Here is a 57,255-nt window from a genome sequence, read left to right on the forward strand (position 1 = left end):
AATTCCTCCATCAGCATAACATGAACTTTAAGAGCGACAGCTTGAACAACCTATGCTTCAAATTGGAAGACCAACGAGGAGGGGAATCAAGCATCTCTCAAATGTGTCAACAACTTATCAGGGGAACGACGAAAATGATAGAAGATTTCTTGCAATCCGTTTTGAGAAGGAAAAAGAAAAGCTTGTCTTTGTGAAGAGATAGCAATTTCAGAATTATTTGAGGTGAATCAATGTTACCTCCTCAAGGGCAGAAATTGCAGCAGGTGCACAGTCAAGTTGGCGACCACCATGATTCGAAACAATTATTCCATCTACTCCAACATCAATAATAGCTTTCCCAGCTGCAGGAAGTGGAGTGCCAATCTTTTGCTGCTCATGGATATCAGCAACATAAGACAGGTTACATCATTTCTACTTGCCAAAGCAAAGCTTTGCAGAGAATCTTGAAAAAAAAAAGCCAAGAAAAAGAACCAAATTAAGCCGAATACCCAATAGAAAGCAAAGAAAAAGACAAATTAATGTGTTGATTCTTTGTTCTTCAGAGGTTGAGCATCCTGCTCAGTTTTCCCTAGCAATCGTGAGAAGCAGAATTAGTAACTTAAGTTTGTTAAACGGCACGTAAGGGAAGAGGACAAAAGACAATATTCACCGGTATAGACGTACAACGGTCAAGCTTATCACCGTTATAGTTATATAGCGGTGATAAAGTTCCCCACTGTAGCCTTTCAATGTTACCGGTGATTTTGATCACCGGTGGAGGCGACTGTATAGAACCACAAAAGATCAATTCCGACGAAGAAAGCCATCGCTATAGACTTACAACGGCGAAGAAATTACCTTGTTGCTTTGTATATCAGTCATTACTATCACCGCTATAGCCATGGACGATTCACTACAAAAATATTCTGCAAATTTTAGCTAACAGGTGCGCTGGACATGTGACTCATCCAAGGGGTAATGACATCCGAGGTATCGATCCCCTCCCATTTTATTAAATTGAAAATGCCGGCAAGGCGTTTTAAGCATGTCCGACGATTGAAACAAGCAACAATTCACATATGTTATCCATTACCTCTTCTCTGATGCCAATTTCACCTTGATCCAGAGCTAGCAACCACCTTTAAGACAAGTGATGATTGTGAATGAGCTTCAATCCTGAGACCTTTGTCATTTGCATCATCTGTCAGTTAAAGGTAACATCCACAGTCGTCGAATGGGCATCAAAGGATATGGAATGCTTGCAACTGGGCATTCAAAAAATAAATGGCTCACCTCCACTACGTGAGAATGAGTTTTGGGCAATGTAGAGTGTGAAAAATGTTGTTGGGTAGCCGTCCCTCATCCAAGAAGCAGGCACACCTTTGACTTTAATAATATTAACACATTATGCCGAATTTTATTTCGCCTCCCACAAGATTCTATCGCTATTAGTAGAAATGAGAGTGTGGGGGGTGGCACTGATGGTCTTAACAGGCCAAAGATACTTTTGTAGAGTCCTCACTCCCTAGAACATCCTTGACATAGAGCCACAAGCGATTGTTGCTCACTTCTGGAGTATCACCAACAATACGAGAATAAGTCCATCTTCAATTCTAACAACTTGAAATGAGGGAATGGAAATACCTTGTTTGCTATTTTAGCTAACTCTCCCTTCTACAGCAGATTGCATAGGGTTTTCCCCCAGAATGAAGGCAACGAGAGTCCCTCTTTGATCACCAATAACAAACAGCTCCTGCTCAATTCAAGTAAGAACACAAACAAACAATTCGCCTTCAAAAATGAATTTTGCAGTGAAATATGTCTTGCAAACATTTCTATCGAGAATTGGTGGCAAGAATTCGAATTTCCATAACATGGACCCAAGAATTCAGATATCCATCACATTTCGACCTCCTTCCAGAAAGCTTTGGGCTTCCGGTCAACTGTCTCAATATGACTCGCCTAATGTTAGCAATCTCAACACTTTCTTTTCTTTAAATTTATTTTGGGTACTTTTTTTTTTTTTGTCACGTTGACTAAAAAACATTTAGCTTCTTAATATTTTCATATCTAACATCCTTGGTAAATTTTAATGGCCACAAATACTAGTTTTTCATGCTATTTTAGTAGTATTTGAATTGAATGCTCCACCAACTACTACAACAAAAATAGCATGAAAGTATGGTATTTTGCAGCCATTAAAGTTTACCAAAGATGTTAAGAAACAAAACTATTAAGAAGCTAAATGTTTTTGAGTCGTGGATACTTTCACACATTCACACATTTCCATGTCAAGCAAATATTTAGAAATAAGAAACATTGAGTTACACACCAACCCATATCCACTGCCGTGAGTGACCTCACATATTAAGTTTGCAGCATTTCTTTCAATTTTTTTTATATTACCCTCCGGTGAAATGTGAAAGCGAAAAATAGACACCTGGGTCGTTTCTCTTGTAACTGGATATCTACAATCCTCTGATTGAATTGATTCAGAACCACACAAAAATATTTATATATATCTCTGTTCTTTGAAAATAAAAAATGAAACACTTGATAATTGAAGCTAATCTCGTACGGTGAAAAGCATGCCCATTCACTTTGCTTACCTTGTGAAACCTGTCCATTAAAAAGGAGACCATTAGTCACAACAGGATTTGCATTGCATTTTCGAAGATTACTCAGTTTGCCACAAGCTCCGAAAGCCTCGCCACCAACAGGACAGCGATGGTTAATGAATTTATTTCCTGCCACCAACAATAAGAGATTCATTCTTTCCAACAAGTAATATAGTTGCTCCTCCATATGAACAAACCCTTTAGTCAAGTCAGACTGTCTTCGTTGGACTTATAGCTATCAGTACCCATGAATCTATATGATGCATTTTATTGGTCGTGCTAGTTCTGTCTTCAACTGGGATCAATGTTAATGGCTTCATTGATCCTTGATCTAGGGATACTAGAATAGCAACCACCCTTTAAGTTTGAAAGTGTTTTCTCTCTAACCTTTAGCTGTTTGCCTTGACTTGTAAATCCTTCAAATAGTAGTTTTGTCAACCTTTTATGGAAGAACTGGTCACAATGGTCAAGGAGGAACTAGGCACCCGTGCATCCCCAAACATTCTTCTCAAGATATGAACAATATCATCAAAATACTTGGAGGACCTCTTGCTGCTCCACCAATCAACCATCGGTTGAAGTGATTTTCCAAGCGGCATAACAAGCCAAAACTACAAACCCTAAACCAACTGCTCCATTTCGTTGGCTCTGAACTTTACCCTGCAGCATGAGGTTTTGGCGACGCTTGACATTCCCAATCCCCTACATACTTTAGAACCAAGTTTGAAAATTATATAGCCCTTGGGAATCTCTCCCAATGACTGCAGTACCTCAAAAATGATTTTCAAGTCCAATAAATTTGAAATCAGGCAAAACCCTACGAAACCCTCGAGACACACATGTAACACCCTAATCCAAACCCTTTAAACATTAAACACACATATGACACCCTAATCCTCGATAAGGTTTACTCTCTCAAAGACCACTCAGACATGTGATAAAAAAATCCTAAATGCCATCTGCAACCCTATTTATTAGGGAATATAGTGAATCTCACACTGAAAACGAAAATCAAATTAATAAGGCCACCAAAACTACAAACCTTTCCACCAATGTGCAAGGCAAATGAAAAATTATAATCTCTAAAAGGAAAGTGAAACTGAACAATCTTGAACACTAAATTACTTTTTAATAGAACACTAAGAACAAAAATACAAGGAAAAAAGAATCTATCTATGCACGTGAATTGCATAACCATAACAAAATAACAAGTAAAAGAGGGTCTAGTAACAAGAAAAACAACAATTACACTGCAGCATTTATAGCCTTTCCCAGTGTTTAATAAGTGCACTCTCCCAGCACCCCACCAGCCTTGGGCATGCGCTGGTTTGGGAGAGACATTAGTTCGGCCGGCGGCAAAAGTCCTAGAAAGCACTACCGCCATTCCCGCTGACCGAACTAATGTCTCTCCCAAACCAGCGCATGCCCAAGGCTGGTGGGGTGCTGGGAGAGTGCACTTATTAAACACTGGGAAAGGCTATAAATGCTGCAGTGTAATTGTTGTTTTTCTTGTTACTAGACCCTCTTTTACTTGTTATAGGTTCATGTCTACATCCTTCTTTAAGGATGACCTTCAGGCTATAGGTTCATGTCCGAGGCAGCGGATGGATAAAGCCCGTTGTTCACAGAACTAGGAGACTGTATAGGGATGTACTATTTGTTATTGAAAGTTATAAACTAATAATTCAGAAATTAAGACTGCAAATTTTGATTTTGCATTTGAAAACCATTTGGGATTTTCTTTTTCTTGATCTGTCCATTTCGTGCTGCTTTCAGAACAGAGAGATTGACATTTCCCTTCCACCATCATCATGCTTAGATGCATTTTCTTCAATACTTGGCACTCTGATGAAGCTTATTATAGACAAGTCTCGGTTATTTCATTTGAGAATTGAAGAGCTGCTAGTGATATGGTCACAGCTGATAGCAGAGTGGGACGCTTGGGAGGAAATGGAGGACACGGCTGTCTTTGCTGCTATTGAGGAAGTCGTTGTCATTGTTAAGAAGTATGAGTTGAAATCATTTTTGGTGAGAACGACTCTACCTCCACCTTCACCACCTGTTCCTCCATGTTCTATAATAGAAGGCATTGGATCTTTCCTTGCTAAAGCCATTTCAGCATATCCATCTGCAACATGGAGAGCATGCTCATGTGCACATATGTTGCTGCACTCGCCATGTTTGTCACTCCAAACTGAAGATGTGAAAAAAGCACTTATTTTCAGCTTTACCCATGCATCTTTTTCACATTTCAAGGGCATTCAGCATAAGCCCTTTGCTTTGTGGAAACCTCTTTTGATATTTATTGGGGCATGTTATATATCTGAGCCTCATTATGTTGAGAGAATATTGGAAAAGGATGTGGAAAATGGATGTATGATTTGGGCATCAGGGATGGCATGTATCTCTTCCATGTCGTTTGATCCAAGTCTGTCATCTAGGTCTGAGATTAAGTTAGCTGGGGAGCTTCCTGAACTTTTCTGGGTTTTGGGTGTGCAAATTAGAGTTGATATGCAAAATTCTTTTTTGGATGATGCTCCTGTCCTTCTGCTCTCTTTTTCTAGACTTCTTGTCCAACCCTATCTTGCGAGTGCGTGATGCTTCATATCAGCACCCTTAACTGCAACTTACGATGTTTAATCACTGCTGTTGGCTTTAACCGACAGACCAAAAAAGTTTGGTTGCATTTCAGTTGCAACCCAGTTGACAGCTTGGTCCATATTCTCATCAAAATTTACCGGTAATAAAATTTTCTGGCACGCGAAACATCAACTATGTAAATATTAATTTTCATTAACTGGAAACAGTATTAAAATACGCTAATTTAATTATTTAAGATTGGCATTAAATTTGCTATGATTCACAAATCTAATACAAGAAAATGCTATTCTGGCTGTACAAGCTATAACTGCTTAGTTTTATTATTATAAAACTGATTAATATGCTTAAAACTATAGTTGGTTACGGGATAGGCTAAAACACAAAATTATGTTAGAAAATGTATCCAAAGTTCCAAACATATAAAGCTGTACCTAACTACTGGAGTGTTTGAATCTTATCCGTTTGCTGCTTCATATCCTTTCTTCTTCTCAGCCTTTAAGCTAATTAATAGAGGTGGGTGATTTGGTCTGTTGCCCTAAGTGATTTTCTAAAATTTGAGCATTCAGGTAATTGTTATATGTTTAAAATCACGTGGTGTCCTCAGTTATTTTCTTCTACCAAAAATGTTCCATTTATTGCAAAGGTATGCCAACTAAATGTAAATAAAGCATTGGTAGTGGTTTTAGTTTGACTCTTTAATGCCTTAAGATATTACATGTAAGTAAACCCCCACAAAAATGATCCAGGATCTAAATTCTTAAAGAATAAAAAAACTAAAGTCTTATAAATTTCAGAATTGTCACTGCCCAGAAAATTGCATTTTTTACAAAAATTAAGTGTGCATTTCAAAATTTCTATTAGATATAGTTTTAATTTGTTTCCTCAGTTTAACACTTTGTTTTTCTGTAGGATTGCTTTTGTTTGGGTGTGTGCTTTGATAAATGTGTGCATTAGTTTGACCTCTCAGAAGAAACACCAATTTATTTGTACAGTCAAAGCACATATACTTTGGTATAACTGAAGTGTTATGTTCCATAACAATTGCTATCTGCCTTTCTTGTATCGATGATGAAATAAGGCTGTTTTCTTTTCTGTCAGTATGATAAGAAACCCCCTAGCTCCCTGCTCTTGTTTGTCTGCTCTTTAAGTCTTCCGCAATTTCTGTTTTAAACTTTTGAAGCTTTTAGTTTGTACCCCTCAAGTTTTATTAGTACATGACAATGAAAATGGATGAAAGGTTTTGTGGGTGTAGGAAGCTATACCAGCATAGAAGCCAAAGGCCATAAGAATGCAATCTTCTATATTTGCTGACATTTACATCTTGACTTTATGTGCAGGTTCGACCGGCTTTTCTTGAGAGCTGGATGTCTTCATCAGAACAAGATGCAGGGATTGTAGGAAAATGCTTTGCATCTCTGACAGAAGCCCTTATTTATTTAAAAGAAGTTGAGGATAATAATGGTAAATTTGGTATGGATGATGTGATTGAGGAAGATGAAGAAACTGACACAGATGATGTTTTACAAGTCACTACGTCAAGATTTGTGATTGCATAATGTTGCCTCTGTTAAATTCTTATTATTTCCCAGGGCCTTTTGTTGTTTTCATTTTTTCGTAGGATTCTAATGATGATGATGAAGAAAAAGAGGAAGAGTTCTTGGATAGATATGAACAAGCAACTTCAGGAAATGTTGATGTAACTACCATAGACGAGGGTAATGTTGAAGATGAAACCCAAGAAATCGAGTTGGGTGTGTAATATATGTTATTTTATGTTCCAATGAAAATATGTTAGTTTATGTTGCTTCTACGGTGCTACTCATTACCATCCTAGCTTGATGCCTTTTTCTTCACGTCACCAATCTATGTGCTGTTGGGAATTTCAGACATTACTAACAGTCTCACCAGCTGAAAGTAATAGGTAAAGCTGCCTCATTGACTTTTTCCGAAGCTAAAATAATAAGATTCTTACATTACGAGTTCTATGATATTGTATGTGACTAGTTTATAGTCTATGCAAGTCAAGCTCGGTGTTTGTTCATATTAGGCTGCCAAGCCTGTTTCATGAGTTCCATAATTCTTTCGAGCTGGAAAGACTATGGGCCTGAAGCAGCTTGTCTTGATACATGCTCCATCTAGGAAGCATTCTGTGCCTTCTTACTCTTTATCATATTTGCCTTGACAAGGCAGGAAGAGGGTGGTGATTTTTTGTTTGAGATGGTTACTCTTCCTGGAAGTCTGGAACTGCATTTGACAACTGAAATCAACTCAACTTTTTTTCCTTTGTAAATCTACAAAGGAACTGAAAATAGCAGATAGACACATGCATACACGCATAATAATGTCACATTAATCTCAAAAAGTAATCACATTTCAGTGGCAAATGCCGGTAATGGAAAAAGAAACATTGTGCATGCCCATTTTTTCTCAAACTATCAACACAGTTGACTGCATCAAGAACGAAACAGAACCAAGATGCAAGAATTGACAAATGATCATGATTAATGATGAAGAGGCTAGAACACATACCGTTTCAACTCTTCAACCATCTACTACAAGCTTCAGGCATCACACTTGAGACCTCAATATTTAAAAAGATAGCATGGTGTATTGATTTTATTTTACTCAGGAGTGCCAAAAAGTCAGCTATGGACATTTTATATATTGCACGTCGCTTCATGTCTGAAGTGATAATCAAATCTCCAGAAGATGTAACTGACAGCTTGTTGTCTTCACTATCTTCCAATAGAATGTTATATTCAAAAGAGATGCACTTGCTGGCACTAAAATGTGCATGAAACTGGGTCAGAAAGAGATGCATTTCCATCCTCGGCCTCTACTCCAGCATTAATGCCCTTTGTGTAAAATGACTGACTTTTCAAAGGTAGGACTTGTTTGTATAATGGACATTTTCTCGTATGGGCTTCAAGATTCTCTAGCAGGATGAAGCTGCAAACATTCACATTTAGTTAAAAATATACCATGGAATAACATAATAAGAACTTAAGATTTGAACTATTTAACAAAACTGAAAATAGTAATAAATGAACACAGTATGAAATTGTTGAATCACAATGGATTAAGCAAACAACAGAAAATGACCTAGAAGTTGGATGTTGCAAACTCGCAATTACTCAAATGACAGGCTCTGAACTATTTCTTACGATACCATGCAATCACACAATCAGACACGAGACAAGTTTCATACAGCATTGTAAAGGTCACAAGAATGAGGACAACTAGGCATGTCCATACTCCATACATGCAAACTGACACAGCATTGTAAAGGTCACAAGAATGAGGACAACTAGGCATGTCCATACTCCATACATGCAAACTGACACTGTATGAAAATCTTAAGCTGAACCAACAGAAACAGAATATCAACTCAAGATTCAAAATTCATCACGGAAAATTTTTGTAAAACACTCACATTCACATGCATGAAACAATCATAGTAAGATGAAAATCATGAAATCTAAATGACAACATTCAAAAGAGAAGACAAGTATGGATTGAGAAATCAACACGACATATGGAAATGGTAAAGTTAACACAGAATTGTCGGCTTCCAACAATAGTTTAACTATGTCTGAACGTGAGAACTGTGTCATGAACCCCATCGTGACACTGAGAATGATTTAAAGGCATGTTGGTATTATTGGAGATGTTGATGCAGAACTTACAAATCCCCTATTGGATAATTATTATAGTCAAGTTGATCAAGATGAAAACCGTATAGTTTGAGAATTTATACAACAAAATATCTCTTCAATTATGTGGCAAATATCACCTTAAAGTTTTGATACATTGATGGGATATGTTGATTTTTTCCTTATATTATTTCCCATTGTAGTAACTGATGTTAATACAATTCAAATATCTTTCACATATGTAAAATTAAATAACATGTTACAATACAAAGTGAAACCACACACCAGCTATATTTTTTGCCATATTTTGTAAGTAGTGAATTCGGGTCAAACTTTTGAAACAACAATTTAATATCAAGGATATATTTACTTAATTGAAGTACTTTTATTAACAAAATTAAAAGCCCACAATATAGTTCAAAAACGCTTAACTCTGTTGCATGAACTCTTTCCAACTAGTACAAGAATGTCTTCAAAATACAACTAAATACTAATACAAATGTTTACAACTAATCACAACAAGCAATAAGAAATTAAAATCCTAAATCTAAAAATGGTGGCTCTTTGGAATAAGTTTGATGACTCCTCAACCCTTAATAGCACCTCTAATCTCTAACATGGATAGTTCTTCATCGTCCTTAATATGTCTTACTTCTCTCTTGAGTTTGTTGGAAAATGCACAAAAGCATTTTCAGCTTCACAACAGTTAGAGTACAAAATGATATCATTATAAGGTTGTCAAAATACAAGAGAAAAAACATCTTATGTATATACACATAAGTATATGCTAAATGGTTATTAATGCAAAATGCAACCAGCTTGTAGTGTCTTTTATGTTAAAAGTGTTTAGATTTAGTTGATGTCAGCTAACCCAAGCTTAAACTAGTTTGATTGTATTTTGAAAGTGAACTAAAAAATAAGCCACCCACTAACTTAATTACTAGAACAAAAAATAAATATAAAATCACACAACTAGACATTAAAAATAAAAGGTTTCATTGAACAACTATATAAATTCATGGAACACAACCAGAAATGCACAATCATCACAAACATTTAAGTACAATATGCATTTTCTTACTTTAAGACAGTTTGTAGGAAAAGACTAATTATATTAACTAATTCAACAGGTTAACCACAAGGGCTCGTCGAATTTTCCGGTGAGCTTGTCGCCGAGTTTGTCCAACGTCAGGGACTCGACATCAAGGCCCCAGTCGCCGTGATCGTGCCACGCCGGCGTTCCGTTCTCGTAAGCATTGCAGGTCAGCCTCCGAAGACCCGTTCCGTCCAATCTGGCGAGGAAGATTTCGCCGTAAGGCTGAAACTGGTTGGGAAAGGACACGGGCTCGGCAGACACGGCACCCATGTTGGCGGTGAAGAGCAGCCACTTGGAATCGGGGCTGAAGCAAACGTGGTTGATCCTCTCCCTGTCCGCCTCGCTGGAGCCGGGACCACCGGCGACGTAGACCCTGCGAAGGTCCGACCCGTCTGGCCTGATGAGGTAGATGCTGAAGGCGGCCGGGTTCTGGATGTTGTGCCGGTTGGAGGAGAAGGCGATCCAGTTGCCATCGGGGGACCAACTCGGCATCGTGTCGATCCATTCGCCCTCCGTCAGCTGCCGGATTCCCTGGCCTCCATCCTCGCCTTCCACGGCGTCAACGATATAGAGGTTCTTGTTGCCCGATCGGCCCGACCGGAAGACAATGAACCTGCCGTCCGGCGAGCACGAAGGAAACGCATTGTTGCCGGTTTCCACACGTGTTAAGATCGTAACCGCCGCCGGGACCTCTTCGCGGTTGTCGAGGTCCATCGGGTTGAAGGAGATCCGCGCGATCTGGACAGTGGCTTTAGCAGAGTCGAAAATCGGACCGAGGGATGTGTAAATAACGCCTTTCTCCTTGGGGCTCCATGCGACGGAGAACGCTACCCTATCTTTGACTACTGTCCACCGCCTCCGGCCGGTGGAATCCAGGATGCGCACGCCGGTGACCCCCTCAAACTCGGGGTTGAAAGCGATGTATTTGCCGTCCGGCGAGAATGCGGCAAACGCTCCGGTGAGGCGGAGCATTCTCAGATCAGGTATTGGGGATCGAACTCTCTCGAGCTCAGGAATGATGGTGTCGCCGGACACCGACTCGCCTCTGAAACGATGGTAGCCCACAAACTCGGATGAGGGCGAGACGAAGGGGTTGTAGTGGTGGAGGCCAGGGCTTGTGGATTCCGTCACTCGTGTGAAGCTTCCCGTTTCCAAATTGAGCATCTCGACGTGCCGGAACTTCGTTTCCGGTCTACGTGTCGCGATCGCAATCCATTTTCCGGAGTGAGAGGCGGCCGGTGTCAGAGCGTGGAACCCCGGAGGAGTGATCCTCTTCGGTTCAGGAATCATTGGCGAGGGCATGGACTCGTTGAGCTTTTCCGGCAAATCCACTCGAAATATGCTCCACCATCCGTCGTCGCACTTGCGATGGAAGAACAGGGTAGAGTCGCCGGACCATGTCGGCCAGCCTCCGCCAGAGATCACCACCCGGTCAGTAGGGTTTTCCGTCTGCAAAACCACTATCTCTGTCGCTATCTCGTGAAAGTCGCCCTTCCATTCGCCAGAACCGTAAGAAGCAACGGCAATCCATCTGCCCGCCTGAGAAATCGCGGGGCTGTAGTCGACGACTCCTGGCGGGCTTAGGCGAGTGACTTTCCCGCCATCGATCGGCATCGAGTAAACCGCTGAACAGCTCTTGAACGGTCTGTCGGCGTCCTCGTGGCTCGAAACAAAGTACAATGTCCCATTTTTTACCGTCGGGCGATCGAGAAAGGGGCTCTCGGGTAGCGCCGTGATCCGGTGAACCCGAAAATTCTCGGCCAGGGAATCCGCCGATGAGGTACGAAAGATCTCGGCCGCGCCGCCTCTCTCCGAGACGAAGACAACGGTTTGATGGTCATCCATGAATTGGCCGTTGTAATTAACGGAGATGCCGTCCGTCAACCGGTAGTCGACCAGTTCTCGAACGGTACCGCACTCAGGCGAGACCCCAATGCAGAAGACGTCGAAACCGTAAGTTGGTCGCCCAACGGACGTGAAGACAACTGTTCCCCGGGCCGCCATCGCCGGAATATTTTTTCCGATAATTGGGAGTGAAGATCGACCTTGGTTGTTGGGGTTCTGTGGACAGTGAACCGACCGGAGGCGGAGGGCGGGCTTATAAACGCGGGAGTCGCCGTGTGAAAGCACGTAGTGTGGACCCAAGCCTCAAAGATTCTCTTTCTTCAGGTTCCCAGTGTCCTATTTTCGTGGACCTGATTTTCATTCTATCCGATTATTTTCTGAAACTTCGAGACAGTAACAAAAACGAGCACGGCTTCAGCCAACTACCAACACAATCTAGCTATCGAGATTCTTATTAGACTAATTTGCTTAGATTGGAAAAAATCTTTTCCCGAATCAATATCCAAAAAATCATCCATTATATATATATATATATATATATATATATATATATATATATATATATATATATATATAGAGAGAGAGAGAGAGAGAGAAGCTTGTTGCAATTTTCCCTCGTTAATATCTTGGTAAAGCTTTGATATTTGTCATTGGATATGATCAAAATAGTTGTTTTTTGGAAATATATGCAGATATGGGAACATATATAGTGACTGTATGAGTGGTGACTTGGGTTCAAGTTAAATACAAAATGACAAAAGTCAGTCCACAAAAGAAGCGGACTGATATTGGTGTTGGAGACGTGTCCTTCAAGTTTTTACTTTTTAGGTCCCTGGTGATGACGATGTCGTAGAGCAGTGGAGCCAGAAGAATTGATTCCAGAGGAAATCATTTAGAAATACTTATATTTAATTTAAGGGGCACTTATATATATATATATATATATAGTTATTTATTTATTTAAATATGACAATATAAAAATAAATAAATTTTAAGAGCTACCCACAGGAGCCCACATGTAGCTTCACTGCTCCTGTGACAGACATTCTGCAGTTTTCTTGAAAAGTTTTTGCAAATAACTGTATGAACTTTAATGTGTTTATTTAATAACTTTTACTTGAGCACACTTGAAAGAAAGGCCAAGTAGTGGAGAAATCAGCTAAAAGATGAGAATTGTGAAAAAAAAATCGCTAAGTGTAAAAACTTTTTTGTATCGTAAATTAGTTTATAAATATGAATATATGATCACTTGTTTGTAATTTTGTAAAGGCTATGCATATGCATCAAAAGTTCAATGGTTATCTATGAATTTTTTGTTTTTGTGGACAATGGACGCGAAACTTGGGTAATAGAACTCATGATGTTTCAATGCAATATAACTTTCGATATCACCCTATCTCTAGACCATCTTTGGTAATGGTTGTTTGTGTGTTCTATGTTATTTTCTATTATTTCAATTTTTGTTGTATTTTTCAATCATATACATTCTTGATATTTTTTAAAAATAATTTAAGATTGGGTGCTTATATGCTTCATTTCAACCATATTTAGCATATTAAAGAGTAGGCAGGCGAACCTCGTTTCATATTCACTATAAGATCCTGATATTCTCTCTACGTTCCCCCTGGATCAGTGACACACGTCCTCTCAAATAAACGTAAATAAAAAACAGATAAAAGCACAATAAATAAATATTTGAGCTGGTCATTAAATGACAAAAAATTTGACGTGCTAAACACTTACAGGTTAGATATATTAATATTTCAATAGGAAATGGTGACCAGTTGTCTACTGGAACGCGAGTGGACAGGACTCACGCTAAACTGCTATCACAATTTGTGTAGATTCGTTTTATATTATTGTCGATATAAACTACCCTTTTGTTGCAATAACTAGAACATTATAATTTAAAAAGGAAAGTTATTCGTGTGTTTGGTTGAGTTGATATTGCCAGCATAGACTTTGAGTTCATGTACCGAACCAGATAATGCTGGAATGCTGGCGAGTATAAGCCAATTTGAATAAAAAGTAAGACTATGAAGTTGAAGGAAGACCAAAACAGTTCTATGGTTGAGTTTGAATTCGGCTGGCGTAATCGTCTTTGAGTTTGCTCAGCCCCAATATGCTCCACTTAGAAAAAATAATCAAACTACAATGTGATATTATATTGTTATGATGTATTCCATGTGTGTATTTTTCAATATCGTGAAGCATGTACGCTTCGTTTGGCAGCAGAGGCATTTTGTGAGTGTCCTGTGAATTTGTCTTAAAAATTAGGCTACGTTCATGAAATACAATGTTCTATGAATCTATCTTAATTTTTGTCCAGATTCATGAGAAACTCATAAAATGTCATTGTTATCAAACGACAACATAATGATTCAGATGAAAACAAAGGAAGCAATTGAATGGGATGCTGCCAAAATGGACAAAAATCTCATAGCTGTCATACCAAATTCTACCCATTAGCAGCTTCAAATCTCACCAATCTGATTCGCTGACTATATACCTTTACTTAGGATAAGTTCAAAAACTGACCCAAAGAATTGAAATTTTTTAGTTGCATATGTATTTTTTGGATTCGGGTTCAGTTTGGCTCCACTCGGATTAAAAGTTTAATTGTTTGGCTCGCTTCTGAAAAAAAATCCTGACTCCGCCCTACGTAGAGCATATTACTACCTATATAGAAGACCTTACTTATGATCAAATTCCTTTGGATGTAATATCAAATGTAGGAAAAAAAAAAAACATTCGGTTACTAAGCAAACAAAAAAGGTGGCGTATGATTGAGGATTGTGGAGGAGATGAAAAACTTTACTAGCTAAAGTGGGCAAATCCAGAAAGACAATGAGCTAATACAAAAGGATGCTCGTGAAAGGTATAAATCGCTACACAAAGCATGCTCCAGTGGATATCTGGAAATGCTATGTCATCGGGTTCTTACTTTTATTTGTATAAGTTGCCTCATCGTTGATTCTGGCCGCCTTCACGTGTTCATGTAAACGCATATAATTTGGTAATAAGGAGGATGCAAGTCTTTCTCGTGCAAATTTTGTTGGAACTACCATATAAAAAATATATAACGATTGCATGTTTTTTTTTTAATAAATAAATAAATACAACTGAGGCCCCTATCATATCCCTAAGCAAGCCCTAAAGTAGCCAATGGTAGGGGAGGCTTCAGCATTTTATTAGGAATAAGTATTTTAAAATATATATTTTACTAAATAAATACAAGGATACACGATATTCAAGATACAATATTTATTCCTAAACACATCCTTAGTTTTGCTTGTGGCTGCCCGATAGGGGCCTCAGGTTCACTCATATCACATTGAAGTACATTATGTTCTTTTTCTTTTACAAACTAATAGACCCTAGATCGCCTCTTCAAGTGAAACACAACGCAGTATTTAAAATTTAATGCATTTGAGGCAATTATCAAAGCAATTTAAATCAAACGTGTTCAAGGCTGAAGATGATTCAGATATAAAACAAAAAAATGATTAGGAATTAAATTAAAGTTACATTATAAATTGACAAAAGCGTTAGACATGCTGCTAGAAGTTATTTGAAATACTTGCTGAATTTCACGTGAGGTTGTTTTTTCACCACAACTCAAGTAATCAATTACGCCACATCAGAACACGAGACGTATCTCACAACCTAATACAAGTAATACTTTTTTTTTTCAGTCTTAAAATGAATTTAAATTGAATTTTAATATTTAGAGATAAAAAGTTATTTTGCTGATAGAATAACGGCGATATTTTCCAGGAAAAATATCCAGCCCTACATCGATTGTCGCGATATAAACAATTTTCCCGCTCTTCCCTCCCGCCGCGTCACTCTCTCTCTCTCTCTGTCTCTCTCTTGCCCCTTCTCTGTCCTTCTCCCGCCAATCCAGCATTCCCCTACTCGGAAGGGCGAGCAGGAAGGAAGAGACTTGGAGAGGAGTCGGAGAGATGGAAACCCTCGTTCCTCAGGTATCTCATCATCTCAACGATACGCTTTCGCCGGACGAAGCCCTAATTCGATCCGCCACGCGAGCCCTCGATGAGCTCTCCATGCTCACGGCTTTCCCTTTCTCCCTTATCGCCATCATCAGAGGTATTGCTTCTTCTTCTCGTCCTTTATCTCCAACCTCTCCTCCATGTTCTTCCTCTCATCCCCCCCCCTCGCCCGAACCTTTATCATCAATTGTTTATTTTTGGGTTTGTCCTTGCTTGTAATATATTTTCGGATTTGTTTACCTTGGGTGAAAAGAGATCGTGGTTTGTGATGCTGAATTCAATCGAATTAGCTAGTGTTATTTGGTCAGGGTTTGTTTAGATAGGTGAGATCTGCGATTTTTTTTTTTAGAAATTAATTGACTTGTAAATTTCTCTTATGCTTTAGGAGAATATGATCGAGGGAGGAAGCTTGCTGCTGCTACCTACCTAAAGAACTTCATTAGCAAGGTTGATGGTGGAAGACTGCAATATTCTTTTGCAAATTTCCGTGGCGAGTTCAGGAATCAACTTGTGCAGACGTTACTTCAAGCTGAAACGGAGATTCTTCGAGTATTGGTTGATGCTGTATGTTGCTTGTATTCTCTTCTATGATATCCTCTTCTGCTTCTCTGTTTGGCCTTTGCGGTCTGGCATTGTGTTAGCTGAGGGGGAATGTACGAGAAAACAAAGGGAGGAGATGAAGGAGCAAAAGGATTGGGAAGGTGAAGAGGAAGCGAGCACAGAACAGGAGGAGAAGGATTGCACTCTGATGTCGAAGAGGAAATGAGGAATAAGGAGAGGAGGAAATCACCAATAGGGTGATCAATGCGAAGCACCCATTAGGAATTGATTTCAAATATTTCGTTTGCAAAATATTTGCATTATTTAGTTGAAACTATCCTTTTTTATTGGTAATTGTGGTACACTGTTTGAGTGCATGTGATGTGCAGCTTCAAATTTTGAAATGGATAAAAATATATTTATATTCATGTGGGTAGTCTGTACTAAAGATTTTTATCATTTAGTCCCTTCTGTTCTGTTTCCTATTTGTTTTCTACACTGCTATGATCCTTAAGATGGAACCACTAATTAGTTTCTTTCCTATCTGATTATTTTGTTGACAGTATCGGGTCGTCCTTATTGCTGACTTTGTGAAGGAAAACTCGTGGCCTGAACTTGTGCCAGATTTGAGATCTGCGATCCAAAATAGTAGCTTTATGAGTAATTCTTTAAGCCTTCCATGGAAGACCATAAATGCTCTTGCGATTCTTCAGGCCACCATCAAACCTTTTAAGGTACATGGTCTGCTTTTTTATGTGCTTGTGCTGTCACATGGAATGTAAAATTTACCGAAGTGGTGGTTTCTTGTATTTGAAGGCTATGTTAAGGGGGTGGCCATTTTTCCTGCCCATTAACGACTAAGAAAATCTTACTCATTTAATTGTCTACTTTTCAGTATTTTTTAAATCCTGAACTTGCAAGGGAGTCAGTTCCGCAGCAGTTGAATTTAATTGCGAAAGAAATTATCGTACCTCTACAGGCTATTTTCCATAACGCTACTGAGAAGGTTGTGATCTTACCAACACCCTATTAGACTTCACTATCATTGGCAAGGAGAGGGACATGGTGTCATTTTTTTCTGCCTTGGACTCATGATACAGGTGCTCTTGCATGAGGATGGGAAAAATGTGGAAACAACGAGAGTTCTTCTTATACTCTGCAAATGTATTTATCTTGCCGTAAGTTGATATTAGTATTACTTTTTAGAACTAGTTTAGTTTTTTGTTTTTGTTTTATTTTTTACTTGATGGTTTCAACTTTCAAGATATTTTGTCGGCTTGATATTATTATTATCTTCTAACCTTGAACAAGATTTGAAGAACTGGAAACAGTGAACATGCTTATCATAATGATTGTAGCTTGAGAACAAATAGATAGTAAGATATAGAAGAATGGAACCACCACTTGTTTCGTCTTTTCTTGGAGAATGTGGTTCTATATATACAACCAAATTATGCTTGTTCAACAATTTTACAATTTTATGGCAGACAAAAGTAGTATTGCTGTCCTCCTAACTAAATGTTTGAAAATAAGGAAATTACTGTCTTCACCTTGGGAACAAAGTTGCCGGTTTGTATGGAACTGCCAGCAGGTAAAAATGATTATCTCTTAGCATACCCTGGTGCAAAATGTGCAACATGACTTGGAAAATTGATTCCTTTAACCTAAAAGCTTCTTCTGAGATATCAGCTTTTGATTATCTCAGTTAATCTAGAGGATCCTGGCGCGTATCAAGTTCTATAACTCGTTAATTACTATTATTCTACTAGTTGTTCTCCTGTTCATCCCATTAGCTTAATTTTATGGTTGAAACATGATGGTGATATAGTGAGTCTGTGGAGCCAAAAGCTACTTAGTCCAGAGTTTGCACAACAGAAGAAAAGTGGAACTTTCTTTACCAAGACATGACTAATAGCTGAATCATTGTGGTTGTAGAGATGGATCATTTCATGCATGTAATTGCTGCTGTGCAGCTCAGTTTTGATTCTTCCATGTGGGCATGATCGTAACTGTCACCAATGTGCCACATAGTTTAGTCGCCATGTGTGGCAAGCCGCTAAATACAAATGCTCAATGCATAGTTGTTTCTATTGTTGTCTATACAAGAAAACAAATTCAGGATTTGTTCTCTTCTGGTATCTTATGCTATTAAGTATTAAATATTAATCATGAAGGACAGTGCATATCCCAGTGTTGCTTTTCTTTTACCCGCTCCTTTACAGTTATCAGGAATTCACCCCCTGGAGCATGAAAGTTAGTCACTCCTGGTGTCATTAAAAGTTAAAAACTTAAAACCACTCTTGGTGTCATAAAATCACATGGCCCTTGACCCAGAGTCTATGCCTGAGTAGGCTTGCACAAAGGGTGGCACTTAGGGGATATGAGTTCTAACTTCTAACTGCTTTCCGAACAGCCAAAGCCCAAGGGCTAACCTACTGGGCGAACCCCCTTGGGGCTATGTTGCTGCCATCTTCAGTTTCCTTGAATTGAAAAGGAACATGCGTAATTTGATGTACTCCAAATAGCAAAGGTATTTGACATTTATAAGAGAAAAATATGCACATTTTAGCTCAACTAGAGGAACAACCTTCTAGGGAGATAGATCATGCAAGGCTTCTTTGGAAGACATTCACAAAGGTGCTTAGTTGGACTTGGATTGGATCTCATTTTTTATTTAGAAATAATCCTGGGCTTTTACTTTTACAGTTTACTTGCATAGTTGTGATGTGTTCTAGAGAAATGATATTGGTTCGTTAGTTGTGTAGGTGAGGTCGTACATGCCATCTGCTTTGGGTCCTACTTTGCACTTGTGGTGCCAAGATTTCTTTCGTCTTCTTGGTTCACTGAATCTAGAAACAGAGTCTTCTCAAGAAAGCTTTTTGTTGAGGATGAAGATTGGAAAGAGGTGCTTGCTGATTTTCTGTGCTCTTGTTACTCGGCATCGTAAACAAACCGACAGGTAGTTAAATTTCTGGTCTTTTCCTTATCCCTTTTTTGTGCTTCATTTTAATTGAATATCCTTGTTCCAGGTTGATGCCTGAAATTCTTACCTCTGCTCTCAATCTGGTCAAGCACAGCCCCCATGTTCATGTAAGTCTCTTGTTTCCTTTTTTCTTTGTCGTCAATGATTTAGCCATGTTTTTGGTTATTTTATCATTGAACTGCCGCTTGAATATGCCTTTGGAAGAAAACATGTACGGTATGCTATGTCACATGGGTATTGGTACGGGTACAGGTACGGACCCTTTTTAAAAAACTTGGGTACGGGGGTATGGCCGTACACACACATATATATGTCAAAAAATTTCAAAAAGAATAACATATTCGCACATATATATATCAAAAATCACAAACAGAATAACATATTGTCATATTCATAAATCATAATCCAAAATTTATCAGTCTTGACTCTTGATTCTCATTATCCTCAGTCTCAAAATTAACATTCAAAATACATCAGCTTTGTTGATTTTCATTCTCCTCACTCCTCAGATGCATCATCAAGATTAGAAGGAACAACAGGTTCTGTAAGATCCATATTAAGGGCATGCAATTCATGTTCTCCTTCAAGTTCTACGTCAATGTCCTTTGGATTAACATCCCAATACTTGGATTATCCTGAACTGCAAGTTGCAACAAAATCAAAATATGATTTAAGTTAATATTAACTTTAATTAAACAACCAACATAATATACATATGTATACATATCAGAGATAAAAAAAGAAAGAAATACCTGTAATCATTTGAAGTACGTGAAAGTAAGCGTAGGTTGGAGTGGACATAAAATAAATCTTCTGCTCGCTTACTAGTTAGCTTGTTTCTCTTGATGAGTTGATGTTGTGAATTTGAGAATAAGTGCTCCAATTTCTTTCACAACATGAAGAGGTTGCAGGTTGAGATAATAACTTCAATGCAAGATGTTGGAGATTTGGTGTTGATGCTCCAAAACATAACCACCAATTAACAGGATCTTCTTAATCTCTTGCCATTGCAGCTTGTATTGAATCATTTCTTCCACCAGAGAAGCTCGCTAACTCATTATTTATTATCTTCAACCGATGAGAATCAAAATATAGTCTTCCCAAACATATCTCCCTATTTTTGATATTTCTGGATCTCGATTAGGAGGAACACGACCAATACCTCCTGCCAACCATGTTTGTCCATAATATTTGGGATTTAAGGAGTGTGCCATACAATGCAAAGGGTTATTGCTTTTGTTCCATCTTCTTACCAAAATTCTATGCACATGATTGAAAAACTCAGAATCATCAAGTGCAACATTCTTCTTCTCATGTCTAAAAATGATGTTTTGAATTTTCTCAATCAAGTTATCCCACATATCATAAACTTTATGAAGCATGAGCTCTTCTTTATCAACTTCTCTCAGCATCTGCCAAATAGGCTCTGTAAACTGCAGAAAATATGTAACTTTATCCCACCATTCATCTTCTAAAATGCATTTTTTAATTTCTTGAGCCTTCACAATGTCATCATTCCGATAAAACTCCCAATCATTTCACCTGCTTTATTCTTTTTATCATTACAATAATGGATGCAAAACGAGTCTCTGCTACCTTCAACAATTTCAAATCAGAATGCCTATTAAATATAGAAAGAGCATTGTTGTGGTTTACAACAAAATTTCTGATGTTTCTGACATCATGCTCAAGCTCCTCAATCCATGAACACAAGAAACCGGCATTTGGATCATCTTTTGATGGGTTGCAAATACTTTTAAGTGCTAGATTTATACTGTGTGCCACACAAGGAGTCCAGAATATGTGACTGTACTTGGGATCACTTGCCAAATTCATTCCTGCTCGTTGGCAAACTGGAGCATTATCAGTAATAATTTGCACAACGTTATCTTCACCCACTTCTTTGATGACTTCTATAAATAACCCTTTCAAATACTCAACATCTTTATACTCCCCAGATGCATCAACACCTTTCAAGATGATTGGTCCATCAAGCGAATAAGCAATAAAATTTATCAGGGGCCGCCTTTGTATATCAGTCCACCCATCAGAAACAATGGATACTCCATATTGTTTCCATGAAAATTTCTTCTTCTCTAATAATTTTTCAATGTTTGCCTTCTCTTCTGCAAGAATTATTGTTGTCAACTTCTCTGAACTTGGGGGTACATAACCACTCAAACTGCAATTAGCCAAACCTGTAAGCATTGTCACAAAAAACGCGTATTATACGTTAAAAATGTCTTTACCGTATAAAACGGGAATAAGACGTGTTTTTTTTAAAAAAAAAACGTTTACAAATAAAAGACGCGTATAAAACGCGTTTTATACGCATCTTTCACGTTTTTTTAAAGATACACAGTGAGTTTTTTTAAAAAAATGGCACGCGTGTAATATTTGTAAAAGAATTGGTTTTTTTTAACTTGGACGCTCCTTTTAATGGCAAAAACGTCTTTTGAAAGATACGCGTGTAATATTTGTAAACGAATTGTTTTTTTTAAACTTGGACGCTCCTTTTAATGGCAAAAACGTCCTTTTAAAAGAAAAAGGGGCTTTCCCGCCAACCTCTCCTTCGTTCTCTTTTTCTCTTTTTATTTTCCCCTTTTCCCGCCTATTGCTGGAGTTCACGTTGCAGGGGAAGAGTTTATTAACTTTATTTATTTGCATTTTTAAGTTGACAAATTGTTTCAAGGTGTACCTAAAATTTGTTGCTTATCTAGTTATTTTCTAATGTTTTTTTAATTTCTCATTTATTTTTTTTTATATAATTGTTAGGATTTTTTATTTATTTTTTCAAAATTTGCCGTCTTTTTCCCGTTTTATTCCCGAGATTTTTTTCCTCGCCGTATTATACCCATTTTTTTCCTCGCCGTATTATATCCGTTAACGTCTTTTGTGACAATGCCTGTAACAACATCTTTCCAATAAGGACTTCTGGCTACATTAAAAGGAAGTGAACTTGCAAAAAAGAACCTTCCAATCCTTCTATCCATCTCTGCCCTTCCTATATTATTGAATGCTTGTGCTAATGTTTTTCTTTTCTTTGAAGTAAAGAGGAACAAACACACTTGACTTGGATGAAGATTTCTTCGTCTCAGCTGCATCCTGTTCTTTTTTGAATATCTTAATCTCCTCGTTGGTAACTTTTGGGCATGGTCTAATTCCAACGCCTGAAATATGCAACAAATGTGCCTTGCAACGTGTATAAGAGCCCGTGAACATCATATCACAAAATTTGCAAGAAAACATTACATTCCCACCACCACCTGGTCCTTTTCCTACTTTCTTCACATAGCGCCAAAGTGACTGAGATGGATTATCCTTCTCTACTGCAGCGGTATTAACACTACTACTGCTGCTTTCTGCATTCCCACTTGCAGTAGGCATCATTTCTTTCCCTTTATCAGCCATTACAAGTTACAACTTACGTCTGAAAAGAGCCTAGCAAAAGAGCTGCAAGCCTGCAACACGTAACCAATCGAAGCAACCAAACATAAAGAATGAGCATATATGCTGCCAATTGCCATACTTTGAAGATTATGCCTCCAAGAGCATACAAGAAATCCACACACAAAAGTTGTATGAAAACATTAAATTTAAAGAACTAGCATTATTCTGTTGTATTTTGCATAATGTCATCTTCAAGTTCAGAGAAGAACATCAGACACAAAAATGACAAGGATAATAAAAGTGACAACAAAGATAATAAAAGAAGGAAGCACGCAATGACAAAGACAAAAGAGTAGGCTCTGGTTGAGCTTTACAGTTCTAAAATTGGCAGGAGAAAAGAAAAGAGGCATGACTTATGACACGTATTGCATAAGCAAACAGGGAGACACAAAGACAGAGAAGGTCGATCGAAAGGTGAGAGAGGCGACTACTGTGAGGGTTTCGAGCAGTAGGAGAGGAAGACTGGCTGGTTCTGGAAAAGGGGTGGCCGTCGTCGCCGTTGGCCGACAGCGACGACGGCGAAGGCAGGGGTGGAGACGATGAAAACGAAAAGAAAAATGAAAAAAGGAAAAAAAATATCGTCACAGTCACCTCCATCTGCTATCGGCGGTCGCCGCTGCTGTCGCCGTCGCAGTCGCCGCTGCCGTCGCTAGTCGCCGCTGCCGCTGCTGTCGCCGTTGCCGTCGCCGTCGCTCGGTGAGAGGTAAGGTAAGAACAGACGAACGAAGGACGGATTAAGGGTTTCGTTTGTTTTTGTTTAACGTTAGAATGGTTTTAAAAGTTAAAATCAAATAATCGTTAAAAATAAAAAATGACGGATTTAGACTAGGTCAAAGTTGACCGTGTCAAAAAATGGACGGATACGGCCTCTGGTGCGTTGCGGGCAACGCCGCACCATCGGCGTGCCCAAGCCCGTAGCCGTACCGGTACCGGACGGGTACTTCGCCTTCACAGGCGTACCCGTGTATCATAGACAGTATGCTGATTTTGCTGCACATTTGAAAAAATTCGTGACTTGCAAGAACAAAGCGTATAAATCACTGATAATGCGTACGTATTGATGGTAGGCAGATGATTGTAAGGTTCCTCAAACTCAAGCGCCCTGTGCTAAACTTAAAGTATGAATGTATGATATTGTTAGTCGTCATCATGCTAAAGTTAAATTCCTAAGATTTTCTTTTTAGGTGGCAGTGCTTATAGGAGGCTTTGTTATGTTGTTGTCTTGTTTGTGGTGTCTGAGTGCCACTCTTGCAAACTATTCAGTCAACTGAAACATATAATGGTGTGCTATTTCATACACTTTCTGTCATTATGTACTATTCACAATTCACATTGCTCTTGTTGTTAGGGTCCCCTCTCCAGTTCAAGTATTTTTGAAGTTTGAGATAATCAAAGGAAATTTTTGACATTTCTTTTGTAATTTGCATTCTGAAAGACACTTCTGACCAGGTATATTTGATATTCCCCTTTTAGGGTAGCCTCACTGCTGCATAACATTGATGAGCAAAAGAGGCTGTAAAGTCTAGATGGCTATTTCTGGGATGGATTTCTCTTTTTCCGTTTCAAATATAAACGTGCTTCAATTGCTTACATTTTGCGCTTTTGAAATCCAATTGAGTTGGGGATAAGTTGTTTATGTGTGATGCATGCAGAAGCTGGATTTTCTTCCCGAGCGTGTCATGTCACTAGCATTTGATGTCATATCACATGTTCTTGAAACAGGACCGGTACGTTACATCTTTTCTTGCTCCAAGGATCTTGTGCAGCTGTAAAATATTTTTGCTGAGTAATCAGAAATATTGTATCTACTGCAGCCCCAATCTTTTCTTTTTCCTCTCTGATAACTCTCGCTTCCTGCTTTTTTATTATTATTTTTTTTAAAAATCATCCTTTCCACCTAGGATTGGTGGACCCTGGTGAGGGAAAGAGACTTGAATATCCAGTTCAAGATGGAATTGATTTTACTCCTTTCTATATATATGTATGTATCTATGTCCACCTTAGGATTTGTAGATCCTAGAGAGGAAGGAGACTTGAAAATTCAGTCTCAAAATGAAATATTTATGTACACATACACACTTGCGCACACACCCCTCTGCTGAATAGGGCTATAAGAGTGTGTTCCACATCCTGGTTAACATATGCTACTGTCAAAAGTTTTCAGTTGTGATCTTCTCTTTACTCTTGCAAATGTTGATATATTGCACAGGATACATGGTGAAATCTCTCTCTAGTTATTTTCTTCATCATATCTATAATGGTCTTTCACTTAAAATCATGGTAACAAATATTATTCTTGGTTTTGTCTCAGCAGGGTTTTCTCTTGTATTTTTTTCTGGAATTTTTTTTTTTCTCTAGGAAATCTGGGGAATTCAAAAAATTTAGAAGATAGAAGAGCAATAGAAAAAGATACTAGATTAAGAGTTCTATGGAATCTCCAGTAATTTTCTTGCTGAAGCATTACTTCAAAATAGTTTTTAGAATGAACAAAAATGGGTGTAAAATGCATTAAAAATATTTTTTAATTAACAAAAAGGGAAATATTATGGTATTATTGCGATAAGTATCATCAGAACTTGATTTTGAAGATATGTTCAGATTATCATTGCCTTTTTATCATTTTATTGTACCTCATTATTGTGTAATACTTTCAAAGATATCGTGATGTTTTCATCCTTTCATTTGATCATTGTTAATCTTATTGGTTGTTAGTATGGGGCACCCGTTTTACTCTGTCCATCCATTTTCCTTAACTGGTGAAAAATTACTTTCATTGTACTATTATCTGCAAAAGGAACATATCACTTTTATTATCTCTCTTTTTCTCTCTCATAACACACTCCAACATGCATACACACATCACACATATTCCCACTCTGAAAGTGAAGTTTTTTTTTTCCCACCAAAAGGGCACATTGGCACTAATGTGACCCAGTGACACTTGATGTATGTGAAAGGTTCTATACAGGGCAACAGTGCAAAATGAGCCTTTCATGTTGTTTGTGGCAATATTCTCCTAGGACAGGAACTTTTCCTTTTACCTTTGCTATTTTCATGTATGTATCATTTTCCCCATAAGCCATGCGTGACTGTTGTTTGAAAAATGGAAAAAGGTGTCAAGCCCCGCCATTGTGACATTCTGTCTTTTGGGAATGGGATTAGTGTGTTTATGATATTAAAAGTGGTCCATGGTTGATTGCCAGACTCGTCTCTTTCATTTGATTTTCATGTTCAGCTGTCAATCAGCCTTTACTTGAACTTCTTGTTTTTTCCTTGTCAATATTATCTTTCTCCTTTTATTGCAAGCTAGTGCATTGATCCTACTCAAATTTGTTAAAGGCAGTGGCTTATTTGATGTGATGCCTGGTCATCTAGTCATGTCTTGAATGATTTTACTTCTGATGTAGTACATCATAGTGATTTTGGCTTGGCACAGTCATGGAGGGTGACATTTGTGTTAGTCGAGTGATTATTTCATGTCCTTTATGGATGTTTGATGACTTGGTTGAAGTGAACTAGGTCTTTTCATCCCTTTGCCCTCTTTCTGGCCTACCACCAATTTCTTTTTATATATCTTAATAATGTTTGCTTTTCAATCTCACTTTCAGGGATGGAGAATAGTTTCACCATATTTTCTGTCGCTTCTGGAGTCAGCAATATTTCCTGCTTTGGTGATGAATAACAAGGTTGGTTATTTGGTTTGCTTTTTTTTTCCCCCCTACTGAGAGGATCTTCTTGCCTTCTTACTGGTCAGTTTGGTAAAGAAGCTTTAGTCTGTTTCTGATTGGCTTTTAAATTTAGTCATTCCTCTCCCTTTTCTCCAAGTTCTGCAATATGTAGTTAGTCAGTATGGTTGGCAAATGGCAACACTATTATTTTTCTTTGAGGCTTTAGTTCTAGATTCTTGTACTGCACAAAAAATATCAAAATTATATATTAACATTTTAAAACAGAACTGCATGATGTATGTTGTTACTTGTTACTGAATTTTGTTACATGTATAGCTAATTTAATCTCTTGTAAAGGATGTATCCGAGTGGGAGGAGGATCCAGAAGAGTATATAAGAAAGAATCTTCCATCAGAACTTGTATGTGATATTGCTTTCCAGTAATTTTCACTCCCCTGTTCTCTTCATGCTGTTGCCGTATCTGTTAGCTGTTTCATACATACTGTTTTTAGGGCGAATGTTCTGGATGGAGGGAAGAGCTTTTTACTGCAAGAAAAAGTGCAATAAATTTACTGGGTGTTATGGCAAAGTCAAAGGTGCTATTTCATTGTCTTTTGATATGTCTATTTTTATCACAATCTGCTCTCCCAGATTCAGGTAAGGAAAGAAGAAGCCTGATACATATATAAATGTGTCACCTTATGAATCTGCAGGGCCCCCCTCTGTCAAACACGCGCAATGCAAGTCCCGCAATTTCTGGAAAGCGTAAAAAAGGTGCCAAGCATATTAAAGGAAAGGAAGGTTTTTGCTTGATTGGGGATTCACTGGTAATGCCATTTTTGTCAAAGTATTCCATTCCCTTAGATGCCATGACCGCTTCAACGGGCATTAGTGAGTGAGTATTAATGGAGTTACATGTTCTAGAAAATAGACTTTATGGAAGCTGACCTGCTTTCTTTGTTTATCTATTACAAACACTTTTTAAACACGAACTGCAGGTATTATGGTGTTCTGATGGCATATGGAGGTCTTCAAGATGTGCGTTGTCTTGTATAACCCCCACTGCTGATCTTCGTTGGTTACTATTTTTAACGTTATCTGGTCCATTGGTTTCTTTTTCTTTGGTTTGCAGTTTCTGAAAGAGAAAAATCCAGACTACACAGGAAAATTGGTTCAAAATAATGTGATGCCACTATATTCATCTGCATCTTGTTCACCTTATTTGCTTGCTACTGCAAATTGGCTTCTTGGAGAACTTGCATCCTACTTACCTCAGGTGAGTTGACTTTTTATGAACTGTGCAATAGGAGAACCTCTGGGTGTTCTTTCCTTCTTTTTTTTTTTTTGGTGGCAGGTGGTAAAACCCATCTCCTTTCTTCTTGTGAAATAGCGAGTGTTTGTGAAAAAAAAAGTGGTATGGGAGAAAAATCAAGATAAATTAAGAAGGATTTGTGTGACGGCAGGAAATAGAGAAGAAAAGTTTTGTATGCTGTTTATGCCAGCATTTCATCCTTTTCTTTCTGCACCATCCAGGTTAAGTTTGTTCAGCCCTTGTTCTTGTTAGAATCATCATTTCCTCAATAGCTTGATCTATAAGCAAAGACTTAATCAATAATCCAACCAAAGAATGATTTAGTGACTTTGATTGATGAAGTTTTATCATATAAGCTTATGAAATTGTGCCATGTTAAAGTGTGTGTATATTATTAATTAGGGTATTTGTATTTAAGTTATGCTGTAGGATAAGTGAAAAAGGTAAAGATAATAATGAGGGATCTGTTTGAGGGCGGAAAAAGCAGAAGAAAAGCAGCTAATGCAGTTTATATCAGCGTGTAATACTTTCTTTCTGCACCTATCAAGATGAAGTTTCTCAGTATTTGTCCTTGTTAAGATTATTAATTCCTTGACAGATACATAAAGGTTTAATGAACAATCCAATTAAGGAATGAGTTAATGACTTGGATTGATCAATACTTTTATCATATGAGCAAGATGAATGCTGTGTTGAAATTTTATTATATTATTAATTATAAAGTGATATTAAACAGCAGATCCTTGTTTCGAGGAATTGTCACTTCTGTGGCTTATGTCTTGTATTAATGAGTTCGGCAGTATTGTTTTAAGTTGACACACTAAGAAAACATTGTGGTTGCTTATCAAATTATTTTAAGCAGGTGGCAATATATGTTTGCTTATTTTGGTCAAATGCCTATGTTCGCATGTGCTTGCAACTTGATTACACAAATTGTGAAGTTAATGAAATGTGGGAAAACATTTATTTGTGGATCTTTTTTTTATGCTTCCTGCCTTTGTTGCTTTGTTCAGCAAATGAATGCAGATATATATAATGTGCTTCTCAAGGCGATGGTGATGCCTGATGAAGATGATATAAATTGCTATCCAGTCCGTACGTCTGCTGCTGCTGCTATTGGAGAATTACTTGAGGTATTGCTGGTCTCATTTCCATCTTCCTGTTTACTTACATTTATTTTTGATTTTACATCTTTTAGGTTCTTGCTTGCAGAATGATTATGAGCCACCTGAATGGTTGCCGCTTCTGAAAATATTGGTTGGCGGGGTGAATGAAGATGATGAAAACATAGCCTCTCTTATGTTCCATCTTTTGATGACTGTAGTGACTTTAGGCGATGATAAGATTACATGTCATATACCTATGCTAGTGTCAGCAATATCTGATGCTATTCCAAAGCACGTGCCACCTAGTCCAGAACCATGGCCACAGGTACCTTTCTGTAATGTTTATTGTTTATTATCGGTTCCTCTCATACAAGTACCCTAAGTTATATCTGACTTTTTTCCTCTTAAAAATTTGCTCTTGGATTTCAAATGGTTGAATTTCATATGAAACTAATGAGCTTACTTTCTGTTTGTCCAAGAATATTTGATAAATCTCCATTTCTTCAGAAAAAAAATTATAGTGCTGTGGTTTTTCCATCTGAGCATTGCTTTTTATGACAACTTGGAACTTTGTGCAGGTTGTTGAACCAGCATTTGCTGCTTTAGCAGCAACTAGTCGTACTTGGGTTGATTCAGTTCCTGAAGAGGAAGATTCAAATGAAACTGCCCATGATTGGAAGACTGGTACAGCTACCGTGGTTGGAGCGTTGGCTTGTTTACTACAAAAAGTTTGGCTGTCACCTGTACAAGCATCTGTGAGTTTCTTTGCAATGCATTCTTGATTCAACCAGATACTATGCTGCTAATTGCAGTCAAAGTTAAGCTGATGTTGAGAACTATGCCCTAAGTAATAGATTCCAAAGAAACAATAACTGATTTGACCATGAAAGTCTCTGGTTATTCTTGTTACCAAAACCCCAGTACAATTTGAGTCGTTTCTTGCATATAACTAGCTTTATGTTGCTTGAGAAGATATTTTGACGAGTCGATGGCATTATATCAGTCTTGTAGCTGTGAAAAGAGGGAACCAAACTAGCAAAGGTCCATATCAATTGTCAATACAAGGTCTTATGAACATTTTAAGGAAATCAGGATGTGTGGTAAACCGGATTTGGATTTCCAATGGTATTTGATGTATGGGATAGTCTCTTTGCAATTCTTCTCGGGAACTGATGAAGTGATGGTTGGAAAAGACCCTCATGAACTCTTGCGATAGCATTGTTCAAGCAGGCAGTCAGAGGGTCTTTGAAGCCATGTCTACATCCTTCTTTAAGGATGACCTTCAGGCTATAGGTCCATGTCCGAGGCAGCGGATGGATAAAGCCCATCGTTCACAGAACTAGGAGACTGTATAGGGATGTACTATTTATTATTGAAAGTTATAAACTAATAATTCAGGAATTAAGACTGCAAATTTTGATTTTGCATTTGAAAACTATTTGGGATTTTCTTTTTCTTGATCTGTCCATTTCATGTTGCTTTCAGAACAGAGAGATTGACATTTCCCTTCCACCATCGTCATGCTTAGATGCAGTTTCTTCAATACTTGGCACTCTGATGAAGCTTATTATAGACAAGTCTCAGTTATTTCATTTGAGAATTGAAGAGCTGCTAGTGATATGGTCACAGCTGATAGCAGAGTGGGACGCTTGGGAGGAAATGGAGGATATGGCTGTCTTTGCTGCTATTGAGGAAGTCATTGTCATTGTTAAGAAGTATGAGTTGAAATCATTTTTGGTGAGAATGCCTCCACCTCCACCTTCACCACCTGTTCCTCCATGTTCTATAATAGAAGGCATTGGAGCTTTCCTTGCTAACGCCATTTCAGCATATCCATCTGCGACATGGAGAGCATGCTCCTGTGCACATATGTTGCTGCACTTGCCAAGCTTATCACTCCAAATTGAAGATGTGAAAAAAGCACTTATTTTCAGCTTTACCCATGCATCTTTTTCACATTTCAAGGGCATTCAGCATAAACCCTTTGCTTTGTGGAAACCTCTTTTGCTACTTATTGGGGCATGTTATATATCTGATCCTGATTATGTTGAGAGAATATTGGAAAAGGATGTGGAAAATGGATGTATGATTTGGGCATCAGGGATGGCATGTATCTCTTCCAGGTCATTTGAACCAAGTCTGTCATCTAGGTCTGAGATCAAGTTAGCTGGTGAGCTTCCTGAACTTTTCTGGGTTTTGGGTGTCCAAATTAGGGTTGATATGCAAAATTTTTTCTTTGATGATGCTCCTTTCCTTCCGCTCTTTTTTTCTAGACTTCTTGTCCAACTCCATCTTGCAAGTGCATGATCCTTCTTATCAGCACCCTTAACTGCAACTTACGATGTTTGATCACTGCTGTTGGCTTTAATCGATAGACCAAAAAAGTTTGGTTGCATTTCAGTTGCTACCCAGTTGACAGCTTGCTCCAGATTGTCATCAAAATTTACCGGTAACAAAATTTTCTGGCTCTTGAAACATCAACTATGTAAATATTAATTTTCATTAACTGGAAACAGTATTAAAATAGGTTAATTTAATTTATGAAAAAATCCAGGATTTAAGATTGGCATTAAATTTACTATGATTCACAAATCTAATACAAGAAAATGCTATTCTGGCTGTACAAGCTATAACTACTTAGTTTTATTATTATAAAACTGATTAAGATGCTTAAAACTATAGTTGGTTACCTGATAAGCTAAAACACAAAATTATGTTAGAAAATGTATTCGAAGTTCCAAACTATAAAACTGTAGCTAACTACTGGAGTGTTTGAATCTTATCCGTTTGCTGCTTCATATCCTTTCCTTTTCTCAGCCTTTAAGCTAATTAATAGAGGTGGGTGATTTGGCCTGTTGGCCTAGGTGATTTTCTAAAATTTGAGCATTCAGGTAATTGCTATATGTTTAAAATCACATGGTGTTCTCAGTTATTTGCTTCTACCTAAAATGTTCCATTTATTGCAAAGATATGACAACTAAATGTAAATAAAGAATTCGTAGTGGTTTTAGTTTGACTCTTTATTGCCTTAAGATATTACATATAAGTAAACCCCCACAAAAATGATTAACGATCTAAATTCTTAAAGAATAAAAAAACAAAGGTCTTATAAATTTTGGGAATTGTGACTCTCCAGAAAATTGCATTTTTTAAAAAATTTAAGTGTGCATTTCAAAATTTCTCTTAGATATAGTTTTAATTTGTTTCCTCAGTTTAACCGTTTGTTTTTCTATAGGATTGCTTTTGTTTGGGTGTATGTGACTGTGCTTTGATAAATGTGTGCATTAGTTTGACCTCTCAGAAAAAACACCAATTTATTTGTACAGTCAAAGCACATATAGTTTGGTATAACTGAAGTGATATATTCCATAACAATTTCTATCTGCCTTTCTGTGTATCGCTGATGAAATAAGGCGGTTTTCTTTTCTGTCAGTATGCATTAGAAAACCCCTTAGCTCCCTGCTCTTCTTTGCATGCTCTTTCAGTCTTCTGCAATTTCTGTTTTAAAGTTTTGAGGCTTTTAGTTTGTACCTCTCAAGTTTTAGCAGTACGTGAAAATGAAAATGGATGAAAGGTTTTGTGGGTGCGGGAAGCTATGTCAGCATAGAAGCCAAAGGCCATAAGAATGCAATCTTCTATATTTGCTGACATTTACATGTTGACTTTATGTGCAGGTTTGACCTTGATGCAATTTCTTGAGAGACGGATGTCCTCATCAGAACAAGATGCTGGGATTGTAGGAAAATGCTTTGCATCTCTGACAGAAACCCTTATTTATTTAAAAGAAGTTGAGGATAATAATGGTGAAAGTGACATTGGTATGGATGATGTGACTGAGGAAGATGAAGAAACTGACACAGATGAGGTTTTACAAGTCACTACGTCAAGATTTGTGATTGCATAATGTTGTCTCTGTTAAATTCTTAATATTTCCCAGGGCCTTACGTTGTTTCACTTTTTTCTTAGGATTCTAATGATGGTGATGAAGAAACAGAGGAAGAGTTCTTGGAGAGATATGAACAAGCAACTTCAGGAAATGTTGATGTAACTACCATAGACGAGGGTGATGTGGAAGATCAAACCCAAGAAATCGAGTTGGGTGAGTGATATATGGTATTTTATGTTCCAGTGGAAATATGTTATTTTATGTTGCTTCTACGGTGCTACTCATTACCATCCTAGCTTGGTGCCTTTTTCTTCACGTCACCAATCTCTGTGCTGTCTGGGAAATTCAGACATTACTAACAGTCTCACCAGCTGAAAGTAATAGGTAAAGCTGGCTCGTTGACTTTTCCAAAGCTAAAATAATAAGATTCTTACATTATGAGTTCTATGATATTGTATGTGCAGTCTATGCAAGTCAAGCTCGGTGTTTGTTCATATTAGGCTTCCAAGCCTGTTTCATGAGTTCCATAATTCTTTCTAGCTGGACATAATATGGGCCTGAAGCAGCTTCTCTTGATACATGCTCCATCTAGGAAGTATTCTGTGCCTTGGTACTCTTTATCATATTTGCTTTGACAAGGCAGGAGAGGGTGGTGACTTTTTCTTTGAGATGGTTACTCTCTTCCTGGAAGTCTGGAACTGCATTTGACAGCTGAAATCAACTGAACTTTTTTTCCTTTGTAAATCTCTTGTAGGTTTCTTTCTAGTGCAAGTTCTCCAGTATCCTCTGGGAACTCAAAATAGTGGATAGACACATGCATACATGCATAATAATGTCACATTAATCTAAAAAAGTAATCATATTTTCAGTGGTAAATGCCGGAGATGGAAAAAGAAACATTGTGCATGCCCCTTTTTTTTAGAACTTGGCTTCTGTTTGCAGTCCTTTTTCCTTTTTCTTTGAAAGGGTTTGTTCTTTTTGGTTCAGTTTCTGGTCCCTGAAAGGTTGGTTTCAAGATTTATGAATCTTGAGTTGCTGGAGTCTTTGCTCTTCTAGGAATCCTTGGTTCTTAGGAACATCCTATATATTGTGGAATGGTCTTTCCTCGTGTAATAGTCTAGAAAGCAGTTGGTTGTGACAAGTTTCTTTGTGTGCTTGAGGAATTTCAATTTTCAGAGAGCCATGTCTGCATAGAGAATGATCTTTTTGGGGCATTTCCTGGTAGTATATTGTCTAGCTGTCCAAACTTTGTAGAGGAATCGTGATCTACATCCGCTATGATTGACCTTGAGAATTATATTTCGTCATGTAATGGCTCTGGAAACAAGTCTGCTTTGAGAAGTTTCTTTACCTTTTTTGAGTGAAGAATTTTACAACTCATGTAGGTATATGGAATATGAAGTTTCCTTTGCACGTCTTGCTACTGTTAATCTCGCTATATCTAATATTTTTTGTGATCGTGATGTACTCCCGCTATGATGCACTGCAGGTGACTTGGACAAAATTGATCAGCAACAGCTTGTAATATCCTTTATCCAAAGACATCATCACGCCCTTTTAGATGCTAAGTTCCTTAATCCCGAGCTGGCATCTAGATTCATCAGCAGCTTTCCCGATGCTGCAGCATTCTTAAATGCTGCTTGTTGAGAATTTCTTATTTTGTGAAACGGTCTCTGTAAATTTTCATTTATTTGTATGTCTGCTGTACTTGTATTCGCCGTTATCTTCAAGACTTGACTTTTGCCGGGCGTTTTCTGCATCATGCAAGTTTAGCTTCAAAAACCTTTTGTTTGCCGAGATTTACATCTATACTTTCTGGTTGTCGACGACAAGAAGGCATACTTGCAGAGATTTGAGGTGGGCTTGGATGCTTGGAGGTGATTGAAGAGGCATTTGTTTCAACGTAGTTTGTATGGTGATAAGTTAAAAAAATTACTGATAAAGGACGCGTGTTTCTAGTGTCTGACTGAAAGGATAAGCCGGGGCAAAATTTTCCCCATGGTCAACAAGACATGACTATATATTCATAGACTAACGTTTAATAAACCTAATTTCATTATTGAAAATTTATGAAAGGTAAATTATGTGGTTCAGGGAAAATTTTATTCGGAGTTACTTTCCGCCGGCCTTAAAAATGAGATTTATGCTTCAAAATTTTAACGTACTCCGTGTTTTCTTTCCAATTTTCAAATGCTCTTAGCTTTCCCGCTTTCTCCCAATTGTCTTGCTCTACCTTTTCGCGCTGAATGTTGCTACTTTCTTTTATTTGCAAGACCCAATTTGAATTGGCAAGTTCCAAAGCTATTTGAATTACGACAAATTTGTTTTTCTTATTTATTTAATGCCCAGAAATTAAGTCTTCAAATTTTAATATCCAGGTGACGGTTTCCCTTCCGATGCAATAAAAAAAAACGTTTTGCCAATCCTTGCATAAATAAGCGCCTGGGTGTATGTAGTGTTTATAAGCGCCTGGGTGTATGTAGTGCTCCCGCGCATGATAGAAATCTTCCTTTCTGCGTCCACTACAACATGAACAAATTCAACCAACTCTTATGCGCGAACACGTTCGACCATTTTTTAGGCTTCCGGAGGTTACAGTTATGAGTAGATGTTTGAATTTAGTGGGTGGTCTCGAGAAAGAAGGATCACTTTACAATTTCATGCTTATGTCATGGTTCTGTTTTGCTTGGATAAGCGTCCTAAACAGTCAATCATGGTTAAAGTAATAAATGGATTTACACCATAAGCACACCAACCATATAGATATAGGTAGATTCATTAATCACTGTTACGCATATATTTGAAAAAAAATGAAAAATTACTGACATGTACTCATTTTTTGGACTCGAGACTTGGATTGAAGTGAAGACACAATACCGAAGCTCATTTGCTTCAGCCGAGCCAAATGGGAAGAGAATGCCGAGTCCGAAGAAAAGGTCAAAACTGTTCCGTAGCTGAATGAAACAAACAAGACGAAAGAATTCCAAGAAATGTGAAGGGGGCAGAGCAATTCAACTTTCTCCTTACCTGACAAGGAGTAGGCTGTCGGACCTAGTGCAGAGAAAATGGGTTCCCGTCTTAGCTGATGAAACAAATGAGCCTCAAGGTTGTCATGAGTCGGTAGAAGCGCACCAACCAAACTTCTCTCCACTCGAACTTTGGTTTCAAATTTTGGAGAAAATTCCATACTACATGCGTTTCAATAACTTCAAACAATTCCTGCCTGTGAATGAATTACCAGGCATGGTGAGCAAATGTGCTCATACCTCGGAATTGATCCCAGAGGAACCAAAAGGAATGCAATCAATCAGTATTGCAGATCAATAAACTAGCTAAGCTTTATTAGATCATCGTAGACAAAATTTGCAAAAGTAAATACCTCTCCATGCCTTACAATTGAGCTTTAATGCGCCAAATAACTCAGCCTTCCAAATTACAGCTTGGAACCGGTAGAAGGTTATACAGGATTCCTGCATTTTGCCATTAACAAATGGTTTTCTGGTGATATGTCTGAAGAGACGTACTTCACAAGCTTTGCATCTTGTCCATGGTCCTGCAGCCACATGTATCTTCCGATGTCGATTATCTCTTTGCATATCAAGCCTAGCATTGCTCTATCCAAATCTTTCATGTTCTTCACCAACGATTCAACATCTGTTCCACGCAGGCCAGCATCATCACTGTGACACTCAAAGGAAACATATCAGAACAAGTGCTGTAGAAGCAAAAACGAACCTCAGAGGAGAAAAGTGGCTTATCAGTTTATTTGCTGGCTTTTTTTTTTTAATTTCATGGACAAACTGGGTATGTTCATAAATACCCTAGATTAGTAGATTAGCATCTGATAACAGCTTAGATTTGGAAGCAAAAATATGGATCAGGTTGTTACATGTTGGGCAGGTGTAAACCACGATCGATGACATCAGTGAGGGTAGAACCATGATCTGCATCCACGGCCCAGCTAGTAAACCATGTAATGGCATGGAAGTCTTCTTTTGTGACTCCTATGTTTCTTAGAAACTTTTTGTCTGCCGCAAATTGTAGGAAGCACTAGTCAATTCCATCAGTAGCTGCATTCCAATATAAAACTTGAACCAATAGGCGCTTAATGCGACAGTAACCACGTAGTTCATACAGAAGAAAAAAGGAAAATAAAATTAGAACTAGTTATGAGGAGAAATGAAAGCCAGGTGAAAAACTGTATTAAGTGGATGAGAAAAGAAGGCCATCTATGAAAAATGAAGTTTGATGCAGACGGTTGTGATTGTATGACACATTTTCAAAGTGGTTATTTTTTATATCAAGTTATGAATAGTGAAATAATTCATCATAAAGTAGGCTCTAGTATCATCTCTGTACCAACAAAGAGTATAATCTTGGTTCATGTCATCCTAAGCAAAAAGGTATAGTTTACACTTTACTCCCATCAGCAATAAATCACTCATTCAGCAAGCAAGCTTCCAACACATTAAGATGAAGATATTTACTGATGTAAGACTTCCACTGGCAGAGGTGATGGCAGCAAGTTGCAAGGGCAAGGCCTCTCAGATTGCACTTTGACAGAGACTGGACGGCTTTATTGTTATGATATTGTTCACGAAGGCAACATCTAAGCGTCAAATCTGTGGTCAGAGATAATGATTAGACAAGCAAACTTGACGCTGCATCCAAGTTTTTTTATATAAATCAATCAAGAGATAACTCTTAAATAGGACAATAACCAACAGAAGAGTTTCAAGTAAACGAAAAGGTTGAAGTAGCAACCTGTAGCAGGTCCACAGAGATGCTTCCCTACTGCTAAGTATGGAACACAGCTCAAAGACTCAACAGCTTCCAAATTCAAATCCTCAACTGCAAATAATTTAAATTATTGACATGCTTAGACAGCTAGTGCTGCAAACATTTGGCTTAAGGACAAGAAAAATTCTTCGATGTCAAATGTCTCATGAAAAATTACAAACTGTTCAAGTAACTGGTAAACTTGATGCCTCACAATTTCAAATGATGCTCATTGCATGACCAAATTGCAGAGAAAGTGATCAATCTAATCTTTACCTCTTACAGAAATCTCAAGCTTCTTACTAACAATGACAAGCCTATGGCCAACAAGCAAAATTTTTGAAACAGAAAATCTATTTCATGTAAAGCAGAAAATAGCAGAGAATTAAAAAGAAAAGAGACCCTATTTCTTGGCCATTTGAAATAGTCAGTTATCTTGCAGAACCTCCTGATAAAAGTTAGACATCCTGTAGCCCGTCTCATTGCTGCCAAGACATAGGAGAAGGGGCTGGAAGAGGAAGAAGCAAAAATGTTTCAATTCCACAGGAGGAACACCACTCAGATTTAAAAATGGAAAGGATAACAGCGACATATGGACAAGTGCATAGAAGAAGTGTCTGTCATCAGTACCTAAATAGTTAAGGGAAGCAAGTACAGCTGTGTTAGTTGCATAGGAAGAACCAAAACTTGAGCAATGAAAGGAGGTCTTGTGTACAGGAGAACAAAGAAACTATTGTAACTTCCAGAGGCTGTTAAATAAAGGGAACTATTCGTAAGAGGAACTTGACCCCATAAAGAAAAGAGGTCCATGTTTCTCCCCAAACCAGAATAGACAGGGATTCCCGATACAGGTGAAGTTCAATAAAAAGTTTTCAATTTCAGGTTGAGCTTTCTCTAAATAGAAAATTGTCTGAGAGCTTTTCCAAAAAGATGCTTCGCTTTGCGAGGATTGTCAACTTTCCATCCTACTGATGCTTGAATTTTTCTGAGAAAAAACCATAAAGTTACCTGACGCTAGAAATTTCAAATCAAAAGATACTGACTAATTTTAGTCAGAACATCACTTGGAAAGGATAGTGATATATGGAACTTTGAACTAAATAACTACAGAAAGGACTAAACCAGTTATTTTAACAGGCCAAAGCTTTTAGTGATTAAGCCACTAGTCTGTTTTCTTATAGTGTTTAGATTCTTGAACCCTCTAGAGAGACTAGCGTCCATGGTGGAGAAAATTCGTTTCAAATGAAGTTAGAGACACCAAAATGACTTCTTTAGCCAAGACTGCAAGATCAAACATGATCCAGTAATAAATCAAAATGTCGGCAATATATAACAGAGGGTGATAAACAGCCAAACACAATAACAATGAGTCATGCAACTGTAAACTCAAAGCCACATAAAGTCATAAGCATTTATAAACTCTTCAAGACATGATATGAACCTACTGCTGCATGTCTATTTCTATCAAGCATATCAAAAGCCAAATAATTTATTGACCAAAACCAACTTACAAACATAAATACTTGCCCTTCAAAAAATTATTTGGCATAGTAGAATAACATGATCTTACTGTCAATCCTTAAGCGTTCTAGAATCACATCTTGTTCTTGTCGTAAACTTCGATCAGCCTGAGTGTTGCAGATCAAATATTATTTTTCAGTCCATACAGATTAAGTGAAACTGGTTCAAGCATACAAGACCAGGATAAACTAAATAATCACAGTAATGCTAAAGGAGCACAGGTAAGGAATGATATAGAGCGTTTAGTGTAAAAAATGTTCTTTAACACTTGTAGGTAGATCCGGACAGTTCATCAAACAAAAGGCTTGGTAATGACGGCTTCTCACACTTTTGTTTCCTCTAGAAATCTTTTTATTAGAACACAGTCCTGTGGTGTTTCTTATTCATGAAAAATAAAGTGTCCAAGGAATTACTGCCCAAAATTCTACATGAAACACAAAGTCCTGTGGTCAAAATTTCCAAAGGACCGAGGAGTCCATGTTCCACTGTCTCCTCCCTTGCTGGAATTGCTAGAAAAAGTCTGCAATCAGAACTGAGGATGGTTTTTTGGAGTTAGCTCACCCTCAGGGGATTGCGACCCTTTGTCCTGGCCATTGTAGCATGTGTGTCGCCTAGGGCATAAGGGGCATGATGACTTGATGTCATCCTCACCTTCCTCTGGCTTATCACCGGCATTATGTTCAGGGTTCCAAACTCAATGGTGACAACTAAACACGAGGGTTGCGCTCGTTGCGGGACTTAACCCAACACCTTATGGCACAAGCTGACGACAGCCATGCACCACCCGTATCCGGGTTCCAAAAGGCACCCCTCTCTTTCAAGAGGATTCACGGCATGTCAAGCCCTGGCAAGGTTCTTCGCTTCGCATCGAATGAAACCACATGCTCCACCGCTTGTGCGGGCCCCCGTTAATTCCTTTGAGTTTCATTTTTGCAAACATAGTTCCCAAGCAGGATACTTAACGTGTTAGCTACAACATTGCACGGGTTGATATGTGCAGTGCCTAGTATCCATCAGCTAAACATCCTCAGTTCTGGGAACCACCATCACTTGTTTGTGCCTTAAATAGTCCATTGGGAAACTGAAAGGAGAGATTAGAGCAACCGAACATTGTTTTCGCAAATCACATAATCTTTATATGAAAACGACATTCATAATAAAAGTCTACATACTCATCCAAGAAAAGATATTGATAAGGACATAAATGGACTAGAATATCATGAATTCTTCCTCCCCTAGTTAAAACAGATGACATGCTTTAAGGTGAGAGTAACAACCTTCAATTTATAAGATCTCCTCTCAACTAAGAAAACTTTCTTGATGTTGTAGCAACTTGTAAGCATATGAGTCAAATATCCTCTTCCTGCTCCAAACTCAACAACTGCAGGAGTGGTTGAATGGCTTTCAGATGAATCATTGTGGCCTGGTTCTAATATTTCTGGTCCCGCTGGCATTTGCAATAACCCAAACTTTTCCATGTTCCCTAGAATAGATGCCTGCTGCAAAACATGCTTTTCTTGGAAAGGCAATGCTCTACAATGATTAAAACAAAAGGAAACGCAGCCCATAATTCAGAATTCCAGTTACTAACAGAGCAACTGGTTACCTTAAAAAACTAAGAATAAATACATCTATTTGCTGCAATCCTAATGATCTCAGACAATAAACACAGTTGATTGCATCAAGAATGAAACTGAACCAAGATGCAAGAATTGACAAATGATCGTGATTAATGATGAACAGGCTCAGAACACATACTGTTTCAACTCTTTCTTCAACCATCTACTACAAGCTTCAGGCATCACACTTGAGACCTCAATATTTAGAAAGATAGCCTGGTGTATTGATTTTATTTTACTCAGGAGTGCCAAAAAGTCAGCTATGGACATTTTATATATTGCATGTCGCTTCATGTCTGACGTGATAATCAAATCTCCAGAAGATATAACTGACAGCTCATTGCCTTCACTATCTTCCAATAGAATGTTATATTCAGAAGAGATGCTCTCGCTGGCATTAAATGTGCATGGAACTGGGTCAGAAAGAGTTGCATCTCCATCCTCGTCCTCGACTCCAGCATTAATACCCTTCGTGTAAAATGACTGACTTTTCAAAGCTAAGACTTGCTTGTATAATGGACATTTTCTCGTATGGGCTTCTAGATTCTCTAGCAGGATGAAGCTGCAAACATGCACATTTAGTTCAAAATATACCATGGAATAACATAATAAAAACTGAGGAATAAGATTTGAACTCTTTAATGAAAGTGAAAATAGTAATAAATGAACAGAGTATGAAATTGTTGAATCACAATGGATTAAGCAAACAACAGAAAATGACCTAGAAGTTGGATGTTTCAAACTTGCAATTACTCAAATGACATGCTCTGAACTATTTCTTACGATACCATGCAATCACACAGTCGGACATGAGACAAGTTTCATACAGCATTGTAAAGGTCACAATAATGAGGACAATTAGGCATGTCCATACATGCGAATTTGCGAACTGACACTGTATGAAAATCTTAGGCTGAACCAACAGAAACAGAATATCAACTCAAGATTCAAATTCATCACAGAAATTTTCTGTAAAACACTCACATTCACATGCATGAAACAATCAGATTAAGATGAAATCATCAAATCTAAATGACAACATTCAAAAGAGAAGACAAGTATGGAATGAGAAATCAACACGACATATGGAAATGGTAAAGTTAACACAGAATTGTCTGCTTCCAACAATAGTTTAACTATGTCTGAACGTGAGAACTGTGTCATGAACCCCATCGTGACACAGAGAATCATTTTAAAATTTTAAAGGCATATCAACAGCGTTGTCAAACGTGTCTTCATGATATAGATGCAAGACAAGACAACCCTTTCCCTCTCTGTTTTCTCTTCACCCAGAAATTTATCCCCGGGATATGCCCGAGTCTAATATTTATGCCTCGGTCGCATGAACTTATTTAAGTACAAACATCTGCAGATGTGCTTGTTTAGCAAGTTAATATGGCGGTAATAGCAAACATGCAAGAGCAGCAAGACAACACATCACACGCTAAAGAATATAACATGCTTTGAATGTCCATAAAAAACTAAACAAAAAGGTAATTGAACATGAGATGAATAATCTCGAAACAACATTTTGAAAACGAACACCAGCAAATAGATTCCTGGGAAATTTCAATAGTTAATCAAAATGACGAAACAATACATAACGTCCAAACTAAGAGAATGCTATTCGACAGACAACACAAAAGCCAGCGAGAAACCTAAAGCCATCACAACAGTTCCAGCAATAAGTACGCGGGGCTGATAGCTAAAAGAAATCACATAGCCGGAAATTAAACTTTTCCAAAATAAAACTCAAAAGGGTGCATAGTTCCTAAGCTTCAACATCGCCTATAATGAGAAAAAAGCCCAAAAGCAAGACTCCGGACTCTCACAGCTTACATGATAAAGTGGAACGCGAAACGAAAAACAGTAAGTTCAATAAAGAAATTGAAGGTCATACTGAGAAGGATCAATCGGGCAAGGGACACGGCGATCTTCGGTCTTAGGGTTGTGATTTCCACAAAATCTGAGCAAAGAAAATCAACCAGTAAGAGACGAAAGGAGCTATGTAAGAGAGAAAGAGAGAGAGAGAGAGAGAGAGAGAGAGAGAGAGAGAGAGAGAGATACTGGGAGCCCTTCAGGGTAGAGTTGGCACAGAAACGCTTCTTCTTGGTGAGGAAGAAGCTGCAGCGGCCATCCTCCATCTCCCCCCCACCCTCTCTCACACGCACGCGCGGGCGACTGGGGGCCTGCGCTCGCAGCCTTCTGGGCTTTCGCCGTTTTACATTAAGGCGCCAACTTTTGAGCGTATATTCCAAATAACCCTCCACTTTCTGGTAATTGTGGTAAACCTGGGGATTATGGATCGACGCGAATCGGTCCGTATCGGGCCATTTTCCATTTTTCTCATTTAAAAGTAACAAATGCTTGAAAAATAATAAAAAAGTAACTACTTATCAAAATACCATCTTAACAATGTGTGTCTTGGATTGTTTTTCTTTCGAAGAAAATGTTTTGTTATTTTAGAACACATGGTTATACTTTGTATTAGAAAACGGGCATATTTATACACTTTTTATAAGTAATAGTCATGAACTTGGAACTCAAGCTGCGCCACAAATGACTGAGTTTGAGCAAACTCAACTTGGGAAGAGGTTGAGTTAAAACAATGGGAGGCACATGTCTTAGGAGTGTAATAGTATCGATTCATCGAGAAAAACTGTACCTATAGGATAGAGATAAATTTCACATAGTACTTTTGATTTAAAAATCAATCTATTGATGTTGTACCCTTGGTTCAATGAGAAAAGATCAGTAGTATCAAACCCATGAGATTTAAGGAATGATGGAAGAGAATAAAAGAAAAAAAAGGTACATATCTACATAGATAGAAGAGAAGATGGATGGATAAATAGCAAAACAACCTTTAATAATCAGATGAACCGTACTATAGACATGAAAGAGTTGAACTCAGACAATGGATGCTTATTGTCCTAATTCTTGCAGACAGAATCCCACTGGTCAGGTTCACTTATGAGCATTTTAATTCATCTTTCTTATACAATAAAGAAGAGCAGATTCACATATAAGTATAGCTTTAGTAAATAAAAAAATACTTCCTGACACAGACGATCCCTCAAACCAATCCTTTGAATGAAGTAAAAGTGTAACAAACAATGTTGACATGTTTAGTTTTACAACTTATTCTCTTGGATCCTAACTTGATGTCCCGTGGAACACGTGTAGTTGAACATATACTCTTGAATATGTGAGACAAGGACACATAATATAGCTATCAGATGCTACCTTAGAGGTCAGATGGCATTTCTTAACAACAGTGCTGCATTAGTGTTCCATAAATGTGATGTAATTCTTACATTACAAAAAACATAACATTCCTGTTGCCAAACGCCCTCTTGGCAGTTAATTAATGGGTATAACATTCACTAGTGGCACACAAAATGTAACTAACCTAGTAATGCAGGAACCTCAATTGAGCCCATCCACATAAGTATGTCTGAAATTTTGTGTAGCCTGATTGAGCCCTGTTTCATATTCATGTCTACAATCCTAATAAAGTTTTAGCCCATTTCATCAATGTTTGGATCACACAACCAAGTAGATAGTGATATATGTGGTATAGGTCTATACTAATGAAGAGAGATACCCTGAAGAGGATGAATCCCCTCCTCCCTTCCTCATATCCTTGGGCTCTATGATTGCTTTATGATTCAGTGAAGGTACAATCATCAACTAAAGTGTCGCGCAATTATTATTTACAGTTTAAAGGAATAACACCTATGAGAATCGAATTGACGACTGAACTTTTACCAATCTACCAATCGGGCCAGCTATACTACACCGTTCGGTGCAAGTATAGGTCAATACTGATAGCATACATCAAGACGTATATAACCACAATTTTGGCCATGTTATTGTAGGCAGGAAGACTTTTAATTGTAACTGGAGTACACTGACTACCAAAAGAAAGTCGCTAGTTGTGGGTGGCTTAGTAGAGCGGGAAGACACTTTACTACCAAGAAATTGAAGTCACCATTGTTTTCCTCAACAGACTGATAGTTTATTTAAGAGAATAATAACGCAGTCGCAAATTATAGTTTTTTTTTTTTACTCTGATTTGATCAATACTCATTTTTATCTCCTCTCATTCTAAAAAGACTGAAGCATAGATACCTCTCTTTGAAGTTAACTATCTCGATTTTAACTAAATTAGGGGTTGCATGATTGGCACGTATATATGTATGCAACCAAACGGTTATTGTGTTATGTATGCAACCTCTCACATATGCAGCCGACTGAGGATAACTGAATGATTATATGCATATGCAAACAACTATTAATAAGCAACAACAATATAAAAGAGCATATTATCGTCTTGGCATTGCTTCTAGCTTATAAACATTTACTAAACATTACCCAACACACTATATAATAAAAAAATCACTTGAATTCAATCAGAAGAACCTATAAACAATCAAAAATTAAATAAAAAAAGGAAATTAAAAGGACTATGACTTTCTTTATAGCGGTCTACTTGGAGACACAATGGCACACTATGATGAAAATTGGAATCTCGCAACAAGAAAGAAAGTATGCTATGTCAGAAGCAAGAGTATCAAGAAAAAAAAAACTAATCTATTTAACAAATATGTTAGAAAAAATAAAAAAATGAAAGGAAGGCGAGAGCTGCTAGGAAAGAATGTTGGTTGTCCTCATTTTCTAAGAGACATGCCAAGAAATTGGCGGTTGTTGAAGAAAAGTTCGTTGGAGGGAGGGTTAGTTGGACATCACCCTAAAAAGTGCCGGGAGACTGAGGCTCTTTGTTTAGTTGGTCAGCGCGGGGTAGAGCAGTCTGGTACTCTCAATTCTATTACACTTTGAAGAAGTCTGGCTTCTTCCTTGAACATCCGTCGCACTGCTTCTCCTCACTAGCCTCTGGAAGACAACGTTGAACTCCCATATTTTGGCTTCTAGCCCTCGCCTTTCCAGACCAATTGTGAAGAGGTGGGGGAAGAAAAAGAAGAATCGGCGCGCCTACAACAATTGTTCATTTTTGACGGGCGAGTAGCTTTCCCTCCACAAGACCAAAATTTTACTTGTTTTATATAAAAATTTTAAAAAATAATGTATTCGACTTAATCAAAATTTAAAAACTTGAATTCCACTCCCCTTATAAAAGTTTCCTGGCTTTGGTCTGAGTGAAAGAATTAGCCCAAAGCCAAGTGTTAGCCCAACCACAACCGCTTGATCCCTTGTGTTCAGTAGCATGATTAAACACATTGCTCGATGCTTCGAACACTTGGATGGAGAAATCCAGGAACCCTTATTAATATATCCTCAACAAAAATTTCGAAAAGATGTATTAATATTAATGTATTGAGTTGCCAAAGTGATGACTATTGTTATCCAAAAATGATTCAATGTGAAGATTAAAATGCTCTTTAACCGAGCCGAGCAACTTGAGCAACGAGCCCAACAACTTGAGCTTTGTTAAACCTCGGCTCGTGGTCGAGATCGAGCCAGTTCTTCTTTTGTTAAACGAGCCGAGATCGAATCGATGGTTCCACACTTCCACTCGACCATTTTTTCGAGTCGAGTTCAAGGCCATTAAACGCAGTTCTTTTGACTCGTATCAGCTCGGGAAAACATTGTGGGTGAAAAGTAACACGAATGAATCTATTTATTGTTTTCTTCATTGTTTCATCTTCATTTTTCCGTTTTTTTCTCTCTCTCTTCATGTCTTTCATCGTCTGATGGCGACGAACTCCTTGGATCGGCACCGACGCCCGGCGATCGGTGGAATTGGGATGGCAACCAGGCTGCAACAACGGTGCTCTTGTCTCCTCTCTCTCTCTCTCTCTCAATGTGAGAAAACAAGGTTTCTGAAAACCCTGAGCGCAGACCTCGCTCGAGTGAAACCAGCAAGGGTTTCTGAAACCCACAGACTCCTGCTCGAGCGAATGTCCGTTTTTTCTCTAACCTCATTCGAGTGAGGTATGTTCTCCCTCAAACCCTCGCTCGTGCAAAGGTCTGTTCTCTCTTTGACCCTTGCTTGAACGAGGGGCTGTTCTTCCTCAAACCCTCGCTCGAGTAAGGTTTCATCTCCTTTGAGGGTGTCTGGAACCCTGTTCGAGAGGGGGTTTCAAAAACCATCGAACGAGTGTTTTGGAAACTGAAACCCGTTCTAGATTTTCAGGCTTTCAACTGGATCTGAAGACCAATTTTTTTTTTCAAAGATTTTTGTAACATATGATTGTTCCTTCCCCTACATTTCGCTAACAAGGAGTGTGGCCCGGACAGTGTGCCCCTCGGCAGCAAAGTTTCCTTTGTGGGAACTACGGGTTTTCAAGCACTTAGATTCTTTAGAGACATGACCATTGCTAACAAGCGACACCTATATGTCAAAAAAAAAAAAGTAGAGTTAGAGATGTTTTTCTCATTCTGCTACAAGCTATAAATTGGCAATGGAGAAGATAAAAAGAGAAAGTGCCGGAGTAGTACCCTGACGAAGCAGTCGTGGAAATGCATCCTGAGCAAGCCGGCTGGTGCGCCGGATTCACGAGCAACGGCCTTGGCGACGGCCTGCCGCACCACTGCTTCAGCCGAAGCGCAGGTCTGCTTATAGTAATCGACGCGCAGCCCGTGGTGCCGAGCTAAACCAGCCCAGGAGGCCGCCCCTATCAGCAGGCAGCAGATGAGTACCAAGCTCCCGAGCAAGACGGGACGGGCATGTGGGGAGAAGTCGCCGGCCATGGGTGGAACTGGGTAGGATGTTTGTCGAAGCGCTTGCCTTTCTCTGCATGCAAGCGATCGTTTGATTTATAGGACAATGAGGTAAGGTTCTATTAGTCCGTGCAGAATTGCTATACCTAATCTGTCATTTTGCCACATTTATTATATACCGGCGAAACTCTGGCTCTGTCCTGTTGTGCCGAATTTCTATACTCTACCAATAAAAATTTGTCCGACCTCATTAGTCGTTACAACGAAACAGCAACAAATTTTTATTTGTTTTTACGTACTACTTTAAAAATAGCAATTGACATTACTGATCAAACAACAACAAAATTTTTATTTATTTTTATATACCTCTTCAAAAATGACGAACCAACCACAAATTTTTTATTTATTTTTATATATCCCTTCAAAAATGAGAATTGACATTAGCAGCAACTAAATTTTAATTTATTTTTATATACCCCTTCAAAAATGAGAATATGACGAAGCAACAACAAAATTTTTATTTATTTTTATATATCCCTTCAAAAATGAGAATTGACATTAGCAGCAACAAAATTTTTATTTATTTTTATATACCCCTTCAAAAATGAGAATTGACATTAGCATATTGACGAAGCAACAACAAATTTTTTATTTATTATTATATACCCCTCTAAAAATGAGAATCGACATTAGCATATTGACAAAGCAGCAACAAATTTTTTATTTATTTTTATATACCCATTCAAAAATGAGAATTGACAGACTAACGAAGCTACAACAAAATTTTTATTTATTTTTATATACTCCTTCAAAAATGAGAATTGACAGACTGACAAAGCAACAACAAAATTTTTATTTATTTTTATATACTCCTTCAAAAATGAGAATTTCTGTGAGAGAGAGAGAGTCATCCCAAGGAAAAGGACGGAGGACTAAACTCTGCTTTTTTTAAAACTGCTCCAACTTTTTTGTGCATATTAACATATCTTGAGAATTTTACCTATTTTACAAAATGCAGCAAATTTTTTTAGCTTTACTCAATTTTACCAATTATGGTTGAACAAACATAATTTTTAACAGAAAATATATTTCATGCACATCATAATACAAAGATCATGCTAGTGAAAGTAGCAGCGAAATAAAAATAAGAGAAACCCATTTCTTGTGGCCATTTGAAATAGTTAGTTGTCTTGCAGAACCTCCTCATAAAAAGTTAAACATCCTGTACTTCATCTCATTGCTGCCAAAACATAGGAGAAGTCAGAAGTGGCTGGAAGAGGAAGAAGCATATGTGTTTCAATTACACACGAGGAACACTACTCAAATTTAAAAATGGACAACTATAACAGTGACACTTGGACAAGTGCATAGATATTTAAGGGAAGTATAGCTGTGTCAATTGCATAGGAACAACCAAAACATGAGCAATGAGAGGATGTAAATCTTGGGTACAGGATCACTTCTATTGACGTTGAGGTGGTTTTTAGAATATTAAAGAACTGTAACTTTTTGGTTTATATTGTAATTTTGTTTTGTACCTTAATTCTCCCCTTAAGTAAGGGTTAGGGTAAGTGATCAATAACAAGTTGGACGTGTTTTTTTCTCTCTCTTTCTCTCACGGCAACATGGTATCAAAGACAGCGGCGTGATCACTTCAAGCTGCCGACAACTGGCAGATTTCCGGTGATCTCCTCTCCGGTGGCTGTCAGATTTCTTCTTCCTCCTCTCTCGTCTCCCCCTCTCCTTTCTCATCTCCTTCTTCTTCTTCTTCGTCTCTCTACTGCCCGCTGGTGGGTGGAATATGATCACATCTATGTGGAACGCGTGATCAGATCCACTAGTGGAACATGGGGTGGCTACTGGAATCCTGTCATTGTTGCTGATGAGAGATTGCCTGTCGTTGACATGGTGTGGCTGCTGGGATCCTGTCACTATTGTTGATCAGAGATTGCTTGTTGCTGCTTCAGGTCGTGGATAGTTGCTGCGGATCATGGAGATGGTTTGTTGATGTTGCTGATTGTGGAACAACAAGATGTGGACTTGCTGTTCGAGAGCTGAGGTTAAGGTTGCAGACACACATCAATCCTACGATTTCGTATTATACCTCTGCCAAGCATATGTGGGAATTTCTAAAGCAAACTTACTCCCATAATAAGAATATGAGCAAAGTCTTGCAGGTTGAAGAAAAACTTCTGAAACTCCAACAAGGTGACTCAGATCTGGTCCAATACTTTGCGTCAGTCAAATCAGCCTATGAGAGGCTCAAAGCCCTACGTCCCCCGTCTACAAAACCCACTTTGAGCAGCACATGGTGGCGAAATTTTTAGCTGGGTTATCTCTTGATTTTGTAGTGGCCAAAGACCAAATGTTGACTGAGGCTGAAATTCCAGACTTTGCTGAGGCCTATAATAGGCTACGTCGTCTGGCGGTGACTCTATCTCCATCCTCAACTGATGCACCCTCTTCAACATTAGCTGCCCCAAGAGGTCGTGGCCAGTCCCTAGCCATCTCAGGAAGCCGAGGACAGGCCTTCAATAGAGGGAGAGGAGGTTGTAGTTCAGGAGGTGGACGTGGTAGATTTCAATGCACGTTCTGTGGAAGACTTGGTCATCTAGAAGATAGATGCTGAAATAAATATGGTTGCCCAATGATTCGAGGCTCTGAGTCATCACAGATCAAGAGTTTGTTTCATATCCCAAAAGCTTCACATGTTGAAGATGACATACAGAATCAAATGTAAAAAGATGTCACTGTTAGTATGAGTGAATCAGAGTATGAACAATTTCTAGCTCAGAAAACTTCATCTTCCTCCTTGGCATCTACAATTGTGGGTGATTCTACTTTTTCCACCACAATGTAGAACCAAGATGCAGGTATGTCATGGATTATTGATTCTGGAGCCTCCAAGCACTTTTGCAGTCGAGCAAACTTATTCACTGTGCTTCACCATTTTTCTCAATTAGAAATGTGAAGCTTGCAGATGAGAAATTTTCTCCTATTATCGACTGGGGCAGTGTGAAAATTTCTGATTGTTTAACTATGAATAACGTGTTGTTTGCTCCTGACTTTCCCACTCATCTTCCCTTAGTTAAAGGGGTGACTCATGATTTGAACCGTAGAGTCATTTTTTATCCTGGTTCGTATTGGTTTCAGGACTTGCGGACTGGGAGGATGATTGGTAGATGCCATGAACAAGGGGGAGTCTATTTCTTGTCTGAGGCTATGGACATAGCTGCTACATCAGTTTCATCCAAACCTACCAGTCTTCAGTGGCATCTCAGACTTGGGCATCCATCAGTGTCAAAACTTCGTTGCGTTACTTGTTTCCTCAGCTTTCTATGTCAGAGTCATTCTAGTATGAAGTCTATCAACTTGAGAAACACACTAGGAGTAGTTTTCCTTCAAGTCATAGTATGTTTGATTTACTTCATGTCGATGTGTAGGGGCCTAGCGGTACTGCTAGCCGGTCTAAATTTTATTATTATTTGGTCGTAGTTGATGATTTCTTTCGCGCTAGTTGGGTTTTCCTTTTGAAGGAACGTTCTGCGGCTATACGTATCCTTCAAAATGTTATTATTGAAATAAAGACTCAATTTAGAGTTTCTGTTAAGTATGTTCGCATTGACAATGCTCTTGAATTCAAATCGTCCAATCTTTTACAATTTTACTCAAAACATGGAATTGTTCCTCAATTTACCTGTCAACATACCTCGCAACAAAATGGTGTTGCAGAGAGAAAACATCGACATTTGTTGGAAGTTGCTCGTACTCTTCTGATAGAGAGCCATGTACCATCTTACTTTTGGGGGGATGCGATCCTAACTGCTTGTTACCTCATTAATCGCCTACCATCCTCATCTATACTTAACAAAATTCCAATTCAAATGCTTTACCCGGACCCGGATAGTCCATTGTTTCAAACTTCACCTCGTGTGTTTGGATGCACATGCTTTGTTCATATCCTTAGACCAAAGCGAAATAAACTTGCTGCCCAAGCCTGAAAATGTATTTTCATTGGTTAGCCCAAGAACCAACGAGGCTATAAATGCTTTGACCCTCTCACCCAGAAAGAGTATGTCAATGTGGATGTCATATTTTTTGAGTCCCTTCCATATTTCCCACAACCATCTACCTCTTGCATTGAAAGTCTCCCTCAATGCCCTTTGCCAATCCCACATTTCCCACTTATGTCCTTTTCGAGTTCATCACCACCTCGAAATCGTTTTTTAGTTCCTCCATTAGTCTACTCTCGCTGACAGGGTCTCTCACATGGCTCACCTCCATCATCATCTCCTGAGGTAAGTGTATCTGATTCCTCACCTCTGGTTATCTTTGACTTGTAGGATCTTCATATTGCCTTGCGGAAGGGTAAACGTCAGTGCACCATTCATCTCATTTCACAGTTTGTGACGTATGAATATGTAAGTGACAAGCTGTGACAATTCATTCATGCTCTGTCTACTTATACTACTCTGGCATGTCATCAACAAGCATTACTGGACACTAATTGGCACCAGGCTACGGAAGAGGAAATACATACTTTACAGGAATGCCACACGTGGGACCTTGTTGCTCCTCCTTCCGGTTGTGATATTATTGGATCCAAATGGGTATTCACTATCAAATACCATACTTATTATGAGAACGGTTGTAATTGCATGTTGTTTCATGTCTGAAGTGATAACAGAATCTCCACAAGAAGAGCCAATTGACAGCTTGTTGCTTTCACTATCTTCCAATAGAGTATTATGTTCAGAAGAGATGATTCTCTTTCTGGCAACAAATGTGCATGAAACCGGGTCAGAAAGAGTTGCATTTGTTTCTCTTCTCCCAGAGATTTAGCCCGGTGTATAGCCCAAGTCTAATTTTTATGCTGTGGCTGCATGAAAAAAAACTAAACGAAATTCTCATTGAACAGAAGATAAATAATCTCGAAACAACATTTTCCAATCACGAAAGATAAAACAAAAGACCAGCCAATAGATTCCTGAAAAATTGAAAATAATTAATCAAAATGACGAAACAGTACACAACGTCCAAACTAAGAAAATACCATTCGAAGGACAACCCAAAATCCACCATAAGCCTGAAGCCATCACAGCCGTTCCCACAATAAGTACGCAGGGCTGATACTCAAAAGAAATCACATAGCCTGACACTAAACTATTTCCAAAATAAAACCCACAAGGCTAAATAGTCCTTAATTATCAACATCCTATATTAACAGAACTGCTCAGAGGTGAGAGAAAAACCCAAAAGCAAGACTCCGGACTCTCATAGCTGTTGCTCTAACTCCTGTTGTGGAGGAGCTCGTGGGAACGTGTGTAAGTGTGAGTGCATGAAGGAGCTCGTGGGTGGGTACGTGAGTTCCATCGGTTCCAAATCATGGGTAGTTAAAAAAGAATGGAGAAATTGGTGGGAGTGAAAAGTGGAGACGTAAGGAGAACTTGTGAATGTGTGTGTGGTTCCCAAGATCATGGGTGATGGAGAAAATGGTGCCAGACTTGAGGGCTGACATGGAGGAGATCATGGGAGTGACCAGCGGTTACTAAGTTGAGGGCTGAAATGGAGTTGATCATGACACGACCAGCAGTTACTAAACATTAGCATCAAGTTTCAGTTTTTTTTTAATATTGTTTTCCTTTTTAGTGTAAATGAGAAGTTGAGAAGAGTACGCCAAAAGAAAGAAAGAAAAGTTTTTCTTTTTGCCTCTACCCTCTACGCGTGAAGTTCTCTTTTCTCTTCTCCCTCGCTCTCTCTCTCTCCTGCCGTCCTTGCATCCCTCTCTCTCTCTACCCAAGAATGCTGCTCCCTCTCTCTCTGCGCTTTCTCTCCTTGGTGTGTTGCAGCCTACGGCCTCCTCTCCTCATTTTGCCCTTACCAAAAGGGAGGTGATTGAGTGTGAATCAAGGGAGAACGCCAACATTTGGTATCAGAGCGCCAGGTTGTATTCCAAAGCTCCATCGATTCAAGCCCATGTCGATAATCACAAACGAGGCAGCGCGGGAGGCCGCAAGTGGGACGTTCCAATATCCGCTGCTCATGGCGACCAACTACACCAGCTGGGTGATAAGGGTCCAGGCCATGATGGAAGATCATGGCATCTAGGAGGCAGTCGAGCCGACAGCCGGTGTGGCTGTCGACACGAGGAAGGACAAGAAGGCGAAGTCGCATCTTCTCTAAGCCCTCCTGGAGGATCTCCTAATGCAGGTGGCAAAGAAGGCGACGACGAAGGAGGTCTGGGATTGCCTCAAGACGAGATTTGTCGGGGCAGATCGCGTGAGGAATGCACACTTACAAACATTGAAGAGCGACTTTGATGCCATACGAATGCAAGAAGGAGAGACGTAAGCAGGCAGACTCACCGGAATGTCTGTCAAGTATGCCAACTTGGGGGGAACCCTGAGCGACGCCGCCCTAGTGAAGAAGCTATTTGACACCGTTCCAAATCGGTTTCTCAGCGTAATCGCCGGCTAAGAGCAGTTTTGCAACCTCGACACAATGCTGTTTGAAGAGGCCATGGGATGTCTCAAGACCTACGCAGAACGCTCGCGTCCCCGACCGTTCGGTACCGGTGGCAACGGTGATGCTCAACTACTTCTCACTCAGGCCGAGTGGGAGGCACGACAGAAGAGAAGCGACGGCGACCCATCATTGACCTAAAAGGAGAGGACTCACAGGGAAGGAGGGGTTCGCAGTCGGGGTGGACACGGACGCGAGAGAGGGCGCGAAAGAGGCGGACGAGGTGACTTCCCAAAGGACAGAGCAGGTGGCTCTGGAGGCGGTGGTCGTGATGAGTCACATCCGTTGCTTCAATTGCAACGAATTGAGGCATTACGCGAACCGGTGCAAGACTCCCAAAAGGAAGGAGGAGGCACATCTTACACAAGCTGACGACACCGAACCAGCCCTGCTGCTTGTAGAGTTGGAAGAAGTGGTGCCCGCAGCACTTGAGAGACAAGAATGGCAGGAAGCCGTCATGTTGAATGAAGAGCAAGTATGGCCCGAACTGCATGGGACCAAGCACGGTGAGGAAACTACTGACATCTGGTACCTAGATAACGGCGCCAGCAACCACATGACCAGAGATAAGGTCAAGTTTCGGAGTTGAACGAGGCAATCACCGGCAAGGTGAAGTTCGGTGACGGTTCATCGGTGTAGATCATGGGTAAGGGTTCAATTCTATTTAGATGCAAAAATGATGATCAATGGCTGCTCCAGGAAGTATATTATATTCCAAGGCTTCGCAGCAACATCGTGAGTTGGGCAACTCACTGAGGCAGGCCACAAGGTGGTTATGGATGAGGACGAACTGGAGGTATTCGTCAAGAATCCATGACAGCTGATCATGAAGGTGAGACGCACGCCAAATCGTCTCTATCGCATCGAGCTGCAGATTGCAAGGCCAGTGTGTCTCCTGGCAAACCTCGAGGATCCGGCATGGTTGTGGCATGCTCGTCTCGGCCATGTCAACTTTCAAGCAATGAAGATGCTTGCAAACAAGAAGATGGAAATCGGGGTACCGCCGATCACTCATTCCGCTTAGTTATGTCGGGAGTGTTTGGTGACGAAGCAGACAAGACAGTCGTTCCCGTCGGCAGCCAACTATCAAGCGAAGGAGCCACTCGAACTCTTGCACGCTGAACTTTACGGCCCGATCACGCCAACCACCCTTGCCGATAATAACTATTTCTTACTAATCGTTGATGACTTCACTCGTTGGATGTGGTTGTACGTGATCAGAACAAAAGACCATGCATGCTCGGCGTTTATGAGGATCAAGGCGCTGGCCGAGAACGTGTGCGGGCATCGCATCAAGTCGCTCCAGACCGATCGGGGAGGCGAGTTCCTCTCTCTCGAGTTCGTCAATGTGTGTGAACAGGCGGGCATTGCGCAGCACCTCACTGCGCCATACTCACCACAGCAAAACGGTGTGGTGGAGCGCATGAACAGGACGATGATGGCGATGGCTAGGTCCCTCCTCAAGAGCATGAGCATGAGCATGCCGGGAAGGTTTTGGGGGGAGGCAGTACGACACGCGGTCTACCTGCTGAACCGCTTGCCTACGAAGGTCATGGGCGAGCACACACCGTATGAAGCTTGGACTGGTAGGAAGTCGGATCTTGCACATCTTCGATTGTTCGGTTACACAGTGCATGCCATGGTGACGACGCCACACCTCAAGAAGCTTGATGATCGCAGCCAGCCAATGATGTTTCTCGGCGTCGAGGATGACTGCAAGGCACACCGACTATTCGATCCACGGCGTGGAAAAATCCATGTAAGTCGTGATGCTAAATTTGAAGAAACACTAAAGTGGAATTGGATCATCGATGCAGGAGGGAGCGAATCGTCGAATTTCACTGTTGAGGAGGAGTCTAATACCGAGTCGGCAATAGGCAACTCAATTACAGGCGGACAAGTAGGAATGTTGGTTTCCATGGAGCTAGGCGAATCGGCTTTTTCATTGACACCGATGGGTGGCAGAGCAATGCCAACGATGACGCCGGCTCGAAGATTGCTAGCAGATGAAAATGCCACGGCCCTCGGAGATGGAGGACAGTAATGATAGACCTGTTCGGTATAGACATATCGATGATATCATGCGAGATGCTCGGCGTGTCGAGCTCGATGATGAAGACGTCGAAGAAGAGGCCATGCTTGTGGCAACAGAGGAGCCGTCATGTTACCAAGAGGCAATCGGACAACCGGCATGAGAGGAAGCTATGGCCAAGGAGATTGAATCTATTGAGAAAAATTCGACCTGGACGCTGACAACCCTACCGGCCGAAACCAAAGCAATCAGACTTAAATGAGTGTTCAAATTGAAGAAAAACTCAGACGGAGAGGTGATCAAACACTTAACCCAGCCAGAGAGTTTCACAATGAAGAACAAGGAGCATATGGTTCTCAAATTGAGCAAGGCATTGTACGGTCTCCGACAAGCACCACACGCCTGGAACATGCGCCTAGATCGGAGCTTGAAGCACCTTGGGTTCTCAAAGTGCGCATTAGAACAAGCCGTGTATACGAGGGGAAAAGACCGCACCGGCGTCATCATCAGAGTTTGTGTTGATGATCTAATTGTAACGGGAGAGGATTCAGAGGCGATCACAGTTTTCGAGCAGCAGATGATGGCTGAGTTCGAGATGAGCGGCCTCGGCCTGCTCACCCTTTTCCTTGAGATTGAGGAGGCACAAGGCAAAGACGATATTCGGATCAAGCAGACAGCTTATGCCAAGAAGGTGTTAACTCAATTTGGCATGTTTGACTGCAATCCAACAAAACTGCCTATGGAACCAAGGTTGCAGATGCACAAGGATCCCGAAGGACAATCGATGGATGCAACATAGTATCAACGAGTCATCGGATGTCTCAGGTATCTTCTCCACACAAGACCAGATCTTTCGTATGCCATTGGTGTAGCTAGTAGATTCATGGAGAGACCCACAATGATGCACCACAAGACAGTGAAGCAGATTTTGCGATATTTAAAAGGCACCATTCACTTCGGTCTTTTATACACCAACGGAAGAGGAAAATAGGTGATTGTCGGGTTCACGGATAGTGACTTGGCGGGCGACGTCGATGACCGAAAAAGCACCGGAGGCATGACATTCTATGTAAATGAAAGCCTAGTCTCATGGAACTCGCAAAAGCAAAAGATCGTTGCTCTGTCTTCGTGCGAAGCTGAGTTCATGGCAGCAACTGCGACAGCATGTCAGGCACTCTGGCTCAGAGGACTACTGACTGAGCTAGTTGGAAAAGAGCCGCAGGTGGTAAAGTTATATGTGGATAATAAGTCCGCAATTGCATTAATGAAGAACCGAGTTTTTCATGAACGTAGCAAACACATTGACACAAAGTTCCATTTCATACGCGAATATGTTGAAAGAAGACAA

General features: G+C 39.2%; 4 protein-coding genes across 6 annotated transcripts; 1 reads left to right on the forward strand and 3 right to left on the reverse strand.

Moving 5' to 3' along the window:
- Positions 1–598: 598 nt before the first annotated feature.
- LOC116262362 (uncharacterized) lies at positions 599–12,140 on the reverse strand. 3 transcript variants are annotated; one of them, XR_007574417.1, is made up of 6 exons: positions 9,971–12,140; positions 7,728–8,147; positions 2,589–2,726; positions 1,624–1,732; positions 1,273–1,549; positions 599–1,180 (listed from the first exon to the last, which is right to left on the reverse strand). XR_007574417.1 is itself a non-coding variant. In XM_031641659.2 (2 exons), exon 1 carries the CDS (start codon positions 11,949–11,951, stop codon positions 9,975–9,977), a length of 1,977 nt encoding a protein of 658 aa, XP_031497519.1. In that variant the 5' UTR covers positions 11,952–12,140; the 3' UTR covers positions 7,548–8,147; positions 9,933–9,974. The 3 variants fall into 3 exon arrangements, 1 of the variants encoding a protein (XP_031497519.1); XR_007574418.1 differs by having other exon boundaries at positions 9,933–12,140; XM_031641659.2 differs by lacking the exons at positions 599–1,180; positions 1,273–1,549; positions 1,624–1,732; positions 2,589–2,726 and having other exon boundaries at positions 7,548–8,147; positions 9,933–12,140.
- Positions 12,141–15,639: 3,499 nt separating this feature from the next.
- Positions 15,640–34,713, forward strand: LOC116262360 (uncharacterized). The gene is made up of 21 exons (XM_031641658.2): positions 15,640–15,902; positions 16,191–16,369; positions 16,909–17,079; positions 17,241–17,351; positions 17,446–17,523; positions 19,111–19,304; positions 19,375–19,435; positions 24,431–24,505; positions 26,387–26,464; positions 26,804–26,866; positions 26,959–27,042; positions 27,160–27,341; positions 27,445–27,484; positions 27,579–27,722; positions 28,772–28,891; positions 28,971–29,189; positions 29,443–29,619; positions 30,350–31,034; positions 32,539–32,729; positions 32,831–32,963; positions 34,240–34,713. The coding sequence occupies exons 1-21, from the start codon at positions 15,758–15,760 to the stop codon at positions 34,395–34,397; spliced, it is 3,288 nt and encodes a 1,095-aa protein (XP_031497518.1). The 5' UTR covers positions 15,640–15,757; the 3' UTR covers positions 34,398–34,713.
- A 1,350-nt stretch (positions 34,714–36,063) lies between these two features.
- LOC116262363 (uncharacterized) lies at positions 36,064–42,878 on the reverse strand. Its single transcript, XM_031641661.2, has 9 exons — positions 42,737–42,878; positions 42,570–42,635; positions 40,809–41,231; positions 40,328–40,583; positions 39,100–39,157; positions 37,515–37,601; positions 37,238–37,372; positions 36,640–36,778; positions 36,064–36,430 (listed from the first exon to the last, which is right to left on the reverse strand). Exons 1-9 carry the CDS (start codon positions 42,811–42,813, stop codon positions 36,208–36,210), a joined length of 1,464 nt encoding a protein of 487 aa, XP_031497521.1. The 5' UTR covers positions 42,814–42,878; the 3' UTR covers positions 36,064–36,207.
- Positions 42,879–46,481: 3,603 nt separating this feature from the next.
- LOC126410490 (cationic peroxidase SPC4-like) lies at positions 46,482–47,386 on the reverse strand. Its single transcript, XM_050080306.1, has 2 exons — positions 47,132–47,386; positions 46,482–47,024 (listed from the first exon to the last, which is right to left on the reverse strand). The coding sequence occupies exons 1-2, from the start codon at positions 47,381–47,383 to the stop codon at positions 46,896–46,898; spliced, it is 381 nt and encodes a 126-aa protein (XP_049936263.1). The 5' UTR covers positions 47,384–47,386; the 3' UTR covers positions 46,482–46,895.
- Between the last annotated feature and the right edge of the window lie 9,869 nt (positions 47,387–57,255).

This window comes from Nymphaea colorata, chromosome 10, assembly GCF_008831285.2.
Source record: "Nymphaea colorata isolate Beijing-Zhang1983 chromosome 10, ASM883128v2, whole genome shotgun sequence".
NCBI lineage: Eukaryota > Viridiplantae > Streptophyta > Magnoliopsida > Nymphaeales > Nymphaeaceae > Nymphaea > Nymphaea colorata.

Excerpts from the sequence above, each read along its gene's own strand:
- LOC116262362 (XM_031641659.2), bottom strand. The coding sequence starts at position 11,951 with ATGGCGGCCCGGGGAACAGTTGTCTTCACGTCCGTTGGGCGACCAACT.
- LOC116262360 (XM_031641658.2), top strand. The coding sequence starts at position 15,758 with ATGGAAACCCTCGTTCCTCAGGTATCTCATCATCTCAACGATACGCTT. Across the intron at positions 17,352-17,445 it reads TCCATAACGCTACTGAGAAG|GTGCTCTTGCATGAGGATGG; the intron begins GTTGTGATCTTA and ends CTCATGATACAG. Across the intron at positions 27,485-27,578 it reads CATATGGAGGTCTTCAAGAT|TTTCTGAAAGAGAAAAATCC; the intron begins GTGCGTTGTCTT and ends TTTGGTTTGCAG.
- LOC116262363 (XM_031641661.2), bottom strand. The coding sequence starts at position 42,813 with ATGGAGGATGGCCGCTGCAGCTTCTTCCTCACCAAGAAGAAGCGTTTC. Across the intron at positions 37,602-39,099 it reads AGAACGCTTAAGGATTGACA|TTGAGGATTTGAATTTGGAA; the intron begins GTAAGATCATGT and ends AATTATTTGCAG. Across the intron at positions 36,779-37,237 it reads CCAGTGGAAGTCTTACATCA|ACAAAAAGTTTCTAAGAAAC; the intron begins GTAAATATCTTC and ends AATTTGCGGCAG.
- LOC126410490 (XM_050080306.1), bottom strand. The coding sequence starts at position 47,383 with ATGGCCGGCGACTTCTCCCCACATGCCCGTCCCGTCTTGCTCGGGAGC. Across the intron at positions 47,025-47,131 it reads TCCACGACTGCTTCGTCAGG|GTGTCGCTTGTTAGCAATGG; the intron begins GTACTACTCCGG and ends TTTGACATATAG.